At 45.5% G+C, this 69919-nt stretch overlaps 3 protein-coding genes and 1 long non-coding RNA gene across 11 annotated transcripts; 2 read left to right on the top strand and 2 right to left on the bottom strand.

The window, feature by feature from the left end:
- Window positions 1-12020: 12020 nt before the first annotated feature.
- HMGN5 (high mobility group nucleosome binding domain 5) lies at window positions 12021-20963 on the bottom strand. 2 transcript variants are annotated; one of them, XM_042825228.1, is made up of 7 exons: window positions 20880-20963; window positions 20097-20203; window positions 19072-19101; window positions 18630-18659; window positions 17645-17695; window positions 14061-14204; window positions 12021-12726 (listed from the first exon to the last, which is right to left on the bottom strand). In XM_042825228.1, exons 2-7 carry the CDS (start codon window positions 20109-20111, stop codon window positions 12679-12681), a joined length of 318 nt encoding a protein of 105 aa, XP_042681162.1. In that variant the 5' UTR covers window positions 20112-20203; window positions 20880-20963; the 3' UTR covers window positions 12021-12678. The 2 variants fall into 2 exon arrangements, with proteins under 2 accessions (XP_042681162.1, XP_042681163.1); XM_042825229.1 differs by lacking the exon at window positions 20880-20963 and adding an exon at window positions 20347-20387.
- Window positions 20964-21867: 904 nt separating this feature from the next.
- On the bottom strand, window positions 21868-29391 carry LOC122163758. Its single transcript, XR_006170033.1, has 3 exons — window positions 28945-29391; window positions 25489-25657; window positions 21868-22942 (listed from the first exon to the last, which is right to left on the bottom strand). It is a non-coding gene; the product is annotated as an uncharacterized LOC122163758 (long non-coding RNA).
- A 451-nt stretch (window positions 29392-29842) lies between these two features.
- SH3BGRL (SH3 domain binding glutamate rich protein like) lies at window positions 29843-60143 on the top strand. Its single transcript, XM_042825107.1, has 4 exons — window positions 29843-29921; window positions 50370-50555; window positions 53527-53607; window positions 57360-60143. The coding sequence occupies exons 1-4, from the start codon at window positions 29877-29879 to the stop codon at window positions 57390-57392; spliced, it is 345 nt and encodes a 114-aa protein (XP_042681041.1). The 5' UTR covers window positions 29843-29876; the 3' UTR covers window positions 57393-60143.
- Window positions 60144-60991: 848 nt separating this feature from the next.
- On the top strand, window positions 60992-65605 carry LOC122163683 (TLR adapter interacting with SLC15A4 on the lysosome-like). Of its 7 annotated transcripts, none has more exons than XM_042825086.1 (4): window positions 60992-61026; window positions 62841-63056; window positions 63501-63597; window positions 63915-65605. In XM_042825086.1, exon 4 carries the CDS (start codon window positions 63962-63964, stop codon window positions 64943-64945), a length of 984 nt encoding a protein of 327 aa, XP_042681020.1. In that variant the 5' UTR covers window positions 60992-61026; window positions 62841-63056; window positions 63501-63597; window positions 63915-63961; the 3' UTR covers window positions 64946-65605. The 7 variants fall into 7 exon arrangements, with proteins under 7 accessions (XP_042681020.1, XP_042681024.1, XP_042681023.1 ...); XM_042825090.1 differs by having other exon boundaries at window positions 61002-61026; window positions 62906-63056; XM_042825089.1 differs by lacking the exon at window positions 60992-61026 and adding an exon at window positions 61278-61431 and having other exon boundaries at window positions 62906-63056.
- The last annotated feature ends 4314 nt before the right edge of the window (window positions 65606-69919 follow it).

Genomic DNA, 69919 nt, shown 5'->3' with positions numbered 1-69919 from the left:
ATTCATCAATATCCATAACATGTAAACATTGTTAATAAGCTGATACCCATTTAGTACAGTCTTATAAAAATAGAAATTAAACATGAATAAGCACACAAGGTGATAAATTAGAAAACTGCCTTGCTGTTTGCCCACAGCAGGAAGAGTTAAGAGTTTCTAACAGATTTCCAAAGCCACTGATAAAGCTTCTGGGCAGGGGCCTGCACCACATCCTCTTTTGTGTGTCCCCTCCAAAAAGCAAAAGCCCAGTCCTACTCACTCAAGGCAGCTCCAAGCCCCACTATTTTCTGTTGTCCTCTACCTTTTCTCACGCTGCTGTCCCCATTTTGAGATGGGAGGACTGAAACTGCAGTTTGTCCACTGGCATCACAACACTTGTTTTTATTTGTTTCCCATTCCCTCCTGTTTGCCTTTGACTATCTCTGAGCATCATGTATGGCACTGCGGAACGATCAGCACAATGAAGCCAGCATCTCCTCATTAAATTGTCATAGTTCAGAGCCCAGTTCTATTTATCTGTAGCTTCCATTGGTATTAATTTGTATTACCCTTGTTTAGTTTCATTTTTTGTTCCATTCCTTCAGTGTCAGACTTGCTGTGGCCAATGAGCTTCAAACTAATCAGGTAGTGAGGCAGTTCATGTCTGAGCCTTCCTCTAGGACTTTTGGTCAGTGCCATCCCATATTGGAATTTGGTTGCCATTAATTTTGTTTATTCAGCTTAAAGACTTCTCTGCTGATCTTCATTGTGAGGAAACTTTTCAATCTCATTCCTCTTAAGAGGACTTTGATTTGGAAACCTCCATCAATTCCTCTGTAGGAAACAGTGACTCTCACAGAATCATAGAAGGTTCGAAAGGACCGCTAAGATCCCCAAGTCCAACCCCATCCCACCATGCCTGTAGCCACGTCCCTCAGTGCCACATCTCTACAGTTCTGGAACACCTCCGGGGATGGTGACTCCACCACCTTCCTGGACAATTATTTCATTTAGCTCTTGAACTCTCATCATTTAGTGGATGGATACACACTTTTATAGCATTCCAGCTTCTTGTTAATTTTCTTATTTTTTGGAAATACTCTTTTTCTTTTTTTCTTTTCTTTTTTTTTAACATTCCCAGGAGTTCAATTTTCACAATCTCCCACCATTGACTTTCTTTTTTTTGTTGTTAGTTTGTTTTTTTTCCTCAACTGATCAGAGCTTCAGAAACAGCTTGCTAGTACGTGTGTTTTCTTTCTTATCTCCATTTAAAGATGGCTCACGTTTTTGGGATGTACCATAAAGCTTTTCTTGATAGAATAAATAATATAATTTAATGTCTGGTGAAGTGTTTTTCAACACCTCCAAATACTTACCCTTTTGTCTCTTTCTTTTATGCTAATAAAGAAAGCTTTTCTGTAGAGTTCATGAGATCCATGAGCTCTATGTGGCTGAAAACTCTCCTGGTGTGTGATGAGAAATAGCATGGAAGACTGAAAGATGTGGGGTGAGGCTGTGAAAGGCAAGTGAGAGCCTTACAGACAGACTTCCAGCCATCCATACTTATTTTCATGAGGCATTACATCCTTACTGCTGGGCTGTGAGAAGTGAGGAAGGCAATTGCACAGGCTATATGTGAAAAAATAAAAGCATCTTTTTGTTCTGCACATTCTTGGGCAGTTTGCTGAACTACAGGAGCCCTGCCATGTTCCTGCTGAGGTCTCCTGCTCTCTCAGCGATGTCTGTGGACACCCTTCTGTCTTCTCTGTCAGTGAGGTAGATCTCAGCCTCTTAATATTTTTTTCTTCCTTTGTTCTTTTCTCCTCATTGGATGACCTGGTTCCCTACAGACAGCATCTTTCTAATCCTGACCTCTTCCAAACCCCTTCTTCTCATCTTAGCTTTGTTGCTGCTGCATGCCAGCTGCCCCAGACACTCTGACCCTTACACTGGCACTTTTTGTCTCTGCTGCAACCTTCTGAGATGCTCCCAGGATGGCTCAGCACCACCTCATCTTGCAGCAGCTTCACCCAGTTCTTGCTAGGAGCAAATTGCTCGTGGCACAGCCATGAAGTTTTGGGAGCCCAAAGGCACGTCTCACATGGTACCCTTCAGAAGGAGCCATGAGCTGTCCCCACAGCCCAAATCCAGCTCAGAATGTTGGCAGAGGGAGGAAGCCTTCTGCTCATGGTTAGATATTCATTTGGGCAATTTGCAGGCAGACTCTGAACTCCCTTCCCCGTATCCCTGCTGCAGCCCTGGGATCCGACCACATCTGGGCTGACGGTTTGCTGGGTTTGACAATGTGAGCGCAGTAAATAGGCTGCTCAGCACTGCCAGCCATTTCCCTCCAATGGCTGCAAAATAAATGGTGGGATGTATTCCAGTGCAGTGCTGCAACCACCCAAAATACCACTATAAAATTCACAGGCACAAAATAGAGTGAGTGCATTAAGCAAGGCTTAGGGGGATTATCGAATTAAATCGGTGCCCTCTCCACCCTTCCCCCAGTCAAAGATATTAGGAATCGAAATACAAAAAAGGGTGTTAATGCAGCACAATGGGCTCCACTAAAACCTATAAAAGCAGAGAAACTCATTGTCGAGGCCGTTGCTTTCTTCCAGGCTCCTATTGTGTTTGGGCACAACGATTCTGCCGGGAATGGGAGGGCTGTGCGTGGGTAATCCTGGGAGCCACCACAGCCCTAAGCTGCACCGGTGGCATTCCCCCACAGAAAGGAAACGTCACAGGGCTGTGTGCCCCCAGCACTGCTGTCTGCTGCTCTGCCTGCATCATCCCTGCAGCCACACAGCCCTGCGGTTGTCATCTGCTGCCTGCATCGCAGCAAGGCTTGCAGCACCCACGGGTCTGCTGCGTGCACGCAGCCTCTGTTTGTTAATCCAAACGGGGCTTATTCAGAATTAAAAAATGAAAGCAAGCAAACAAACAAAGCGAGCAAAAAAAGCCTTTAAACGTGATCTACGTGAACAGCTTATGGTGGTGCAGCAGAACAGCCGCCCAGCACGCAGCCATAGCTATGCTATGGCATCACGGAGAGGGTTTTAGGTTAATGTGTGGCCCTCTGTGCCTGCTTTAATTTAGAGAAGTACAGAAAAAAATAATTTTGAATTTAACATTAAATATTTTAATAACTTAATGATACGAATCATAGACTCACCAAGGTTGGAAAAGACCTCCAAGATCATCTAGTCCAACTGTCCACTGACCACCAGTGTTTCTCCACTAAATCATATCCCTCAGTACAACATCTAAACGTTTCTCGAATACCTCCAGGGATGGTGACTCCATCCCAACCCTGGGCAGCCCACTCCAGTGCCTCACCACTCCTTTGGTGAATACATTTTTCCTATTTTCCAACCTGAACCTCCCCTAGTGTAACTTAAGGCAGGTACCTATCATGCTGTCACTGCTACTGGGGAGAAGGGGCCAACCCCCACCCTCCACAACCTCCTTTCAGGCAGCTGTAGAGATCAGTAAGGTCTCCCCTGAGCCTCCTCTTTCCAGACAGAACAATCCCAGTTCCTTTAGCCGTTCCCCATAAGACCTGTGCTCCAGACCCTTCACATTTCCATTGCCCTTCTCTGGACACGCTCCAGCACTTTGATGTCTTTCTTGCAGTGAAGGCCCCAAAATTGAGCACAGCACGCAAAGTACCACTCGGCAGTGCTGAGTACAGAGGGATGATCGATTCCCTGCTCCTGCTGGCTGCACCATTTCTGATACAATCCAGGATGCCATTGGCTTTCTTGGCCACTTGGCACACTGCTGGCTGATGTTCAGCTGAGCTCTGACCAGCCCCTCCAGGTCCATTTCTCCCACACAGCCTTCCAGTTGCTCGGCCTAACTGCAGGACCTGGCACTTGGTTGTGTTGAAGCTCATCCCATCGGCGTCAGCCCAGCAATCCTGTCTGTCCAGATCAAATGATTTAGATATGATGAGGTTAAATATTTAATACACAAATACTTAAAATCAAATTTTAATCCCTAGTACATGTACAGAATACCTATCACCCAAATGTCCACAGAACCATTCCCTTACCAGGGAATCCCTTTTCCTTGTGCCTTTCTTAATGCTATTACAGACCCCCGTAATGCATGTCCGGCAGTATTTAAAGCAGAGTAATAAAATAAATTCATTGGGCCTGGGATCTGCAGAGCAAGGAAATGAGACACCTGTGTGGCAGCAAATGGGATTTTCGGGACTCTGTGCTCTCTGGGGCACACACAGGTTTCGTTGCTGCATGTGCACCAGTGCCCGGAGGGAGAGCTGCGGGCACAGCCAGAAAAGCATTGTTAATAAGCGCTAATTAGTAAAGCCACCGGGGTTCCTTTGACCTTACTGCAAAGCTGCACTGCGAGGTGTGGGGTGGAAGGATGAGAAGAGAGGAGCATCTCTGGGTGGGAGCCCTGCGCTCCCCCAGGGCCCCCCTCTGCCTGCATGCTGCGGCGCAGCTCAGTGCGGCTCTGTGCTGGGCTCGGGGTGCTGCCTGCGTGTGACAGCATGGCCTGGGAGAAAACCAAAGCTGCGGCTTTCTAAACACGAGTAATATTGCTATGGCAACAAAGGAACTCACCTGAAAATGAAATGTGTGCTGGAAAGCAGCCCTATGTATTTAGGGAGCAGAAAAAGACAGATCCTGGTTTATTTTTTTTAGCTTTCCTGAACTCTTGACCTACTACAAAAATGAATTTCTATCCGAGATAAAACATAAACTGAACATGACCCAACCTCTACCGCTGAAAGAAGCCCCGTTCTTTTAAACAGCAGCTCTGAGGTCACCACCTGGATCACCCCACATCCCCCACGCCTTCTCCACGTTGATGAGGCTGCCAAAACCCAGCAGCATTCCCATCTCTCAGGCAGCCACTCATTAAGGTTGGGACCACCAAGATGGACCGCCAGCCCACCATGCTGTGTCAGTGCCACACCTCCGTGCTCCTTGGCATATCCAGGTTACCACCAAGGACACGCTCAGCAGTGAGGACCCATCTTTTCCTGGATACAGTTAAAATGTCTCCAAATCCACTTGTGAAACTCCTGTGGTAACAAGGCTCAGCCCATCCGTGCTGCTCACTTGATGGAGAAATGCAGTGGTCTGCCACACTCATCTATAATAATGGATTTTTATCTGTAGTTATGGGTTTTTCTCACTCTTAATTGCAGTGAGTGAAGAACTGAGATATTTTCCATAGCACCTTGTGTGCACGTTACCCTATGAATTATAAATCTTTCTTTTGAGCCTAGCAGCCGTTCCAACAGCAACCCAAGGTACCACTTCAGCCTCTTCTCTTGAGTGCTGGAGGGATTCCTCTGCTTGCACCGGTGCTGAGCCACAAGGACTTCCCAGCAGCAATGGGGCAGGATGGGGCACCCTGCTGTCCCCACATCCCAGCACCAAACATGGCCCTGAGCGGGGGCTGCCTTCCCCCAGCTTTTTGGAAGGGAAATGAAAAAAATAAAGAAAAAAAGAATGGTTAAAGCTGCTGCGTGCTGCCCTTTTCCTTTCCACTTTGGAAGCCTTTTTAACGTGCAGTTTTCCAGCAATTTGAACGAAAATTGCCCTGAAAGAATGAAACAAAAAAAATCTGTCTTATTTTTTCCAGCAAACCCCCCTGTGCCACACAAGCAGCTGCAGAGAATTTCTCTTCCAAACAGATGATGTAATGGGCTTTGTCAGCCAACGCTGTAATGAATAAAAACCTAGACCCTAAAATCATCCGAGCTTTTGATGAAGCCCATAAGGTTTGTGGTGCGGGCAATCCCCAAAAGGATGGAGCAGTGGGTTTTGTCATGCAGATGGCAGAGGGAGGGCAGTGGCACCTGGGCTGTGCTGTGGGGGCACCGGGCAGCACGGAGGGAACGGGCAGAAAGTAGAGCTTTTGTTTCCCTTAAAATAAATGGGCTGAAGGAAGGTGCTGATGGGAGATGTTGAGGGGGGGCATGGCTTCGCAGGGCAGGAGCACAGCTTCTGCCCCTACTGCTGCCTGCTGATGCCAGAGTCCAAGGAATTCATTTTTCTTAAAAAAAAAACCCTCAAGTTATGAGAAGTGAACCGTATAAAAGGTGTTAGATTTCAATCAGGAAAGGCAGCAGAGTCGCACTGGCATGCTTGGAGCAGAAATAGATGGGGATGGAGCCCTCCCTCTGGTCAGCCTGCAGAGGGACCTCCACTGACTGCCATGGGCCTCATCTTCCATATTTGCTTGGATTTCTGCTGTTTCTTTCCCTTTGGGCTCACGCATTTCAGCAAGATGCACAAAGCGAAGCAGGGCACCTACTTGCTCCCCTCACAACAGCATTGGCACTGCCACTGTCCCTGTCCCTTGGGCAGAAGGACACCTGCATGCGAGTTCTGCTCCATCCTTCTGGGCTCCCGTGCTGCCCAAAATGCAACCCAGGGTCACTGATGGTGAGGAGAGACAAGCCCCAAGGCTCCGTGCTGGAGGCTGGAGCCAGGCTGAGCAGTGCTGGAACATGGCTGGGATGCGTCCCTTAACTCTGTGGAGCAGCCACCGCGGTGTCGTGACACCAAATGCACAGCAGGACCGGGCAGCAGGGACCTGGGGACAACTCAGGGCCCCCAGCACTCCGTGCCCCCGGATTTGGGGATCCATTTGGGCAATGAGCTCCTCAGCTTAATTACGCGCTGCGGGAAATGTGGCCGATCTGCATCTGCCACTCGGTAATTCCATGGGGCACCGCTTTGTCTGCTTTGTCTTCCAACACAAGAGCCACCGACCCCTATTCACTTCCCCGTGCCACCGCATCACTCTCTCCACCTCCCTCCTCCTTGTTCCCCTCTCTGTCAATTCTTTGCAAGACAAAAAGGGCAATTTATTTAATTGTTGCTGATACAATGTGCTAAAACTCTCAACAGTTAATTACACTTGTTAATTATTTTAATTACTCCCAGGGTAACGGTCCAGGTATAGAAGAGGACCCCACCGGGCTGCATGGGCACAGAGCAGAGCGGTCTGTTATCTCTTATCCTGAGATGCTGCATCTCTGTAGCGCACAGCACAACCGCCCTCTGACAACATGGGTGGTGAAATAGGAGCAGGGAACGCTTGGCCTAGATTTGCAAATTTCTGTTTGCAGCGTAGAAAGATTTATAGGAGGAGGCCTGAGGGGAAGGCAGCTCTCGCAGGGCTTCCCTCAGACTGTGAGTCCAGCCCTCCTCGGTGCTTCTGGTGCAAAACGGAGCAGGGTCCTGACCTGCAAAGGACAAGCGATCAGCTCCAGCACACATCAACCCTGGCTGGAAGCTGTGGCTGTGTCCCAGCTGGAGTGCACCCACCTCCACTGCAGCAGCACGTGGATCCAAGCAGCTCCCTTGTAGTTGTGGAGCTGCATCCAGAGGGATCCCTGCAGTGAGGGTGAAGGCAGAGAGCTGCTGCCATCAGAGCCTTCCCTCCCTGCTGCTGCTTTCATCTTCCCGAGGGAAAAGCAAACAGAGGGGAACCAGAAAGCTTTGTGGCTACAAAGTCTCACATCTGGTTTTAGCTCCAAGAAACGTACTCCCACTCCCTCCTTGAACTGTTAATGTTAAACTAATAAAACCCCGGTGATTTTTCTGGATTTCAGTGCTTGGATCGCTTACAAGCAGCTTTCACAGTGAATTCCAGGATTGTTCTCACCTCCATCCCTAAGGAAAGTAATGCACCCCTCTTGCAGGGAAGAAGATGCTGCCAAATGGCAGAACTCCATGGCTCCAGCACCGCAGGACGAGCAGCAGCCCAGGGCTGCGGGGTGGGCAGTGCCTGGCTGTGTGCAGGGCACACTCTGCTCCCCTCAGCTCTGAGTCCTCACCCTGGCAGCGACCCCTGGAGCAGCACAGTCCTTGAGTCCAGTGAGACAAACCTGGTTTAAATCTGGCCCTCCCATTCTATTTGTAGGTTTCAATACCGCATTTTTATCTGCACTGTTCCCCCCCCTCCCCCACCCCGTGCCCTTTTTTTTAAGAACGTCTGGAAATGTTTAAGATGTGTCCAACTATATTAAAATGCCTTTGAGAGCTTTGCGATGTCAATTTGATTTCCGCTCTTTTAGAGGCAGCGCTTTCCAATTTGCGATGTTGTTCATTTCATATCACATAAGCACCTACTTCATTTCACTTCTTCCAGGTGTCACCTCTCGGTGACAATCTTGGGCTCACTGTAACACACGGGGCCAACACTTGAGTGTTCCCATGTGACACGTGAGCATCTCCCTCCCGAGCCAGGCAGTGCTTTGTTTCTCCAGGACCCTCTGCTATTTGCATGGACAGCAATGACTTCTGACCCCTTCCTCCATGCTCTGTAGTGACCGCCTCCCCTCACCGGGCTCTGGGACGCTCTCTGGCCAGCAGCCACGCTGACATTGTTCTCTCAGAAGGAGAGAGGCTCCTCGAAAGCCGGGGACGCAGCCCGAGGGGTGTTCTTGGCTCACTGGAAGCCATCCAGCAGGATCAGGTTTCAGAGCAGAGCTCCTGCGCCAGCTGCATGGAGGAGGAACATCACCATTGGGACAACTGGAAAGAAAAGCCATCCGTTTCTATTCAGGGGATCCAATTTTCTTTCTGCTTCATCAGATTAACACCAGTGTAACTCCATTAACTACCAGGGAGTTGCTCTTGATCTGAAAATCAGACACATCAGATTTTCTGGCTTTTGCATGCGGTTACTTCACTCAAAGGAGCAAAGATGGACATAGGATGTATCTACAAAAGCCTTTCTTGTATGTGGTCTGGGGGTAGTTGTTATTCTCCCCTCCTCATTTAAAAGAAGAGATTTCACTCCCTGCTCCTGTTTTTTTTCCAAGCAGAAGGACCTCACTGATTTCCACGTTCTGTTTGTGCCTCTTCCCTCGTGTTCCTCCCTCTGTGCTGCCCCAACACATCGCTCACGATGGACCCAAGGGAGAAGTTCCAAGGTGCCTCCTCTTCCTTCAAACCCTACTTTTCTGGTGCCCAGCAGTTTCTCTAAGCCTTTCATTGCTCTCACAGAGCAAACACTTTCCCACGTTCTGCTGAGGCTCCTGTAGAACAAGCATTACATCGAGGAATGCGAGGTCTCAGCCCTTTATCCTACATTTGATACACATGCTGAAGTAAGCTCAGCCCCACGCTGCATTAGGAGACTGCATCCTAAATTTCATCACAGGGCATTTGTGCACCGAGTGAAGAGCCTTGCTTTGTCCAATGATTGCTACTAAACGAAACCATTATGGAGAACCTCCCTAACAGTAGGATGGGTCCAAAGCGTGCACACGATCCCTCCAGTTGGTCCACAATGGGTTCGTTGTTCCTTGCCATCTTGCTGGGTGGAAGCACGCTGTGTTTCTGTGCTGACGGTGCAATGTGACCCAGCACTGCTTCACTGCACCCAGAGCACTGCACTGTGTTCCAGCAGCCCTGGCCCTGGCCAAACACCCAACTCTGCAATTCCTTGCAGGGCTCCTGCTTACTGGTGCCTGCGGTCCACTCGTTAAACTGGGTGTAACATTCATCAAACTACCTCCACGTACAGAGTCTGGAACTCACGATGAGCAGCAGCATCGCCACCGTTCACCAGGTCTCAGTGCAAAATGCAAGCCGACAGTTCTCCATGTGCCTTGCTCAAAACATGCATCTTACCTCACATGAAGTCTCCTCCCTTTGCTGAGAGCACCACTGTGCCACTACAGAACCATTGCTATCTTAAGACTCAGGAAGCTGTTTGCCACATCACACCTTGTCGAGTCTGGAGTTGTTATCTTCAGTAATGATAATCAAACGCCCAAATCGATTTTGCCTGTGTAGCCATTCTAAGAACCTTTCCTAGTCAGAACTAGAATGGAGAACAGTTTCTTATGCCCGAGAGCTCTGGCAGTGGAGAGCCAAGGAGCTTGGTGAAGGGTTTCTCCATGCCTTCCAGCTGAGCCTGGAATCAGGGACACTCAAACTGACTGCTTGTGAAAGGTTTCAGTTTCCCACTGAAACCTCCACTTTTTGGTCAGCCATAAACTGGAGTTGCCTTTGCTGCAGTGTCAAGATGTCAAGAGTACCAGATGAGGAGGGCTTGGCAGAAGGCAGAAATCTATTTCATTGTGCAACTCACTCAAATATCCCATTGCTCTGAAAAGCTGTGAACTTGAGCAACGAGGTTTGTATGAAAAGTTCTTAAGCAATTTTCTGAGTTTATTTGTAACAGGAATCTGGTTGTAACAATAGTTATAGAATTAAGAAAACTCTCGCCCTGGCACTGAAAGGGGAACTAAACAAAACCAAACTCTCAATTGTATGTCTCTGTGTAACAGCTTCTGAATTAGAATGGAGAAATGTGACCTAACATACAGAATGACCTCAATTAGTGGGTGATGGGCTGATTACACTTTGGCACATGGATGAGCCTTTTGCTAGGAAGAAAATACCAACCATACTCATACTGTTGGCTACTATTTAAATAACCATGCCCGAAACACTAAGGGAGAATGAGACTGGGAAGAGAGGGGTGTCACTGAGATTTGCACAAAGAGCTCACCTTCCTATTTACACCAGATGTGCTGTGTTATGCCCCTGCACAGCAACCACTGGAAGCTGGGAGGAGACACTGCAGCTATAATATGCTTTATTCCAAAATGCATTTTATCCTTAAAGCTGTGCAGGCCCACTGCTATTTCTCACCAACTTCAAGCAGCATTTGGTCAGACCCTAAAAACTACTGCATCTTGTCTCTGAAACAAACTGCCGTGCTTATTAGCGATCCTTCATCGCCCAAAAGCAAGCTAAATTCAGTAATTTTCATGCATAAAAGTGTGGGGATGACATTTGAATTGTCACTGGATCCCTTCAACCTAAAATACGCAGAATCTCCTGGTATCACTAAATCACCATGAGATTTCACACAGCGACAGATGCAGCCCATAGAAAATCCTAGGAGGGAAAAATACCACCTGAACTTGTGTAACAGCCCTGCAAGGAAGTTGTAGCTCACATACGCTGGCTGCTTTAACAGAGCACATCTATGGAATGAAAGGTGTCACAGCAGAAATAAAAATCATCTGTGCTTTAGGCCTTGGGGGTTAAATCACCACTAAACATCACTGAGTAGCCAGCACCCTGGGGTGCTGCTCAGGGAACAGCCATTTCATACAGGGCACTGCACTGAGACACCGAGTTGGGCTGTGGATAGATGAACTGTGCAGCCTCCTGGAATTTCACATTTCTGAGCTGCAAAACAATCTTACACACACAAAAAACGTACTTTTTGCATTGCAGACATTTTTCTTCCTATCAAATACATGATAAATTTGGTCATCAATATAAAGAGACCATAAAGAAGGTGGCTTAGAGAGGAAAACGTGAAGTGTCCTTGAAAAAAATTGTATAGCATAGCTGTAGCAACAGAAATAAGACTAGGTAAAACATATTAAACCCCTATGTATACTGCCTAGTCTAGCAGCAATTCCCAGAACAGGCTTGCATTCATGGAAACCATTTTCTGTATATACACACATGATCATGCTGGGGGAAGCTAAGCAGGAAAATGCTCCATAAGTAGGATATATTAGAAGAAGCTATAAGTAAAAGGTAGGTATGCACTTTATCTGGTACTATGGCCATTCCAGCATAACAGAAAACCATTTTACACTACCAGACGTTTGCTGTCAGCACTGCTATCTCCAAGCTCACCTGCTATTTCTAAGGAAGACCCCTCTTCTAAACCGTTATCAATTACCAGGCACTGAAACATAAAGGAGACAACACCCACCAGAGCTCCCAACACCAGCAGCCCTTAAGGCACGCTGGGCAACACCAATATCTCAGCCTCTCTCGAGGAAGCAAGGTTTAGAACGCGAGCTTCCATGTGGGGATGCTGGGCGGCGCCTTTCCTCTGGAACCATCTGTTCCCATCCTGACTGCATGGGGTCGGTTTTGTTGACACAACGGCGGGAGCCAGGGGCCCAAGCAGCGGCCGTGCTGTGGATGCCAGGGCCCAGCTGCACAGGTCCGCCAGCACAGCTCCAGCAGCGCGTGTGCAGCACAAGCAACGAACCACAGTCAGTTTTTGAGGAGTCTTTTTTATTAAGATAAATCCAGCAAAATTCCTAACAGTGGGTACATACAACCGACCTGCCCTTTCAAAAGAAACGCTTGTATTTCATTTAAAAACATGATTACACTTTTTTTTCATTATTTATTTATTTTTCAAAACCGACAAAATAAAATTACATTTGGGAAAACAACAGATTTCCAGCTCTTAGGTATTTTTTTTTTTTTCATGAAAATAGCTCACCTTCTTTATAAAAGCAACCCACAGAACCACTGGAATGTTTAACACAGTTATTTGTTTTGAGACCTCCCCACTTTAAGAAACCATACAACACGTACAAGGGTAAAATTAAAATCTGAACTCTGTAAGCATGACTTACACAAAAAGGGACACACTGACAGAAGTCAAAAGCTACCACCACTTATTCTTTCCATGTACCATACAAACTATTACAATCACAAAATTTAAAAACAATGATTTTTTTTTGTTTTGTTTTGTTTGTTAGGGATTTAATTCCCAAGTAACCGAGATGAAGATGTTCCATAATTAAATTCATGCTAAAAAAACCTGCATTTATAAAATAGTTGATAAAAATATTCCTCTCTGTTAACAATACAGCATGGAGGTACGGATACCAAATGATGGAGATATAGGGCAGGGTTAACATTACTCGGACTTGGCTTCCTTATCATCAGATGCTTCAGCAGCTGGTGCCTATAAAAGTGTTTGGGAAGAATAGAAATATTATTTGTAATGCTAATCGGATCCCATTCTAACAAGCATCAAAGAGAGACTACTTTGTTAGCACGCACATGGACAACATTTTGTGTAGATAAACAGGAAAGCACAGCTACTACCAATAATATCAACACAACAACGCGTTGGCTGATAATTCTAAAAACTAAACCATGGAGGAGGAGCATCATTTGATGACTGATTAATATCAGAATGATAAGAGAATCCAGAGACAGAATTTGAAACGTGTTTTAGATAAGGATCAATCAAGTGCTAAGGGAAGTTCACGTCCTCATCTCTGTCCAGTCATAGGAAGTGTAAGAATTACACACAAATACTGTGTTGTATGAACTTCAGGGAGGCAGATCTCACCTGTTTTCTATAAAACGTCTGCTATTAGTTTCTAAGTCAACACATCAAAATTGCCAAGCTCCTATCAGCGGTCCTTGGAAGGACGATGGTGCCATATTAATTTTTAGCAGAGAAGCTTGAGAATTGCTTTTTAGAATGAACAAATGAATGACCCATTAACTCTGTAGCGATACTCAGCACACGAAGAGAGAGCACTGTAAATCAACAGCACTGGAGTACACAACAGGCTAGGCTACAGCTGCAGGGATAAAAGGAGCCTGTAGCAAATGTTGCACTTCTATCAGCAACAGGAGTGCTAGGAAAAGGCCATCAGGAGCGGACTGAAGCTTGTAGCCAGTCCTAGCAAACGGCAGCTCTTGTGTAAGTAGCTGATACGGTAAGAACCTGCAAGGAAGAGGCTTGCAAATCAAGAGACAAGACCAAGAACCTATAAGAAAGAGGCTTTCAGATCAAGAGACAAGACCAAGTTTGTTTTGAAGAACTCTTGTTGAACTGTTCTGATGCGAAGAATTGTTTTAAAGAACTGTGTAAAACTTAAAACCAGATTTCTGGCACAGTACCAACCCGTGCTGAGCAGAATAGGCAATCCAGCAGTCCAGAGAGGATATGCAAAGTCAGCTCAGGGTTGGACAGCAATCTTTCTGAGCTCTATTGTTCCTCAGATATTCTGCATTGCTCTTGTGCCAACACAGAGAGGGACACTACAATAGCACAGACCACCTGTGGAAGGGCTCTACCACATAGCAGGAAAGAGTTTGAGGAGAATGCTATTCTTTCAGGCTCTCCCTGGGAGTCGCCCTGCGCAGACACTGCAGCTGGTGTGTCTTAACAGGACAGCAGTGAACGCAGCACCTTCCGACAGGAGGCCCCAATCATTAGTTCCAGCAGATGCATTACCAATACATCTGTGTTTATTCCCATGTTTACTGTAGCTAAGGTACCTCATTAGTTTTGGTATCTCCATTTTCAGAGTGGTTTTCTTCTTTTGCATCCTCTTGTTTAGTTTCATCTTTGCCTTTGGCTCCTTTCTTCCCTTTTGTTGCTGCCTTTTTGTCTTCCTTTTTATCGTTTGCTGCCTTTTCTTTCTGTTAAGAAAAGAAACTGTGATATGGCAAATGCTGACTTCCAACTCGTACGCCTTCATTCGCACATTCACAACTCTGAGCCTGTCCACACAACCTGCTTCTACACACAGAACTTCCTAGTGACAAAGATGAGATGAAGGTTTCTATGGAGAAGTGTTCTCCTTCTATTCTGCCCCAAACGTGCTACTGAGAAGTGCATAATATAAAAGCAGTCACAGCTGGGGTTAAAAGAATTCCTATTTTAAATAGGCATTCAATTAAATTAGCTAAAAAATGCTGGAGTTGAACTGGCCTGTATTTCTGCTGTGCTGCTGAAAGGCATACCAAAGAACAAAAAGAACATGTGCAACTAGTGGAAATACCAGAATCCTTCAGATGTGCTATTGAGGCCTATTTAGAAATTCTAACAAAGCTGTAGTCAAAGGACTTTCCCCCTTGTCTGCCCGAAATATTCCTTACTATAATAAACCATTTGTGTGATGCACAAGCTGGGGGCCCAACAGCATCACTTCAATAACAACGCAAACTTTGCAGTTATTATTTAACCACACTTTCTTGTATGGCTGATCAGACTAAATCAAAACAAAGTTCAATGCCACAACTTCTGTAGTAACAGTTTTCTATATAGTAAGGTCAAACTCTGACCCTAACCCAGAAACAAGCATGGTTTCTTACCAGTTTCACTTGCAAGGATCTGCCCCTTGCTGCCAATAAAGAGCCAGCAAACCAGAAACCATCAGAGAATCTAAGCAGATCATGACTGATAAACATGGTTCCAACAAAAGAACAATAAATACCTCCAAAACCACTACCCAAAGGTAAACGAAGCTAAGCACATAAATCGCAAATACACACATTTACCTAGTCAGAAAATGGAGTTGTCCCAGTGTCTAAAACTTCTAGAAAGTCTATATGCTTATTTCAACTCCTAGCTTATTAGTTCACAAAATTAATTCACATCAAAAATGAGTTGTTTGCTAATGTCAAACACAGACACAAAATGGTAAGAGCAAAGCCACCTGATTATTCAGTAATTATCAGCTGATGATAAAAAACTCACCCAAATTAAAACCAAGTCCTGTAATAGTGCAGAAAGCTCAGACAGGAGGTTGGTGGCACCAATCAGGAGTGAGGCTTTTTCCTCTCTATCCTCCCACTCCCCAGCCTGACCTTCCTGAGGGATTTCAGCCCACCTGAAAAACTCCACCTCAGAGGCATTAGAAGTCTCCTTCCCCCAGGCTGTGCCCACTCTCCAGAACCTTCTCCTCCATTCTGGGGACTGACTTATGAAGGATACACAATGGCTCTTTTCCAGAGTGAAGGAAGAGAGTAGTCAAATAGAGCAGGAAAGAGAGCCATCTGCCTCCTCTCGGCCTCTTCCCCCAGTTGAAAGAGGACCACTTACACTTTCAAGAGGCAGAGTGGAAGAAGGAAAAGGCCAAGAAAAATATCCATCAGAGTAACACCAGCACATAACTATTCTGGAAGTGTCTGGCAGTGTTAAGGTTTGGAACTGCAATGCTGCTGCGATACTGGCTTGCTCTCTGTCCCTTGAACAAACTTCTGGAGACCTCTGGAGCACACAGAAGCAGTCTGCTGCGAAGGGCTCTCTAGCAGCACAGGTGTGTTAGTCACTTGCTCTGCAGACTACTCTCTGTAGGCAAAGCCTCTTAAAACAAGACTTGAGAAGAATCCAGAGAAATTACTTTCTACGACTGGACTCTGAATGGAAAGAAAGTGCCTTGCAGAATACAGCTGTGACTGGGAACCTGGGATCCTGTAGAACACTTACTACAACCCCTTCTGCATAGATGCTGGTCCTGTATTAGATAGCTTCACAGAGCCAAAGCTCAATTGTCCTAGATTCAAACCAACACCTTAACTGCAAGAAGAACAATGCTGCTGCCCTGGGTGTGGGCCAACTCGCAACTTGCCAGCAGAACTCAATAGCAATCAGTCCCTGAGAGGAGATGCACCACACAGCTCGTGCAGCACGGGACTGGAGTAAGCTCTAACAGTCACTTACAGTCCTTAACTTTTAAATGCTTAGCTCTGCAACTCCAAAGTTCTGTTAGCACAGCTTCTGTGTATAAATCTTTAGATGTTTCCATCAAAATGAAAAATAAAAAAGCAAGCCTGAAAAAAAGCCACCACCACGCATCGTATGCAATTGCACTGACCTCTGCACGAGTGATCAGCAGAAGCTGACCCCAGCACTTGCAGATCCCAGCTCTCTTTCCGCTGGGGCTACAGGAGCAATGTGGGCTCGAGGGAGCAGCCACTAGAGGGAGGTGCAGCGCAGAATGCTAGCGGCTCACACCGCAGGAATGCTGAGCAGCAGGGCTCCTGGGTTCTCCCGCCGCTCTGGAATGGGATCTAGAAGTTCAGGCTGCACAGCCAAGATGCAGATGTGAAAAACTTGCTCTGGACAACACTGTGATGGGGGATCCCCAGACAGCATGCGGGGTTCTCTTTCTTGTCCTCTCCTCGTGACGTTTTTTGCTGCTCCACACAGCAGAACTCGAGGCAGAGCAGTTTTTTCATCGTTTGGAAGCCCATGATGCCGTATGTGATTGCGAGGGCTTTTAAATGTATACAAAAAGGCACCTGGTTCTCAGGCCATCATACCCTTCTGAAACTAAAAACCTGTGCTTTGCTCAAAACCACCAAGGAAAATGTATGATGGAAACAGACTAAAAGGAGAATTTTTTTTTTTGTTTTCCCAATAGCAAATGCCTAATGCAATCTGAGTATTTACTGATAGCTCTAAAATAAAAGGATTGCAAACCGTGACCTCTGGAAAGCGTGGCAGAAAGGAAGAACAAATACCTCATGGATCACAGAAACAGCCTCCTTTTATGTTTCGAGTTGTTGCTCCAAAGCACAAAGAAAATGCAAATATTTCTTGTTTAGCTGTATTGTCAGACATGCTGATATTTTTGACATTTCGGAAAATATCCAGCTTAAGGAAATGAGCATGTAGATCTTTATCTCCAGTGATTAAAATCTGATAAGCTGATAAATGAAAGGAGTGCCTCTGAATGAAAACTCAATAAGAAACTGCAATTAAAAGCATGATTTTCAACGCCTTCCCTAACTGAATCTCTGATCTCTATTGAAATCAATACAGTTTCCCAACAATACATGGTAAGAAACTACAGAATGGCCTTGCGAGGCAGCAGTAGAGCCTCACTACAACTGACTTAAAATCTGATCAGTTTACCACATTCCTTCAGGAGAATTTGGATTAAATTAATTTGATGTCACAATTTCACATTGTTTTAACCCACAAGATTCAATCTTAAATCTTTAAAGAAAACTATGGAAAAAAAAAAAAAAGTTGTGAATGTTTTGGGTTGTTTCAGTGCTTTTTTCCCCCTCTATGAGTACCCTGAAAAACAGAAGTGTTAACTTCAGTTCAGGATACCTTCAACACTTACCTTAGGTGCTGCCTTTTTGGGCTTTGGCTCCGGTTTAGGCGGAGCAGGTTTCTGTACAAAACACATATAAGAAACAGTCAGATGAGCCCTATACAAGTTTTAGCATTACATTGATAACTTTTGAAAACTACTCCAACAAAAGATATTTTGAGTTGACAGCTTCTTTCTGTAGTAATAAGGAATTAATGTCAGTGATGGGTCAATATCTTTTCTTGTTCAAAGTCACATTTCCTCATATACCTTACAGTGGCTACAGCACAGATGCTGACTAGCAGTAGTGAGTGGATCACTACTGTGTCTGAGTGTCACTGTCTACTGTGAAGGCAAGCATCTGTCAAAAATGAGACGTATTAACATCTGCACATAACTCTAGAAGTCAACACACATCTTAGCTTTCACTAAAATTAAGTACTTTCTTTTTTAAATAGTAACTGTTATCCACTTGGCATTTCCAGACTGCTTAAAAAAGGGCTGGGCACACTAAGTCTGTAGGAAAGGATACCAAGAGCCTGGGGAAGACTGACTTTGGGCTGAACCCTACCACTCAACAGAGATTTACACCCTCTAGATCTCAGCTTACCCAACACTTGGACACTGAAAATCAATGGGCAAATTACAAGCTTAAAGAAAGCGTGGGCAATTTAAAGAGCTATGGGCAGGTATCTGTAGTGAGGAGACCTACAGACACCAAGTAGTGGTCAATCAATAGTCCTTGAGTCTGGACTCATGTGTCCAGACGTATGTTCACTAATAGATGAATGAAACGACTTGCACAACTCACATGAGATGTGTGAAAGTGAGCCCTGTTACGTGCTGCTGCTCAAAACCCAGACACATAAAGTAGGAATTTTACTCTTAAATATTTTTATACTGTTAACTTGGCCTCTAACAGCAGCAGCAGGAAAAAACAGTCTCTCTTCAACTTTCCCCCAGAACTTAACATCCCATGAGATGGAGTATGAAGAGATCAGAGAGGAATACTCACAGCAGATAGTCTGGCTGACCTTCTCTTTGGCTGCATAAAGAAAGAGGTGTCACTACAGCTCAGCAAGCACAGAGCTATGCTTTCCCAGCACAGCACAGCACAACACAGCACACACCCTGCACACCCCAGGATTTAGGAACCTCTGGACATAGGGCTGACGGCTCGCTCAGCGCTGCTCCCCTGCACAAGCAGCCCTACTGAGATGCCAGGTAACCACGTCCCCTTACTGCCCCGAGGGCCACGTCTGAGCTGTAAGGGCCTGGAGGCCCGCAGCCCCGGGCCCCGAACGGCCGGTGTGCAGAGCGGCGTCTGGGGGACTCAGAGCGGGCGGGCGGTCCTGCAGCGGGATGCCGAGGGCTCACACCCGTAAGGGGAACCTCGGATTTAACCCACACCGCCACAGAAGTCCTGCGCAGAGCGGAACCGAGGAAGGAAATCCTACCTCCTCCTTCGCCTCGCCTTCAGCTGGAGCCTGCAAGAGAAGCGAGAGGGGCGATGAGAGGCAGGGCGATGAGCGGGGACGCGGCCTCACAGCTGCCCGGCGGACTACAGCTCCCAGCGTGCCCCGCGGCCGCCGAGCCACTACGTCACCGCGCCGCGGCGTCGCCGCGTTTAAAAAGTTCCCGCCAAATCCGCGGCCGCAACAAGGTCGCCGCCGGCCCCGCACAAGGACAAAGCTCCGCGCGCACCCCGCCGCCCCGTGGCTCCGCGCCGCGTCCCGCCGCGCCGGGATCCCTTCCGAGCACGTGGGGCGGCCGGCAGCGCGCGGCAGCCCGCACCGCCAAGGGGGGCGCGGGGCCCTTGGGAGCCCTTGGGAGGGGCGGGCGGTGAGGGTCCCCCGGGGCCGGGCGGGGGGCTGGGGGGCGGGAGATCCCGGCGGCGTGGGCCGAGAGAAAGTTGTTAATGATGGTGGCGGCTCCTTCCCCGCTTCCCTTCAAGGACGGTTTCAAACTCTGCGCCGCCTAATGGCTCCGATTTACCATTGCACAACCATCTGGTATGACAAGAAGTGGGAGAAAAAAAAAAAAAAAAAAAAAAAAAAAAAAAAAAAAAAAAGGAGAACAAAGGCAAACGGCGGAGAAAGGGACACCGTGAGCGGCTCAGCGCCGCCGGGATACGGCCATACCCGAGCCCAGATGCCGCCGGCGTTGCCCAGGGCTGGCGCGGGGCGGTGGGCGCCCGGCGGAGCGGCGCGGCGCGGCCCAGGCGCGGCGGCACCATGGAGGCGGCGGGAGCAGCATGGAGACGGCCGCGCTGCGCCCGGCGGCGGCCCGAAGTGAACTCGCAGCTCCGCGCCGCGCGGCTCCGGCCCTACGAGAGCGGCCGCGCTGCTGGACGGGCAGCAAAAATGGAAAACGCCGAAACTCTGCGTGCACGCACACACACACACACACACACACACGGCGAATCGGCGCTGTTTGTGCACAAACGGCCGTAATCCTCCCGCCCCCGTTCTGCCCCGCTTACCTTTCTTTTGGGCATAGTTGCACCTTAATAGTTGATTGCAAAATAGAGAGATCGGGAGAGGTGTAAAAAATATAAAGGGAACCGCCGGGAAACTGTTTTCGAGCGTCCTGCGGGATTGCCAAAAAAAAAAAGAAGAAAAAAAGAAAAAAAAAAAAAAAGAGACGTCGACGGGACCAAGAGTTAATTGCAGCAGAAACTGAACAAAAAAAAAATCCCCCCCTCTTTATTGCAAACAGTAAAATACACCAACACGCAACCAAACTGCATGAATGGGGAGCGCGAGATGGGCCCAGCCGCAGAGTGACGGCCGCCGCGGCCAATGGGCGTGCGGGAAACGGCGCGAGGGGCGGGGCAGGGGCGGGGGGCGGGGCCAAGGCCGTAGCGCGAGAGACGCTCGCACACGGAGGGCCGGCGGCGGCCTTACGCCGTCTGCGCAGCGGAGCGGCCTAACGCGCGCGGTGAATACGGCGCGGCGCCGCCGGTGGCCCCGGCGCGGCCCGCGGAGGGCGGGCGGTGTCGATGCGAGGCGGCCGCTCGTCGCCGCCGCACTCGGAACGGCTCCGCGCGTCGCGGTGCTGCCCCGCCGGCCGCCGAGCTGCCTTCCCCCCCCCACCCCCCTGTCTCCTCCTTCCTCGCGTCCCCCCAGAGGCCGGGAAAGAAACTTCCCCAAAGTTAGCGCAGGCCGCAGGACGACAACATGGCGGCCGCTCTGTCCCTCGCGGGGCCGCCATGGCGCGGGGCGATCCCGCCTCGGGTCGGGGGGGGGGGCGGCGGGAGCGGTACCTGAGGAACGGGCTTCGGGGCGGCCCCGCGAGCCGCCGCCTTTGTCCGCAGGGAGCCGAGGTCGGGGCGCGGAGCCCCGCGCGGTGCCGGCGTCGGCGCGGGCGGGAAGGTGCCGGGCGGGGGGCAGGAGGAGGCGGCACAGAGCCGGGCGGCCGCGCGGCCCGAGTGCCTCCGGGGCGGGCGGCGGCGGGCGGGGGCCGTGGGCCCCGTCTCCGGCTGGAAGGCGCCGTTCGCTCGGCCCAGCGGCCCTAGATGCTGTTTGGAGCGGGGCCTCCGGTGAGGTAGACCCTGTGCGGAGGTCCCGGGCAAAACCGATGTTTCGTTTTGTCCTAAGTGCGCGTTCCAGCAGGGCTTGTGGCACCTGTTATGTCAGTCTCTCTGGGGAAAGTGCAGGGCACACACGCACTGGAGCCGCTGCTTGAGGCACGGCCTCACTCCTGGCAAAAGGCAGTCGAACCTTTCTGAAAGCCCCCAGCAAGGCGCGTTCTGCAGCCTGCCGAGAGCGTTTTGGCGCTTGGCTGTCGGTGCCACTGCACAGGTTGCCTTGGCATCTGAGCTGGCTGTGAGTTAACTGAAGCTTCTCTGCCCAACACCGAGTTTATGTAAGAGCAATCTGCAACTTATAACAGAGTTTTAGATCGTCGTTTCACATAATATTATCATGTCCAAACTTCATTTTTCTAGCAAATTCTCATATGCGTTACGTTCTCATAGTTTGTATTTTCTATACCTTTCCTCATTCTTAGGCTGCCTAAGTCCTTTCAGCCTTGCACTCTTCCTTACATCTACATCAGGCTAACCAGACTAGCTATCTCAGTATGGCATTTGCCAACTTTGCAGTGGCATCACCATCTTGGTTCAGATTCGTTTTCTGCTCCCCAGAACGCTTTCAGCGATGCTGTCATCTGAACTGCTCCCCACATTCTTTACAAATTCATAGTGACTTTCTGACGTGTCACTTTTTAAATTACCTCATTCACAAAGTACATACACATTAATAGTTTATTATTTTCCTGGAACCTTGGATTTACTCTGAACAGTTTTCCATTCACAAGTTCACCTTTCTTCTCCTTCCTCTAGTCAATCAGTGGAGAGCCCACAAATTCCACAATATTTTTTTGTAGCTACACGCCAATAATTTCAGAAGTTCTCTGGCTGGCATCCTGAACAATTTGGAGTGTGTTTTCCAAGTGCTGCCAACCTGTGTAACCACGTAACCACTTCAATGTAATGGGTTCTTTCCTGCTGCTACTTGTTGCTGTCACCTCCCAAAAACATTTGGTTCAGTAACAGGTTGCAAGGCAGTTCTGAAGGCTGAAGAAACTGACGTGCTGGTTTCTGTGTGCGTGTGCCTTCTTTTTCTATCAGCAGTGAACAATATTTTCACTTGTTTTGCTTTTATTTCCTGTGCATATAGATGTAACGTGTTCCTATATCCTTCTCAGGTACTAATTCCGCCTCTCATTTTGTTCCTGCCTGCCCATGTTATTCTGCAGTGCTAATTCTTAACTATGTGCTTGATTCCACTTTTTGCACAATCTGGAAAGTCTGCTTGTATATTTTAACACTGCCATTAGTGCTGCATTACACTCTTGTTCGTGTCGGTTGTTAATGCTCTCTCCCCATGTGCCTTCTATGTTAGAAGGTTTGTTGTTCTGTTGATGCCTTTCAGTAACTGCTCTCTCCTTTCCCACTGATCATGCCAGCTTTATATTCTCAGCCATTTTCTTTTATTAATCAAGATTTTAAATAGTGTTTCCACTAATTTCTCCATCTTCTAAATAAAAAATTGTCTAAAACACATTTCAAAAGCCCTGGGTCTTCATTCAAGTATGTGTCCCATAATAGAAGTTCACCATTGCTAAGATTTGTGCTTCAGTTGCTGTTGTCAGTTGCCTTGGAAAGTTTCACCTGTCTGTAGTTACTGTTTCATTCTCCCTGTGTTCTGTGACAAGTCTTTGTGGAAGAGGAGCAGGAATTCTCTCGAGTAGGTCAGCCTGCTTTCCTGATGAGAACAGCTTGCACGACAGCACTTTGGTTGAAAGCTCAGGTCAAAATATGCACTGGAAATTAAGGACAGACTTAAAATTCACTTGGAATTTCACATTTCATGTGCTTTGTTTTTGTACTTTTCAAATATTTTGACTGCTCCAAAAATGTTCATTAAACCACAAACTAAACGGAATAATCATTAATTAGAAGACCACTTCCCTCTCAATAGATAGGATAAACTGTGGCATGGTATCATTGCACTGCAGCTGTTGTTGTGCAGACCTACAGATCTGGTTATACCTATGGATATTCTAAACACCTTTCCTTCAGGCCAAGTGGAAGGAGCACTGAAATACTCTGTTATGTAATAATAACTGGAAAGAACAGGAAGTCACCTATCAAATAAGAGGGAAGGTGGCCATGGCTGGTTGAGTTTTCTTCTAAGCCACACAGGCAGCTGTATGTTCAGCTGTGATCGTAACCAAGCAGCAGGTAAGAGAAGCACTCACGTGCATGGCCACCACGAGGACCTTTGCTCTTTGCTGTTCATCTTCCTTAAAGGAGGCCATGCTACCATGGGCGCTAATGCAGTAGTACAAATCTGATCCAGATTCACAGATGTTAATCCCAGCACGCAGTATGGGGCTTACACTGGCTTTACGGCTGTACAGTGGCCCTGTGTGTGTTGTGGGAAGACAAGAAGTACTCGATATGACATGTTAGAGTATCAGGAGGTAATACACTTCACTTGGCATACAGCCCTGCACAGAATTACTCAGTTAGGTCTTTCTGACAGACTGGGTCCAGGATGTAAGTTTACTCTGAATCATCAATTTGTGTCATGTGATCTTTTGGGGGTCATTTTTCCTAAAACTGGTATTATAGGTTCAGTACAAGAAGGTCTAAGTCTGAATTTATGTTAGCGTATCACCAGACTACAGATAAATGATTATTAGTTTTCTTTGTGCTACAGTTTCTGCTAAATTTTATATTCAGTGTAGGTGAATGAACCAGGTTATAGACTCACAGAGGCAAAACCTCCCCATCTGCAAACAGAAACATACCATGACTATCTCATAACCAAAACAACACAGCCAGCACTCTGAACATGCAATCTAAACTACCCACACTAAACTTACAGAGCAGTGCTCACGTGCTGACTAATTTGTAGAAGGCTGGGAAATTACAGACGAGCAATGTGCAAGAAAATGCTTTCAGACTGAATCTATCACAACTATGCCCACTTTTTGCCTCCAATCTTTGCAAAATCAAGCAAGACTTAGTCTTCTCTATTTTGCTCCTGCACTGGTTTGACTCCTGGTTATTCTGTTTATTAACCAGTCAACTCAGGGATCTGTATCTCTCCAATGTCCTCCAAAGAGCTGCTAATCATGTCTTGAATGTTTTCAAAATGTTTGCTTGTTCATAATATTTGGTGAATATTTGTTGCCTGAGGCAGGAATTTCCTGCAAAGAAGAGGTGAACCTCTTCCTGATGTCAGATGAATATTTGATGAATATTTTCCTAGATCACCCTTTTGTGCCTAAGCAACTCAAGACATTTCTGAACAAAGGCAAAATATCCACAGAATCACTCCTTTGACTTCTGTCCTTCTCGAAACATGTAACTGACACACAACCTGCAGAAAGACTGAAAAAGCTTTTCAGTCTCATCAGGAGCAGGAAGACTGAGAGACATCTTCTAGAGCCAATCTGCTATCAAGGTATACAAAGGAATACACAGAAAAGACAGAACTGCCACAGAAGCCCCAAATGAGCTTTTTGCATGTATTCATTGTGAAGAAGGCTGGGGTAGTTCCCAGACAGGAACTCACAAGCTTGTCTGAGGATCTGTCTCGCATTGAAGCACCAGTAAGGGTTAGAATAAATTGACAAAGTGAATAATAACAAACTAATCATTGCCAGATGGTCCCCACCATCCCTGCAGAAGTGTGCAAGTCTTCCTTTAAAACTGCTTCCGCACAAAGCCTTAGGAGATGGCTAATGCAGCACCAGCTTTTACAAACAGTTCCTGGGGAGACAGCACATGGGAGGGCTGTGACCTAAAGAGCATAGCGAAGATTTTCAAAGCCACACCACCTTTAGCACTTGTTTTTTACAAGCCTTTCCAACAGCCATTTTGAGATGCCCAGAGCACAACAGGACTAGTCAGGCCATGGCTTGGAGCTGGTGGGATGGATTGCCAGTGCTGGGTACAAGGATAATGAGAGACAAAACCATAAGAAGGGGTTGCAGCTGGCCAGCCTTTGCCTGGATGGAGGTCAGCATTGGGACGAGAAGCTTCAGAGGCAGGCAGCAGTGGGAATTCCCATGCTGCTGCTGCTGCTGAGCCCTGGACCTGCTGCTGCATGCAGTCATGTTACAGCCTGTGCCAGCAGCAGTGCAGGGTGCTTTTTTTTCTTCATGTAAAAGATACTGTCTGCCAAAAATGTTTGCCAGAGCTGTCTGTGTTTGTTTTGCCACACCTGCTCACAGCAGTTCTGGTTGTGCCTACCTCTGCAGGTAGTGCGGTGCAGTGGGAATGCATCTGAACAGTGACAGAACTGGTACAGAGGGCCCCGTGTTCACACAGCTGCTGCAGGGTACTGTGTGCTTACCTGGAGCCTTCCTCCAGCCCGGTGTCATCTGAATGCCATGAAATGGGCGGCTGTGAGGCTGCTCTGTGCCAGATGTCCAAGCACAGTGTGGGAGATGTGCTCCAAAAGCACACTGCTGATCCAAAGAGCAGCACTGATGTGGGCGCTCCAAGGTGCTCAAAATGGACGTCTAAAATGGAGGTCCAGGAGAGGGGCTGTGTAAGCACTGAACTATCAGAACAGTGTAACAATATTAAAAAAATAAAAGTAGTATTATCCCCCCAAAATTAATCTTTATCTCTATAAAAGCCTACCTATCGGAACAATACAACGTTATTCAAAGAATTAAAACTGCCTGTTGCGTGCTGAGAATCAAACCGACGGCTCCAGCGCTGCTCGGGGTGGGACCGCCGAGCGCAGCCCAGGCCCGGCCGCTTCCCCCGCGGGTCCGGCACCGTGGCGGCCGTGCCAGCAGGGGGCGCGCCCCGGCAGCGAGCCGCCCCCCGTCTCCGCCTTCCCGGCCGTCCGTCCCTCTCCGCCCGCCCATCGTTGGGCCCGGCCCGGAGGGAGGGCTCTGCAGGGAGAAAGCTGCTTAAGGGAGGTCCCAGCGTTTGAAAACGAATTGAAATGTGCGCTTCCTCTTAGTGAAAGAGTACGAGGTGGTCTTGTATTTGCAGCGGGTTTCAGGAGCAGAGGTTTGTCAGGAAATCGTTGTCGCTAAAGACATAAAAAGCTGTTTTGACTGATGACAAGCAAAATGTTTGCCATGTTGCCTTGCTTTGATCCTGCTCTTATCTGTAATATTCATAGTGATGATGTCCAGTGATGCTTTTCGTAATGTAAAGAACCCTACAAAAACTAGTACTGGTGCAAGCCAAAGTCCAAGGAGGGAGGTGGATTGATGTTACTTTTGTTTGCTCTGCATCATAAAGACACACGCCTGTACATTACAAGGGATTTTAACAACTCCATCAGTCCCACCGCAGAGGTATTAAGTAGATGAAAAGAAAGAAAAACGAATCCCATGCTCGCCTCGTGCTGCCTTACCCAGTTACACATGGAGGCTCAGAACTGCAGCCTGTCTTCATTTCCAAGTGAGAACAAGAACTCATGGTGCTGCTGCTGCTGAGCCCTGGACCTGCTGCTGCATGCAATCATGCAGCTGCAGTCATGCTGCTGCATGCAGAGCTCCTGGAGCACCCCAGCACCTGCTCCAGCATGCTGGCAGGAAGCTTCCACACACAACAGCCCGGTGGGACACTTCTTTTGCAGAGCATGGTGAAGCCAGAGGGCACAATCTGAGCCACAGTTTGCCTTCTGGCTCAAGTTACTGGCAGGAATGGTAGTCTGGGATTGGAAATGAAAGAATAGATTTCTTATTTCCTATTGAGAATGCTTAGCTGATGTTTCTGACCAACTGCTCGTTCCTCTGTTTCAGTTCAGACAAATCAAGATCATCTTCTCCAGCAACATTAAAAACAAAATAAGGAAACCTGGTGCATTCTCATGTTACTTGCCAAATGACTAAATTCTGGATTTATTTCTCTCTGTTGTTACAAAGAAACTGTGGAGCATTTGGAGCACATGTGCTTCCTGATCTTTTGTAGAAGAGGGATTTTGCACTTCATTAGTGTAACGTCTTTTATTGCCAGATTCTACACTGACAGATTCTTCACTGGACAAGGCAAGGGCTTGTTGTGGGCATCAAGGAGTACTTGCATGCACTCCTGCTTCATAATTCGTCAAATAACCCACAGCAAAGTTAAACTCAGCCCAACTGAACCATTTTCCTTTTGTGAAAGAGACAGGAATAAAAGATACGACCTGACAAGATGGCCTTCTGAAAACATACACTACAGTAAGTGAAAAAGGGAACTGAAGAGACAGTTACAGCTGTTATATACAAACTTTTTCCTTGGCTGCTTAAGAACAGTAGATTTTCCTCCTACAGGCGTAATATCAAATTTATTCATTTTGAGGTTTTGGTCTACCTGGAGAAGGATAATTAAACACTTCATAGTTGTTTAACAGTGAAAGCAAAAATAATGCCATGGGTTTACATTAACAGTCTGGGAATAAAAAGCGCTGCACTCTTCTGCCAATAGAGTAGAAAATTTACTATTGTAAGTCAAGAAAACCTAGTCATTTCACTACTCTTAACGTTATAAATCTTCTTTCATGAAGATAAAATGCCTTTTAAAGTGCACTTTTGAGAGCAATGATTACGGCAGGTTTTTTCTCAGGGAGAAAAGGCGGGGTGCTGTGCACTGCAGACGATTTCAGCTCTGAGAAGCTGCAGGGCGTTGTGAGGAGAGCTGGCCAGAGGGCAGTTGCTCAGCCTCACAAGGACAGGTGAGCACAGAGTTCAAGTAAATATATCTACCCAGGTCTCCACCTGTATTTTTTTCACTTTGCCTGATAAGCTTTAGTTTCTGCCTCTGCTGTTCCTTACTGTTAATCAGATTACAGAGAATCGTGCTTCAGAGGAGGTGGGAATTATGAGCATACTTCTCAAACAGTTCTAAAGGAAGCTGTGCAAACACATCTGAAGAAACATTCCTGGAAGAATTTTAATCTGTTTGTTTTAAAAAGCACACCACTTATTTCCATTAAATTTTGAAATTCCCTGAACTGGGCAGCTTTTATTGCATACCATCATCCTAAATAAATATTTTGGCTTATTGCATTTCCAAAACATGCACAAACCTTATGACACTCTCAAAAAAACTCAGATAAGCATCAGATACCAAAATTAGGCATGTCATCTTCAGAATTGTTCTTTTACTGTTGAGAAACATCATTTTCAAAATACCTTCCTCCTGTTTCCAAGAGCAGATCAAACACCTTTCTTTAATCTTAGCTTGTAGATGGTAAAATTTCAGCTTGCTGTGTTTATCATGAAAAGCATTTTCCATTTTCTGTGAAGTTGCTATCAGAATGTTTAACAAAAAAAAATATTAAGGTGGTAGTTGGAGTACTTTCCTATAGAGGTAAGCGGGAGACAGGTGCTGAATATAAATTTCTCTTAATAAAATGCTACCATGACTATAATAATTAAGAACTCTTTGATGTCTCATCTAGCAGCTGTAATTAATAGAAATGATAAAATACCATGCAGCGAAATTGCAGTGTGTTATGGTTCCAAGTTTCCCACTGGGGCTTTCACTGAGCAGCAAAGTCCCTTTCCAAGGCACAGAACTCAAGGAGATGAGAAGCAGAGGGGCTGTGGGCAGACTCAGGTGGGTCCTGTGAGAGCACTACTGTCACTTGCTTCTTTGATGCTCTGTGTGGATGATGAGCTACAATAATTCTGGGAAGCCAAAGAACAGAGCCTCTGAACTCTGCTATATGCTCAGCCTGCCTTTATTTTGGCCAACATTTTGCTCAGAGAGCAAATTTTACAATGAAACAAATTATAAGAGGCACTTCAGAGTTACCAAACAGTACCATCTACCCATCCCACTCGACCCCTCTCACCTCTCCAAGTGACAATCCAGTCACTGCGGTATCTAAGGCTGCCACGGGCAGGAAGCTGGGTGCTGGAACGGCAAGGTGCTGCCTCGTGCGCTCACTCCAACAGAACGCTGAGGAACGGGGCATCTCCTCCCAGAATGAGGGCAACGGCCATCAGCTGATGCTAGAGCCTAACCCGCTCCGTGTCTGAGCCTCTCAGCTCCCACCCTCCTGTTTCTCCCCTCCTCTCACTCCCAAAATAAAGTTCCTGACAAGAGCATCTTCATACCTGCTGCTCTCTCCCATAACCTTATCTTTAGCTCCTTCAATTCTTTCCAGTGTCAGACAGCATCGCATCTAACCGCCTGTATTCGCACACGGAACATGCATACAGCTCAATACGTTTTCTTTAAGAGGGCCTTTTCCTACTCCCCGTACTGCGGCGTTATACGAGCCCAGTCTCTGTGGAACCGGCTGATTTTTGCCTCAACCCGAACCAGGGCCGGTGTGGCAGAGATGTGAGCAGAGATGCGTCTGAGGCTTTCAGCTCCCGAAGCTGCCGCGACAGCGCGCGGGGCTCCGCCGCCATGGCTCGCGGCTCTCGGCTCACGGTCCGAGGCTCGCGCCTCACCGCCCCAGCAGGGCTCCGGGCCGCCGTGCAGCGGACAGCCCCCTCCTCCAAGCACGTCTCGCGTGGTTCGTCGAGAATTCGCCTCACCCATTTCTTTCTTTCCTTTTTATTTATTTATTTGTGACCATATTCCCCTCTTCCGGGCCGGGTGGCGCTGACTGCCGTGCCGGCAGCCCAGTGAGAGCGGCGAGGCGGAGCGAACCGAGCCCAGGATCGTCCTCCCGGCTCCCGCCCTCCCGCCGCCTCCTCAGCGCCAGCCCGCGCCGCGCCGCACACACCCACCCGCCCGCCCGCCCGGCTCCGCGTCCCTCCGCTCCCCGCCGGCATGGTCATCAAGGTGTACATCGCCTCCTCCTCCGGATCCACGGCGGTGAGCAGCGAGGCGGGAAAGTTGTAACGGGCTGAGGGGGCCCATCCGACCGCATCGGCGGGGCTTCTCTTCGCCGCCTCCATCCGCGGCTGTCGTGTGACACGGCGGGGAGCGGCGGGCTGCGGGAGGGGGGCTGAGCTCAGCGCGGGGACGGCGAGACTGCGGGGAGACCGTGCTGGGGCTGTCGGGGCCGGGGCCGGGGCCGGGCTTAGGTAAGGGCTGGGGGCAGTTAGCACTGGGTTTAGGTAAAGGCTGGGGCTAGCTGGGGCTCCGAACCGCCACAGGTGTGCGGAGCTGCCCAGGGGAAAGCTGCCCGCCCAGCTGAAGCAAAACCCGCATCCTCCTCACCGCGTGGCTCCTCAGCCCTTGGCCCCGCACCGTCTGAGCATCAGCATCCTGCCCTGGGAGGGAGATCTGTTTACTGCAACCGGTGCTCACGAATAACATGTCATTTCCTTCGCTATTTATCAGCTTGCTTTGTGACTTCTTGCTTCCCTCTCCCACTGTTGGACTGTTTTTAACAGATCCAAGTGGATAGCACGCTTTGGCTCTGTTCTGCGCTGGAAAGGCAAAGCGAACTAATTTTCTGTTTCTTAGTTTGCTATGGTTTTACTCTTGAGGTTCATTTCTGAGTTGTGTTATTCCTCATGTCAGCACTGGGCTCTGATGCTCTCATACCAAATGGTTAATGACGATGGGCGTGTGAGCCTACTGCCTGAGCAGCTGCAGCTTCTTGCCCTGTGGGAGTACTGAGTTTTGTTTTCTGCAGCCCCAGCACGCTGTCGGCATAGCTGGCTCAGAAGACTGTGTTTTTTCAAAGATGAGTGAATGAAAGAAAAAAAAAGTGGGAGTCTGTGCCTAGGGTCAGATATACCTCAGCAGCAGCATCCTGAAAGTTGTCTGATTTCTTCTGTGTGACCTGCAAAAAAGAGACTCGGAGCCTAAAATCCAAGGGATTTATTGCATTGCATGAATATACAAGAGACTTTCAAAATGCCAGTGAGTGCCGTTAATGATCAGTGACTTTTGCTGCATGCAGATAGAATCTAAGCTACAGGTTAGCAGTGTTGCTGATACTTCTGTGAACTTCTAGAGTAGCCACCCAAACTTTCAGAGGCCAGCAATGTACAGGAGGAAGAAACACCACTGCCCATTTCACCAAATTCTCCTTCTCTGGTTCAGTGCAGTTGCTGATCTGTGATCTTCAGCAGAAGAAATGCTGTGTTGGTGAGCTGTGGTGTGGTAGCCCCTTGTTTGACTCTGCTGGTCAGCGGCTGAGCCTTGCCACAGAAAAGAGCAGAGAAGTTCATGCCTCGGATGACGCTATGCTAACAGTCCTTGTGTTGTCTTTGTTACTCTCGATGTCAGCACTAACATCAACATGCTGATGATGGAAAGCTGAAGATTACCAGATACACATCTTGAAAGAGTCTTGACATCCTGAGCAGGTAGTTTATGAGGGAAATCAAAAAGAATTTCTGCTGGCTTTATAGAAAATAATCTTATAGAGGGAAAGAAACAGTCATTAGCAAATAGAAGAAGTAATTCTTTTCTCTAACACAGCTGTTAATAGCTTTTCGGTTGACAGGCTTTGCTGCTGTAGACTCTTACCAGTGACCTCTTAATGGCAGTTATTGATTTTTGGTTTGTGTAGTGGTACTAAGCTCCAGGGAGATGGCCACTGATCTTGATCTCAACTGCATTTTCCTGTTTTTAAAATTATTGGCATAGTAGTTTCTGCGATGCTGTCTTATCTTGTGAACTGTACATTTCATGAGACTCAGTGCTAACTTTGTCCCAAGTTTTAGGCTCCCTCATGCATCCTTGACCCTGGAATTTGGATCTCAGCACTGGCGTGTTTTGTGTTTATGGAATATGAGTGTAACAGATTCATAAATACCAATTTTATTACGTATGTATACCCAGGTCTAAAGTGACTGCAGCTGAAGTGATGTCGAGCAGTGAGCAGGACTTGCGTGTTCTTGGTTTGCTGAATGCACCCAGGGTGTTTCTGTTGGCCAGGCTCAGCCGTGTACCTCACTGGGTGGCTGTTTTCTTTCTGCTATAAAAATTTTGATTGATTCTTGAACTTAAAGCAAAACAGAGAGGCACCTAACTGCAGAAGAAGACTCTGATTCACATGAAATGAGGTCAAAGGGAATGAGTTATTTGTTCTGGGTCTTAAAATGAGCTATTAGTGGGTCAGTCTCTGCTTGGAGGGCCAGCAGAGTCTTACCGGGGATCCTCAGGGAGTGGATCAGAGGATCCACTGAACCAAATCAGAGTTGTTGTCATTTGCTAACATCAGCCCTGTAAGCCAGCTCCGTCTCACCAAGAAGGCTTTGTTTTGCCAGCAGCATCCCATGCACTGTTACTTTGGTTTCCTTGAGTAAAAACTAGAAACAGGAGGAAAATCACCTCCTCTCCAGAAAATGATGACTTGTTCCTGAAAGTTGTTAAAGCATTTGTGAGGCTCTGGATGCATTATATCAGCTGCAGGGAAAAGGGATTGAGGCAGCTTTGCACCTTGGAGCCTTGGGCTGTCAGTCTGGGAGGGTGCCCAAGTTTTGTGCTCTTTCACTGGCAAAGCAATACTTTGTTCTGCAGTCAGTTTTGCATATCACAGCTTTATAACTGTTTCTCCAGGGCACTGTTCTCCGTAGTATTTTTATTCAATGATATGTGTCTGTGAGGAAAAACTACCATATGCTGTTGATGTCTAAGCAGGGGCATGTCAGAGCTACATGTTGAGGAGTTTCTGGTGATGTACACTCTGCTGGTTAATTCCTCTGTACCTGTGTGTTGTGGTGCTTCACTATGGGTGTCACAGCCCCAAGGGTGGGTGCTGAGCTGCCTGTTCTCCAGCACGAGGAGTTGGTGAGTACACAGCCTTATCTCTGCTGTGATTCATCGGTTGCTAAGCCCTGTGTTTAATCATGGGTTTTGCTGTATACCCTGTACGGTAAAGGTGACTTTGTGTTTGTTGTTGTGGTTTGGTGTTGCACCTCTCAGAGGCAGAGTTAACTGAATGTACCTGAAGTTTGTAGTTTGGGAGTCTTCAGCTGAAAGGTGCCCTTCTCCTTTGATCTTTCTGGTTCTGAACCACAAGCTGGGCGATGGAGCACAGGTGGCTGTAATTATGGAGATGAGCTGTAGGCACCAATGTGGGAAAGTGCACGTGCAGCTCCTGTCCAGGAGTCTCAGTGGCGTGCAGCCAGAGTGAACAGCATTACCTAATGTGAGCCAGTGTTGGAGGCCACGAATGTGAAACAACAGGCACAAATGCCACATTCAGGAGCACCCAAGCATTGACTTGAATGGGGATTGTGCAAGCTGTGAGACCGAATTTGGCTACAGACTGCTATTCAAATCCTTTAAGAGACAAAAGGAGGAGAGGCCAAGGAGTGATTGGCATTCTAGCTCTGTGAAGGAGTAGTATATAGGGATTGAAGAGGGGGAATTGCATCAGCCTGTGATTTTCTCCATTTGGGTTTTTCTTTCTTTTTGGGTAGGAGATTGCCCCATCTCTCCTCCAGTACCAAAAGAACTTGCATACTTCTCCATGAAGGCAGCTGCCTTACTGTTTTTATTGATCTCAGGTGGAAAGGAGCCAGCTGTTGAAATTCCTCTCACTCTTACAAGCGTGCATTTGCTGCCAGTAACTGCCAGCATTGCTCATGGTGCAGTCCAAGAGGACTGTGTCTGTTCATAGGGTACCCCACTGCCAGCTGCAGTTCTGATGGCACATGGCTGGTTCTTCTCACTTGCAATGAGTTGTGACTGAGCACAATGGCCAAACCAAGAAAGTACTATCATTTCCATGTTATATCATGGACTCCCACTGTTAAGAATGACTTTGAAAAGGAGAGGAAGCTCGAGTTTATTTTTTCATTCTCAGATTAAGGGATGGGAGGGTGTAGAGTTTTGTATTTTCATATTGTTTTCTTGTTTGGGAAAAGATTGAGGTCATCTCCTCCTCACCCACCAGGAAATGGAGAGGAGTGCGGCCTGTCATCTGGAGCACAAGCACTTGGTAACAATGGTGCCTGCTCTTCTTTCCTCCCATGTCTCCTCAAGAAGCACAGAGGCACCTTCTGGCAGTGCTGGGGCAGCAGCAGGTGGTTTGAGGCAGAGCAGCTTTGTGTGAGACTGGCTGGGAATGAGCAGAGTTGTCTGCAGCCAGCAGCTCTTGCCTCTGTTTGTGTTCAGCAGCTCAGGGCTGTGGGATGGCTGGTGAAGCTGCATCATTCTTCTGAAGCAATCCCCAGAAAGTAATAAACAGAGAAATGGAGCTTGTATAAAGACGGGTATTTTGCATTTAAATATCTCTGGGGCCTTTTCTCTCTTCTTGTCTCAATAAAGGTACTACTGCCCTCTGAGAAGATGAATGAAAGCTACGTGCTTTCTGCTCCTGTGCTGTCGTACTGCCGTGCGGTTCATGAGCAGAATGGTGCCACAGCCACGGCACTGGCGTTCCTTGCAGCCAGCATCTCAGCACGAGGTGCAGTAAGCACACCTTCTGCTGCACTCGTGTTCGTGGTTACAAAGGTGTTATTGAAGCTCTGGTGCATATGGTCACGTTTGTCAGCCCAGAAGCTGTGAGCAGCTGGAGCACACATACTAGAATAGCTGGCAAATGTCTGCTTAAATGCTTGGTGTGTATCACTGCTGTTAGTAGAAGGGAGTACTGATATGGGTCTTTTATAGATGGTTGTGCATATAATGCAAGTTCAGGTGAAACCATGTAACGTGGGAAAATACGCTGTGTGTGTATTTTTAAAATCAATCTGACAGGGGTATACAGAGGTTTGTGATACTTTGCACATATTTTGTATGCTGTGGGTGAGAACTGCCTCATTAATAGGTTTGTTATTGATTTAAACCCTTTCTTTTATGAACTTCATATGCATGAAGTACTTTGTTGGATATCCAGTGATACCACACTTCATCTCTCCCTCAGAAAGAATGGTATGAATTGTTCTGAGTCAGAGCTCTCGGGGTAGAAGACAAAATATGTAACATGAGTCTAGGCAGTCAGCTAGGATCCCTTCCGCCTGCCTCCCGGCTGTCTCTTTTTTCAAGTCATTGTTCTAAACTCCAGATAAGTCAAACATTTTTCTTAAAATATTGCATTCAAATCTTTAATGGAGCCAAAGATTAAATTGATTGCAGTTGTTGCAAAAGTTCTAATGTATCAAAATAAAAAACATTCTACTGCGCTTAAAGAAAAAGAGTTTTCTGACAATGTGAGAGAGATTGAAGTGATGCTTTGCAGTTGTGGCTGGAAAAGGCTTTTTGTTAAGACTGCATGTGGCTGTATATGTCAGGATGACAGTGTTTATGTTGGGGCAGTGTGTGAGGATTTTGCTGTCCCTGGGCAGGATGCACTGGCTCTGCTGGCTCCAGGGGCTCAGCACCCAGGGCAGGATCTGGGCAGCCACAGGTCAGTGCTGAGCACTTGCATTTTTTTAGGAAATATTTGCAGAGCTGTACAAGAAACATCTCTTGTCCTGAGACATTAAGGTTACACTCAGAAAACTGTAGAAGTCAGTGAATTGGCATGCATACAATGAGCGGAGGATGCCAAAGAGTCTCTGCAACATTGTTACTACAGCTTATTCCTCCCAGAGAGGGGGGAATTGGGGAAAGAGGAGACAAATAGAACTGAGCAAGCATTGATAGATATCAGCTGTTCAAGATGGAAACAGAGCAAATTTTTTTCCCCTGTATAATAAGAAGAAGGTCTAAAGATGAGCCATCACAGCAGGAGAGGAGAGAGCTCTGCCTTATGATGCTGCTCTGAGAGTCTGTAGCGCTGAGCTCTACAGCTCTGCTCTGAGCTCTTGGTGCTGGGCAGGCACCAGGCTGCATTTGTCATGCTGATCTTCATGACATCCAAGAGCACATCATTTTCAGGAGGCCAACTGAAGAGCCTACTAAGAGCGCTTTCAGAAATTCAGAAGGCAGGGAGATGAGATTCAAGTTACTGAGAGAGAATGTAAAGGATCAACAACAAACTGAGCAAAGCTGATTCTGACAGCTGAAGTAGACAGCTTCGTCTTGTTGGGCTTAGTTTCCCCTGTGAGAAGTGGATGTGTGGATTGCTTTAATTAGCTATCTGAAGGTTAACGTTGTTGGGGCTCCTTTTGCATGCATGAGTACTGCAACATTTGAGATACTGAAGGCACTCAAGTGTGAAATTTTAACTATTGCCTCTTGAGGAATCTCCTGTTTGGGGTGCTGTGGTGTCAAAGGCAACAGGATTTTGAAAAGGATCTCAGGAAAGTCTGGGAGCTACAAATACCTTTTTGGGCTGGACAAACTGATGTTACCTGGTAGATTTCCCTGACAGGTGTGTGGACAGATGCAACACAGGGAGGGGAAAGCCATGCTGCTGAGTTCCTTGGAGAAGAAGCTGAGCACATGAGTAAGGGTGATCCTTTTCCATGAGGAAACCAAGCCGCCATAGGATAAGAGAAAAGGGTTTTTTTTTTGGCTTACATAATTGATTACACACCAGTTATATAAAGCAGGTAACAATCAACTTTGCAACATACAGGCAGTTCTTGCAATATACAGAAGTTAGGAGGGGGTGCTACAGAGGGCTGTGCTGATCAGCACAATCAGAGGCAACCCGGAAGGAGAAGGCGAAGAGAGGGAGGCTGCTGGTGAAGTTGCATTGCAGCAGAGCAGCCTCCTGTTCCTGTCCTGTCATCAAGATACACGACCACAGAGCTGTGCAGTGCTGAGCTTTAACTCATACTGCTTAGCAGAGAAGTCCTGGAGCCGAGCTAGGTAATTCTACAAAAATACCATAATAGTGGTCATAAAGAAACAAATAAAATACCAGCAGTTTTTAGAACCAGTGAGAGCAAAGTGTAAAACAATAACACTATAGAAATCTAAGGTCTGTATCTCCTTTAGACTGGAACAGTCTAAATAAACAATAAAACAAAGTAAAAAGAGAAAATGAGAAAGGTAATGTGGTCACAGTACGAGGAACAACCAAATAAGGGAGAAATCTGTAGCTGAGAGAGGACTGAGGAGGTTATAGAGAGATAACGTCACGTCCGGCGTAGGAGAGCAATGAGGAAGTGGTGGTACGTAACTTTTTGTGACATAACAGAACTGGGGAGAGTGAAGGAGACTTGCAGGTGGCAGGATCAGGATAAATGATTTGCAGTGTTTGGCGATGTGCAGTGCTTGACAACGTGCAGTTCACCAGAGAAACTCACTGCTAGAGAATGCGTATGGCAAAAATTGCATGGGTTCAGGAAGCAGTGAGAGAAATTAAGGGGGAAAATCTATTATAGTTAATAGTTTAATAGCCCTTGATTACTACACCTCTGACTCAAAGCTGCGTGCTATTTGCGTCTGGGAAAGTACAACGTGGTATTGCCCTGTGTGCTCTTGTCTTTGGTGTGCCTTTCCCTGGAGGAGGCAGGATATTGGGGCAGACAAGCATTGGATCTGACCCAGCAAAGTTCTTCTGTTCTTGGATGAAATTGGCTCTGCTCCCAAAATTACGTTAACAGTTTGCATTTGAAGTATCAAAGAATGTGTCGTCCAGGAAAAAATGTTTGGTGGAAGAAAATGCATGTCTTTGTTTGGAATGTGTTGGTTTGGTTTTGGTTTGGTGGTTACTACAAAGGCTGTAGATCTAAAAGAATGGGAAGGCTCTGGATACTTCAGTGTAACTAGAAATATCCTTTGAGTTGTGAAGGGATTTTTTATCTGTTTTGTATTCAGCCATACCACTGTGATTAAGATCTTAAGCTCCTTCTGCTTTGCAGACACTGAGATGCTTCAAGAGACTGTAGATATAGGAGGAACTTTTAACTGTATTTGTCCCCTGTATCTTAGAAACAGAAAGAAAATAGTGGAAGCTTAATGATAAATCTCCTCTTGGTTTTCTTTTAAAGAACTGCAGTCCAGCTCAGCAGCTGAGGATAGGGCTGTAAGAAACATGGCATGGAGCTGGTAGTTATATGGTGGCAGTGGGCAGATGCTGATCTCAGTACTTGGGTGTTGGGAAAGACTTTGCCTTAAGGGGATTTGTTGTTGGAGCTTCTACTTTATGTTAGAATGAAATGCTCCATGGGATCCAGGTTATGACTGGGGCCTTAGTAACTAGAGGAGTGATAGAATCATGGAGTGGCTTGTTTTGGAAGGGACGTTAACAATCACCTTTCCATTGAGGTTTTGCATAATACTTGAGTGTGACTGGGGAAGTGTTTCCATGGTCGAAGCTAGAATTTCTCCTTCTTTCCTGGGCTCTCAAAATGTGCCTTTCAGCTACCCAAAATGTGCACAAGAGCTCATAGGAGCGTGTGGCTGGTCATCTTGTCTTGCTGCAGGTCACCATCTTAGCATTTCTTATACAGGAAACATCAGTGTTTGATGATACAGGCAGCAGGTGATTCCAAAACCATCATGATTTTGCAGCATGAACAGCAGATGCTGATATACATCATTTTTAGACCTAGACAGTAAGGTAGGTTTGTCAGAAATCCCTACTGCTGTAGGTCAGAATAAATTGGCAGGCCCTGTGTAAACAGAAACAGGCAGCCCCTGGGGAAAACAATAGTAGTTTTCACATAAACCCACACTTTTATGAGAGTAGGAGTTTCCAGGCAGGTTTGTGCAGCACATCTGTACTTGCCTCATGGGATGACCATCCTGCTGTGTTAATGGCACTGGAGCCTTGCCACAGACTACAGTGGGGCAAGGTTTTGCTTTAGGAAATTCTTAATGCTGCTTATCTGAGGTCACTCCCGTGCACGTGGTGAGAGTTTACTCAGCCACAGCAGCAGCTCCAGAGCAACCAGCAGAATGGGGGAGGAGCAGAATAACGCGATGGATGAATTAAAAATCTACCCCAAAACTTTTTCAATGGATGTGGATAGAAGTGAAGTTCTGCCAGAAATCATTTATTGATAAAAGATGTAGGATTTTGTTTTCCTTAGGGGAAATGCAATAGATATATGTAGAAGTACAAAGGAGGCACAACAAAAGGGGCAGGTTCACAAACTTGTCTGTTAGTGACCCGATAATCCTGATTAGAAACTGGAAATTCTTTTCCGCCCTGTAATGCAGATAAGCACACGTCTCATGGTTCTGGTGGCTAAGTCCATGAAACCTTTGTGCTTGAGAAATCTTTCTCTAAATTTGTTTCCTTTCATCATGTCAATTGAGCAATCTTTCTCTAAATTTCTGTTTCCTTTCACCAACTCAGAGTGTACTGGGAGTTAGCCACGAGAGCCTTCATCTAATCTGCAGAAGGCCAAGGTTTGAGCTGTACATGTGAAAATATGGAAGTCAGTCCATAAGGCTCCCCCAGGGTCTGCTTCCTCTAGGAATTCACACCTATATAAACTGAGTAGCAGCTGGACCGACAGCTATGTCTTCCCCATAATAATTTGAGACTGAAATTAGCAGCACGGAAGGCATTAGGATAGCCATCACTTCCCAATGCCAGCAGCTGAGCATGGGGCTGAGCCTGAAGAACGGCAGGGGAATAAAGCTATTTTGGCTGCTTGCCTGGGTCTGGAGAACTCCATCCTACAGCAAATAACAGCTGGGACACTTAGTCTTTCAAAAAATAAATGCAGTTCATATTTGTCTTCGTGTTTGCTTGTGGTATGCAAATGCTAGCTTGCACACTGGCAAAAGGAAGTTTGTGGTTTTTTTAAAAATAAAAAAGGCTGATACTGCAGTGACAGGAAGGCTCTAAAACCCCAGGGCAGGCAGGCTGGGATGTGGCCATGGCTGTGCTGGTGGCTATGGCTGCACGGCATGGGCAGTGTTAGGTGTGGGCTGGAGGTGGCCGCCCCCCATCAGTGTGCAGTACTTAGCCAGTGGGTAGCAATAGCTGTTGAAAAATGCTCCGTTTTTTGCATTCCTGTAAAGGAAGACTTGAGAATGTTACCTGAGCAGTGCCCTGGATGGCAAAGCTGCAGGTAATAGAAGCAGAAGTTGTCTGAGTGTTGCACTGCACTGGGAGCTGCAAAGCCAGTCTTTGTGAGCTTTCTGTTTATCCCCCTCTCTCTGTGCTTCAAGACAGTTTCTAAAGTTACATATAAAAGTTAGCAAATCTGCTTTAGAATAAAGAAGGGATTGTGGGCAGTGGGTCGATACGCTCTCAAAAGCAAGCTGCAAACTAGCAGTGCAAAGCACTGGTACCAACACAGGCATTTGTTTGCCAGATCTTTTGCCTTTTGGCGCCTTGGTGTGAATGCACCAAACTGCAGTTCTGTTTTGGAGTAGCCTGACTCTTTCTGGAGAGAGGAGGAAAACTTATTCTTTAATCCATAGGTTTCCTCTTAATCCTTCCTTCCTTTGTGTTGTGATAGTTTGGTATTTCAGTTCAGGGCAAAAAAATGCTTGCTTGTCTTGGAAGAATGTATTTGTTTTAATATAGCTATTTTGATAGCAGTCATCCAAAAGACTTCTATGCTCAATGGTTCCTCTAGTATATGAGTTCTTTGCAGACAGAAAGTAATACAGAACAGAAGCACCTGGATTTAGAGTAGGGATCCCTAAGGTCGTGCTGTATGTCTTCTTAAAGTAAGCTTTATTTAAAAATAATGAATACCTGGCAGTATAAAGGCAGTGAAGCAGCAATTAATGCTGTAAACTTTTAGTCTTGTCAGTTAATTTAGTCTCCCTGTGTGCTAAACTGTACAGGAAATAAACCTTCCTTTTATTGCAAGCCACAGGAGCCTCATGCAGTGCTTCTCTGTGCTCTTAACTCATTTGCTAACCAGAGTTCTGCTCTAGTCAGGCAAATGAAATGTCAAATGTTTTTCTTCACTCTTCTGTTTGCCATAGATGGCTCCTCATCACCAGCACAAATGCACTGATTCAGAAAAATAATTACATTAGCAGCTGTTTCAATAAACAGCCCGAACTGCACCCTTCTACTGTTTATGGTGCTGGCCCTCAGGCTTGTCTTCTTGGGCTGCTTCTCCAGCAAATCCCAGCACTGCGCAGACACAACATGTGCAGCGTAATGACGCGTGACCTGTGCTGTTGTACCTGGTGGGATGCTGCAGACACCAGTATTCATAGACTGTGGCTGCTGCCAACATTCAGTTAGCTTCCACAGCCTATCCTAGAGCCCTCTGTGAAAAGAAACATAAGGGAGGATTGTTTTGGCTTTCAGGGGGAGATGGGCTGAAAAAAAAAACCAAACAAACCAGCTTGAAAGCTGAGGGTGATGGTGAGATCCAAATCTGCAGGACTGAAGTTCTGAAGTTCCTGGAGCAGAATCAGTTTTCAATAGCACCCAGAATGCCTTTTCCCCCCATTTTTCTCAGCTATTTTGAGTACTTTCCAGAACCTAGCCTAGCTATTTGTCATGTTCCAGGGAGTTTTCTGCAGCTCATGTGATATTGAGCCTGACTGTCTCATTGGAGATAAGTCTTGTGTGTGCTAAATTGCATTATGGTTGATGCATGCAGCCTGTCGGTGAGACTGGGCTGTGGTGTATTTGGTAGTATTCTACTGCTTGTAGAACCAGTAGTATTCTACTGTTTTGTAGAAACAAAATTAACCCTAACCCCATTTTCACAAGAAATGAGCAATGGTTTGGAAAAAAAAAAAAAAAAAAAAAGTAGTATTATTGCTGATTGTCTGCTTAGGAGAGGAAGCTTTGAGATACAAAAGCTGCATTCAAAGTTACGTGAGGAGCACGTGACAGAGGTAGCATAGCCTGAAGAGTTTTTTCTCTTTTCCTTATTGTGGAATTTCCTATTTCCTGACAACGTGCTGTGCTGCAGGTAACATAGAGAGGCTAAGGCCAGGTGCTGAGGCTGCAGAGATGTGTGTGGTGTCCCATGGAGTTGTGCCAGGAGGAACAGGACTTGCAGGCTGCCTGCTCACCTTCTTAGGGCTGCCCTGGCACCCTGGGCTAAGCGAGCAGGGTGGGCATAAAGTGCTCCATTGCTTCCAGGGTTGGAGGACGGACTGGGAGAAAGATGTGGGGGGCCTGGGTCTCCTCCAGCCTCCCTGAGGCTTGGACAAGCACAAATCCAGCTGTGGGATTTGCATCGATTTGTCTGGAATGCTTCATCCATGTCCAAGAGGGAAAGCCACGCGCAGTTTCTCAAGGCTTGCAGATCCGTGCTGTTGTGCCAGACATCTGACTGCAAACAAAAGCAGTGATTAATGAGGGAAAATTCAGAAGCCGTGACAACAGGTTTGTTTTTAGACTTCTGCTTTCTTGCAAACCATAAATTGGTCAGATCAGTGAGACTGCTGGAGATGCTCTGGCTGAAGCACCATGAGCTTGTTCCAGATCCTGGGGCACTTCAGTTTTTTTTAAGCAGGCATTTCTTCCTCCTGGGCAGCCTTGGAAGCCTGCTGATGGCTGCAGAGCACTGCAGTGGGCACTGAGTGCATCTGTCTGCTCTGCCTGGCATTCTCACAGCTCTGACGCATTGAGATGTGCAGCAGTTAGGTTGATTTTATACCCTTTTTTGGGAGGAGCAGAGCTGTTTTTCTTTCCTTTAACCCCATGTGGAGCTTTGTTGCTGTTACCAGGGGCACATAGATGTTCAGGAGAGTACAGTCTGCCAAGTTCCGAGTCTGCAGCACAAAACAACTGCATGTAATAAATGAGGAGTTCACATTGTGCCACTGCTTATGCTGCATTAATGGATAACCAAGATAATGGAGCCTGTATTCCCACTGTAGGAAGCTGTCTCTCTGTTGGTTTTGGAGCAGGCAAGCAGTTTTCAGTCTTATAAAAGTCAAATGCCACAAAATTGACTTAGAAAATTGCCAAAGGTCAATTTATTTTGTATTGTGATGGTGGTGTTTCTGTTTTGAAGAGGACAACTCTGGGTGCTGCAGTGATCTGTGGAAGGTGCCAGTGCACAAGGTTGAGGCTCTGGCTCTGCAACACATCGATGTTCCTTTACATTCTCATCTAAAGTGAGATAAGGGGAGGCTTAGCACTGGCAGCTTGGCTTTGCAAGATATATTAATTTTGGCCTACTTCAGCTGTCTACTCACAAAAGAAATGATTAAAAAAAATTCCTGATATGTGAAGATCTGCCCCAAACAGAGCAAAGACCTGAGATAGGGATGACCTGAGGCCACAGTACAATGTGCATATTGCTGTGGGACGCTGCCATGTCCCCCGGCTCATTTTCTTCTCTGCTCTGTGCTGGTGCAAGCACAGAGAGCTGCATCCAATCACCAGATATCCCCACCGTGCTGCTGGTGCTTCTGGCACAAATTACGGGCAGGGAGAACTCGCTGGGCACAGCATGCTGAGAAGGGGACCGAGCAATGCTGGGGCATCCCCCATTTTCCAGATCTCCTTTTTGAGTGAAGTGCAAGTCTAACGCCTTTCCAGATCAGAACTGCCTTGTGCAATACTCAGCTTCATTTGCATGTCACCATTTTTCTCTTCTCAGGCTGACAGGCTTTCTAACAACAGCATGCATGCACTGGGGTTTGGGGCCTCTTCTAATAGCAGAAACCTAGACTCCCAGCACTCTGCTGTGTTAGTGCATCTGCTGCATCCCTCCTCCTTTTCTGAAAATGGAGCGAGCATCTCTGATCACACCAGTAAATTAATTCTGCTGTACAAAAGCTTCCAGCTCCTTCCTCTGGAGTGTGTTACCAGCCTTTAACTAGGGAAAAATTTTCCATTAAAAATGTGGGACATATGAGAGAAATGTAACACAATAACCTACTTCATATTTGTGGTAAAGTCTTGAAGTGATGCTTTTCTTGTAGTATTCTAACAGGCTGTGGCTGCTGTGGGGAATAGCGTTTGTCATCCCGACTTTTGCATTGCTCCCATTTGGCAACTGTGACTCTTTAAACAATTTACAGGATGAATAGATGCATGTAAAGCAAGTGATGGGCCATGGCAGGACAGAGAACATGAGACTAGTGGCCAGTAAACCCTGTGGGGTGGCAAGTGAGGGGAGAGTAGAAGTAGTATGCTCAGTGTCATCCTTCTTTTCCTTGGATCCAAGAAGGAGAAGCAAGATTTCCTTCTGAATGTGGTGGCTTCAGGAGGAAAAGGGTTGGTTTCTCTCAGACAGTCCATTTTCATGTCCTGGAGCAAAATCTGAAGTTTATTAAATGGTATTTTATAAACTGTGCTCAGGCCTTTCTGTTGATGGGATATTCTGTGTGTCAGAAACCCAGAAGCAATACAACAGCCCTCTGAAAAGCAGGTATAAAAGGAAAAATTAATTCTCTGCCTGCTCTCCAGGTGCTTGAATATTATTTGTTAAGAACAGAATTTCACGCAGGATGTGCTAATATATTAATCTGTAAGGTGCCTTCATAGAAAGTAAGCTTAAAACACATTAAAAAGTAATCAGGGCTTCATTAGGCAGTGCTTCTGCAGCTGCTTTCTAGCAGCTGAGGAGATATAAATAAGGAAATGCTACTTGTCCTTGCATCTAAGTAATGGATGGAGGAATCTTCTGTGGGCTGGAGGAAGGGAGCCAAGCAGTTCTCTGAAGTGATGCAGATGTGTTTATGGCATTTTAGGGTCTTTGTTATTAGAATGTGATAGTAGAACTGTCTGATTTCTATCTGATACAAAAATGGTAACACTTGGAAATCCTGCTGCGATGCAAAGCTCAAATCTTGCATGCATTCGAATGAAAGGAGTGATGCCTTTTGGTTCTAAATATTTTAATTGCTGATACCATGCAATGCTGAGAAAAGCACCCATCTTCCAGCTTCACTTCTGCCAGCTGCCCATGGCACAGTTAAGGGCTGCTTAATGTGCTCTAGCTAGACTCCTGTGGGGGGCTTCATGATCTCAGCACTCTGCATAAAAGGATGAATAAAATCCAGTGCATCCAGAAAGGTGCCTTAGGCCCTATTGGGAATCCCAGTCTCCAGGACACCATGGCACACACCATGGCACATCATGGTGATGCTTGTGTTGGTATCTTACTCTGCTGAGAGGAATGAAGCTGTCAGATGCACTGCAGCCTTTTGGCTTGGGTTTTGTTGTTGTGGGATTTAGCAAATTTTTAGGCATTGGGGTATTGAATCAATTGGGGTAGTGCATCAAAATGGCATCATAATCCATAAAAGAAGCTTTTATTTTTGTTCTCATGAATCAGCTTTTCCCCTTACATAGTTTTCTATAGTTTCTGGAGAATGTTGTCTTGCTTTGGAAAGCAAGGACTTCACTCCCTGTTCAAGCTGCGTTCTTGGCTTGTGGAGGCTAACCAGCTGTGTAGCATGGTACCTTATGCCTGGATCACACCCTTTTGCAAGCAGACTGTGTGCTTCCAGATGCAATGCAACCTTTAGTTAGATTGCAAAAACATTTCACCAGCTCAGATTTTTCCCTCAGCCCTGCACTGAGTGGTGGTTTTGCCTCTTTTCAGTCCTGGACTTTTTCCTGCTTTTATCTAGCATCCTCCAGAGCCATGGGTGAGAAGCAGGAGCTCAGAGATGAGCTGCAGCCAAGCTCTGGGATAGTGTGCAAGTGGCCAGTGGGGAGAGCAGCATCCATACAGGAGGCTCTGAGTTGCTGAGACAAACCACATGAAGGCAGCTCTGCTGCAGCAGCTGTGCAGGACATGGGCTGATGTGCCCTAGGCTTTCCCAGCATGAGACAATCAGTCCATATGGAGCCAATCTGGATGCTGCCTCACTTCAGGGAAAAATAGAAAAAAAAAGAAAAAAGAAGTGCAAGTACAGCATGAGCTTTTCCAGCCTCTTGTGTTTGGTTTAGGTCATGTAAGTTCACAGTGGTTTTGCTGTATTTGTCCTCAGTTTTCTTCCTTACAGACCAGTAACTGAGCATTGGAAAAGATAATGATGGCATTGCTTCGTGTCATGCGTGGCTTAAAATAGTTAGAGTAAAGAAGTGGTTTGAGTTCTGTAATGATAATTGCGCAGACCTAAAAATAGGTGAATGTTCTACCAGGCAGAGAGAAGTAAAAGAGTGGGACAAACCACTGGGAGACTCTTCAGAGACATCCTGCAGAGCTCTCATCAAGTACTACTGGGCTGTAGGGACCTGCAGTTCTCAATCCTCTCACCACAGCTGGTGGCAGTGGTGGCCAGCAGCACCATCGCAGCACCTCTGATTTGCAGCTAATAAGGGGAAAGAACAGCTGGCTTGTTCCTGCGAATAAAGAAAAGCAAACAACGAAAGCTTTATACAAATCCCTGGGTCCTTCAGTATAACAGCACCTCGTGGAGTCCAGGAAGGAGCCTTGTCAGAAGTATTCTGTCTGTGGAAGGAGTCCTGCTGCAGTGTCTGGGGTGGAAAGCAACTCTCCAGGAATCCCCAGTATTTAAATGCTTGGGTGAGCTGCCTGCTGGTTGGCTCCTGCCAGGTGCGTTGTATGGGAAGGCGCAATTGGAAGTCCAAGCAGGATTGTTCTGCTGGCTGGTGTCTCCTTGGCTGAGGTAGAGGAAAGGTCTGCTGTTTGCTGAAGACTTTCATGGTTGTACTTTTCCCGTTCACAGCTGAATTTGAATTTCATCTTCAAAATGCACCAGTTTGAATGGGCAGTTTGAAGATCTTGTGATTGAGTATGACTGTAGACAGGAACGTCACTTGTTGGATTGAACTTTTCACCTCACGGTACAAACAGATATGCTATATGATACAAGGAGTGGCCCCCCAGTGATGAAGCAGCTTGTTTAAAACCAGCAGTGCCTTGAAATGCAAACCCTTCCAAGATTTGACTGCTTTTTCTTATCTCAAATTCTGGCGGAACCCCAAAGGCTGGAATCAAAAATAGTAAAAACCTTTTAAAGCGGTTTTTATCTTTAAGCTAAAATGAGAATTGTGCAAGATCTAGTTTCTATTTCTGCAATGTCTTTGCTCTCTGGTGTCCTGGTGCTGGTTTGGAAAATGAAATAAAACAATGAAGCAGCTGAGAGGTGGAGAGGGGCAGTGCAGATAGGGGCTGGAACTGATGATAGAACCATGGCTGAGAACTTCATAAGAAAGCTTTTAAATTCCTTTAAATCCTCACAACAGCATAAGAGCCACATGGAAGTAACTTTGCAAAAAAAAAAAAATGTAGCTATTTATGTGTGTTTTCCCTGCATGGAAGCAGGGATCCATGCCCGCCAAGCAGCAGGAACGCCTCGTGCCAGAGCGGCAGAGCCGAGCGGTGCCAGCAGCAGCGGGAAGGTCGGCGTGGGGCCGGCCCAGCAGCGCCCAGACTGTCAGCTTACTTTGGGTTCCTGTGGTCCAGAAATAGATTTCCAAAACACATCCATTGTCCAGCAGGGAGTTTATTTATAAACTGAAGAAATAGCAAGACTTAAAAGCAAAATCCTTCTTGGCCAGCAGTGCAAACAAGACTGTTTTGTATGCTTCTGTATACCAAATAAGACATTTCTTTGAAGCTCTTTTCAGTAATGTGTTTCAAATAGAAGTTTCCTTGTGGTAGGGTGGTGCTGGTTCACCTTGCGTTTGGAGCCTGAGGTCCCCAAGCATTGCCCTGTGCTCCTGTGGGACCTGCAGAAAGAAAGTTCCAGCAATCCTGGTCACCTTTTATGTCAGATTCTTCCATTTTCCTTCTGCTGTTGCAAGCATTGTGACTGCTTTCATCAAAGAACTTATATGGGCAGCTTGTTAGCATCTTAGCCCAGTGCTGTCAAAAGTCTGCTGATCTGGACAAATTGTCTTAGGTGAAATCACTTCCTAGAAAGTGAACTAAAATAATGTGAACATATTTTTACTATATTTGGAAGTGTTTGTCAAAATAACCAAATAGCCTCGAATCACAAATCTATACATGTCTTGGTCAGCCGTGGTGAGAGTGAGTGCTGGATACCAGCTTGGTAGCTGAGTTGAGAAGCTGGGAGAAAATGCAGTTTGGCTTGAAGTGCAGCAGAAATGCTGCAGGTTCCTTAAGGACTTAAACCAGCTTTGTCCTCTGTCTCCTTGTCTCCTTCCTGTTTTATATTGTTTGGTTACATCTTCTGTGTGTGTGCATATGAGTGAGGAAAAAATGGGAAGAAACAAAAATATTTTGATAGCGAAGTGTTGTAGTATTTTGTGGGAAGTGTTGCCCATTTTGGAGTTGAAGTTCCATTTTTGATGGACTGCCATTTGTTGGACAGCATCACCCACCTCCACTCCCAGCAGCCTGACATGGCTTCTGTGTTACTGACAGCATCCGCTGCTGCACACTGGACCCTAGCACAAAAACACTCACTTCTGGTGAGCATCCTGAGGAGGGACAGTACTTGATCATAGTCCAAAGCTGCTCATTTTCATGATGTATTTCTATGCGTGTTCTCTGTTGAAAGGCTGATAGTTCATGGCTGGCTTGTAACTGCTGAAGAAGGTGCCTGTGCTCCCACAGCTCCGCGCTCCTTCCCAAACTTGGGCAGCAGGAACCATCCCCAGGCTTCTGTCCCCGTGCTGTGTGTGCCCATCTGAGTAAGACAAAGCACCCCGGAGCGGCGGCAGGCGCCTGCTGCTCTGTTTCTGGCGCTTCCCTCCCAGTGATTCTCCAGTGCCTGAGATTAATGGTGGTTTTCTAAATAAAATCACAGTAAATAATGCACTCTGGCAGCCGTGGATGCTGTGTTTCTGGAGCATTCAATGCTCTGTGTTCCTCTTGTCTGAGGAGCCAGGAGGGGGATGTCCTGTGAATCTTCTAACTCATTTCCTCAGCCAAAAGAAGAGGGTTTCCATGTGCGTCAGCACTAGTTCATTCTTTTCAGGGCATTCCCACTGCTGTGGAAGGAAAATTGTGTCCTTTGCCCATAGATGGGCAGTGACCAAAATGCTGCCCTTGCCTCCTGCACAGTGCTTTTAGCACAGCCAGCTCCACTAGCTGCTCTCAGACCAGCAAGGAGGGTCACCTGCAGTCTTCTGAGCTCTGAGCTTGAGCCCTGCTGTGCTACCTGTGGCTGGAAACAGCCCCGAGCCTGCCAGAGCCACACAAAGCTGGGGGGATGAGCAGAGGGGGATAGCTCACAAGTTAAGGAACTGAGAGTAATGAGAGTTGGCTTGAACTGTAACTCACAACTGGTGGGAAATGGTTAATTGAAATGTAATTAGGGAGAAAAACGCCTCCATTTATTCCCAGGTCAGCATGTGGCCTTAAAAACTGAGTACTGGCAGAGCAGTTTACAATTACAAAGACCTTTCCCATATTCTAGTCCTGTGGAAGGGTTTATGGAGGAAGTGCTGGCTCTTTTTTCTTTGACCTTTGTAACATGATGGAGGAAAACTTTCCCTGACGGCCCCCTCCCGCTATGACTCTTGTTATTAAAGGCAAATGAGGAAATCTCTTACCAGTAAATCTGAGTGTGCTGAGAAATGTTCTTATGTGTCGCCTGTAACATGAATGACCTCCTTGGGGCTGTATTAACTTGTCCATTTTATTTATTTTTAGCCACAATGAAGATTTGCTAGCATGCACAGCTATGGTGCTTGAGGGTTTGTACTTACATTAGGTGCACTGACCCCTCTGGGAGGAGCCGTGTGGGCTCTTGTAGGATGGATCATCACTCTGCATAGAAAGGGGTGCTGGATGCCAGGCAGTGCCACTGCACGTCGTCTTTGGGGTTGCAGGGTTCTGCTCCTGCATGCTGCTCCCTCCCTGCAGCCATCTCCCACATGCAGAATGCAGAGCAGCTGGTGGCCAGAGCTGGCAGTGGCACAGCATCAGCGTGGGGTGCTGCCCAGGGGCCTCGCTGGGATAAAGCTCTGTTTGCAGTGAAGGGAGAGCAATGTGAAGGGAACAGATTTCCCATTAATCCTCATTTTTTCATTGTTTGCCAGGATGTGCATGGTTATAATTTCCTTTTTGGTGGTAAAGTCATGCAGAGGAAGAACAGAGCACAACAGAACATCTCTGCATCAGGAAGTTAATTATTCAAGTATGACAGTAATAAAAGCCACTTTTCCTGTAAATAGCCAGCATAGTCTTTGCTGCAGAAATCCTGCTTTTTGCTGAAGTTCTGCTGCATCCATGTGGGATCTCTGTTAATAAGGATGGGATGAGATCTCTGTAAGTCCATATGTGGGTTAGGGGCATGGAGGGTGCAGGCTGCACCTTGCATATCCACCAGCAAACTTCACTGCTCCTGTAGTGCAGTGTTCCACGAGTTGCCAGGCTCAGCCAACACAGCCGCTGCACAGGGACTGCTTGCACCTTGGTTTGGTGGAAACTTAACATTGGCAGCACTTGGCATTGGCAGTGTGTATAGAAGCAGCCTTTGTACTCCAGCCTGTTTGGTCATACAGGAACCAAGCTGAGGGATTCCTTGTAAAGAAACCTGTTCTGATTTTTTTGCTGATGATGAGAAATGATGAAAAGAAACTTTTTTTTTTGCTAAGAATTTCTGTACAGTTTTCATTTTCAGTCTGTTTTGCACTCCCTTGTTCTTGTATCGAACCCTGCATAATCGGCAGCAGAAATCACTTGACTGGTTTTATTTTTCTCTTTCTCCCTTCCTTCTTTGTGACAGATTAAAAAGCAACAACAAGATGTTCTAGGCTTCCTGGAAGCCAACAAAATAGAATTTGAGGAAAAGGATATTGCTGCCAACGAGGAGAATCGGAAGTGGATGCGGGAGAACGTTCCTGAAGACAGGCGGCCAGCCAGTGGGAACCCGCTGCCACCCCGGCTCTTCAATGACAGCCGCTACCTCGGGGTAAGGAACAGCCTCTGGTCCCCTCCTCGTGCTCTTGCCCTGCTGTTGTCATCAGCAACCCCTAATTCCCACCAAGCTAACACTTGGCAGAAGTCTGGTAGTGATACATCGACCTGTCGCAAGTTCAGAGAGCTGTCCATGTGGGTTTTGCATGTAGATTTCAGATAGCTCCAGCTCCTCTCCAAAAGACTTCTGGGCTGGTGCGACCCATGTCAGTACACGAGTTCTGTGATCCTTGGGATGACTTTTTATGCTGTTTGCAAAATGAATGCAGCTGCAGTCTGCTTACTCCAATGCCTTGAAAAGATTAAAAATCGCACTGAGAATAAAAAACCTCCTTGTAATTATTTTAATGCTTGATCAAAAGTATGCTGCCCTGCAGCACTTCTACACAGCAGGACATGCTTGAATGATTATTAGATTAACTGTTAATTTTATTTTTAAAACCTAGTATCTTCTGAAAAGAGCTCACAGTATGGATTGATTTCAGCTGTGTGTTCACTTCTAAGTCATTTTGCTGCCTGGTCCTGTGCTGGAACATCTGTCATTCACATCTGCCAGTGTTGAACCTTTGAGAGACAATCCTGTGGCCACTGGAAGAAATGATGCCACAGTGCACCACCATTTTTTCTTGCTTGTAATAAAAGCAGAACTTGAAACAACGTCCAGTGAGTTAACATACCACTCGGCTTTCAAAATTTTACTGACTGGTTTTGACATGGAAAGAGTTTGGTTTGGAGTGACAAACATAATGGTTGATAGTTGTCTGCAACCAAAAGCTGAGAAGGGACTAGTCATGAAGAGCTGAAAATCTCAATTATCTATATTTTAAAAAAATAATTCTGTACCAGTAGGAAGTCCAGTTGCAGCAGAATCACATTTCTCCTTTGATATGCAGAGCTTTAGATAGCAGATGACTGTGCAGTTGCCCTTGTTGCCAAATTCCTGCTGCATTGCTGCAGGTATGCAGTAGAGCAGCACACTACTATGCAGTTGGATGGGACAAGAAAAGTTTGCACAGCTAAATCTGGATGTTTGTGTATAGGAGATGCTTCTCATGTATCCCCAGCTGCAATCCATGAGAGTTCTGCAGTAATTTTGGGGAAAGAGGTGTACGTACTTCAGGCCTATGTGTTTATTTCATTCCTAAAATTTTCGCTGATGTCACTTCGAACTTTTGAAGTTCAGTGAATTTGTGTAGCTGGGTTCGAGTTACAGTTTTGCTCTCAGAAAGGCAGAAGTTAATTCTGTACACACACCTTTTTGTCCTTGTTTGATCCTCCTCAAGCATGAACTTCTCCCTGTTTCATCAGATGCAGCATAACTGGCAGCAGTATGAGCAAGCTGAGTTTTACTGGCCCATTTGTGGCAGGGAGGCTGTAATTGTAGGTGCTGTCTATCACCAGGCTAGCACAAATCCTGCTCCTTAGGCACGGGCATTCCTTTCCTAGTGGATGCTCCAAAGCAGCCTGCTGAACTATGCACAGGCAAGATAAATAGCTGCTTTGTTATCAAGCAGCTCCAACACACAGCTAGTGCTGTCAGCAGAAGGGCCTCAGGAGGATTTAACATACTCGTACACATTTTTATCAAACTAACACCTGAGTGCTGTGTGTACAAATCAAGCAGTAACTTGACATCCCTGATGGGGGTTGGACTCGACGATCTCTGGAGGTCCCTTCCAACCCCTACAATTCTGTGATTCTGTGATCACCAGGCTTTTCAGACCCTCTGTCCCCTGTACTCCCTCTGTTCCAGCTGCAACAGCCTTTGGTGAGAAGCACCCCAGCTCTGAGCACACTGCAGGTCCTACAGCATTTGCTGTTTCTGCAGGCGTGCAGAGCCTTGTGCCCTTAATGGCAGCTCTCTGACTGGCTTCAGCCCATGACTGAGCCTGCTTTGAGCTGCTGACACTCTGTGGAGTTCCCTGCCAGGACTCCTGCAGCAAAACATTCCCCAGTAAAGCTGGAGAGAGTCAGTACTGTTGTTTCTGTTAGAAAGGGAGAAAAGGCAAGGCACAGGTCAGACGTGCTGCATTTGGAAATCAGGGAAGTGTTTGGTAACTCGGACAGCAGTGAGCTTGCACAAACATTCTGGGTTCCTTTGGCTGGTGTTTGGCAACAGCTCTTGGCTGAGCCACAGTGTGGGGTTTTTGCTTGCCATTTCCTCACCTAGCAGACAACTAAGCTGTGTTGTTTGTAATCCGCACAGAATTGTATTCTATCTCAAATAGGAAAAAAGGCAAAGAAGGAAGCATGGGTACTTTTTTATTGCTTCATTTTAACTTTAATTTTCTTGGGAAGTGGTTGTGTGCATATTTAGAGCAACTGAAATGCACTGCTTAATACAGTGCCAAACAGTACAGGGCTGAGATGTGCATTTTTTTTACTAGGCTCATGCACTAACAGGGCTTGTGCTGAAGCAACATCTGCCTGCACTGAAGTAGGTTGGTTTTACATTAGTCTCACCTGACTTCATTTCTTTGTGTAGGCTAATCACTAAAGGCAAAATGTGGGGAGAAAAGGTGAAGTCTTAATTTACAGGTTTAAATTTAACTTTTGACAGGTATGAGAGTTCATGTCCATAGCTGCCCATTACTGATGAGTAATTAGTGGCAACTATGGGTATCAGTGCTTCTGATGCCAACAAAGAGTGAGCTCACCTGGTCCTCCGGGAGACAGACCTGTGACAGCAGCTATGGATGTTGTCCCTTTGGGAAAGGCTGAAGCACCTTGCAGCAGCATCTGTTACTACAGATCCCCAAATTCCCAGTCTGTCACTTTTCAGACAGTACAAACCCTGCAGCATCAGTGCCAGTGATAAAAGCAGGAGATGACACGCTGAGGTCTGCATTAGGCTGCAGGAAGCAATTTGCTCAGTGTGGGTTGGGTAACACCCCAAATTGAGCTCTGATTATTTCTGAAAAGTATTAATTACTTTGTTTTGTTTTCCCCTGAATCCCATCATGAAGGATTATGAAGCTTTCTTCGAAGCTCGAGAGAACAATGCAGTATATGCATTTTTAGGCTTGACTGCGCCACCTGGTTCAAAGGTAGGTGTGTGCATTTACCACAACCTATACTTTATACCTTGTTCTTTTCTGCTCATGGCAGGATATTTTACGTGTTCTGAGGGTGTCACAGTGAATCTACATACTGGACTGATATTCACTGTGTCCACAGACTGGCTTTCAGACTTTAACATCACAGCAACACAGTATGTGCTGCTTTATTTGGAGAGTGCTGTGTTCCCTGGAAGTACCTTCCTTCCACTCTTTTTACCAGAAAATCTGTGTTCAGTACTGATGTCCTTTTGGTATCCTCAGTGTGGAGCCACCCTGCTTTTTTCCAACTTAATGGAAATGCTTTTGTTGGTTAAAGAAAAACAAAACAAAAAAAGCTTGGTAGAGTTTTTCACTAGTATATTTGTCTCTTACCTTGGGACTTTTTTCCAAATTGCACACTCTGGGGAAAAAGTGAAAGATCAGCTAGTATTTGCACTGAGGAATGCATATGCAATCTGGATGAAAAGATACTGCCACACACACCTGAAAAGAATTATTTCAATTCAGTGTAAAACAAATAAATACTTAAATCATGTAGCCTTAATGTACTGAAGTCATAAAGCTTTGTTTTGTTCTAGGAAATACAATGAAACCAGAATCACCGTTTTTGAAATAATGTGCTCTTATTGCAGAGCAGTTTTATCTCCAGCTTGTAATCCGAAGCCTTGTTTTCCTTGCCAATTACAAACTGGATTGCTGCTTTGCCGACTCAATGGGCTGGAATTCTCCTTTTGATTTAGATAGGATGGGACAAGCCTGCTTTTTACGTTTCATTGGAGGGCAGCAGGATCCTCCAGGTCACTTCCAGCTTTCTTGTTCCAACGGATAAACACGCCGTTTCCTTTCAACTTTATTCATGTAAGAGTTGAAGGTCACACTGTGTGCATCACTCAGAGACCTAATTTTAAAAGAGGATGATGATCAGTTAGTATTAAGCGTTAGAACTTGCGGGTCAGACTGAGACAGTTTTGGGCACCAAACTAATTTCTAGGGTTAATTCCACTAATGAGCAGTGTAGTGAGGAAAAAGCTCTGCCTCTTATGGAGTTTCACAGAGCAAACCCTGTGATACGTGCCCCAGCACGATGCATTGCTGGCTTCAGGAGGCCAGCTCACACAGTGCAGTGTGTGTTTAGATCCTGTTTATTTCTCAGAACGTCTGCACAATGTTGCACAAAAGAGTGAGCAGGACAGAACCAAGGAGAGGGAAGGCGTGCAGGAAAGCCTTTGCATTTCCTCTTACCTCTGAGGTCTGGGAAATGCAGCTGGTGCCATAACAAATCAGGTCACCTGTCTCCACAGCAGTTACAGATGCTGCTGCTTACCTAACCTGCTAGATTGCTGTTTTGGCAGAAACAGTCTGTGTGGCTGTTAGTTGCTCAGATTTGTCCTAGGGGGAAAAGATGAGTTTTAAACAAGAGGAACATTAATGCAGTTGTACACTGCTGGATTCTCATATTATTTGCTACAGCTTGCAGTATGAGCTAATGAAGATAACCTTTGCATAAGTGAGTTTGTACCCCGTGCTTCATGCAGTTGCTCTGACTTTTGGTATCCGTCTTGAAATTACATTATGTCAAATCAAGCTGATTGCCTGTGCCATGAAGGAGGAACTGATTTGTTGATGCTGCAGTTGGTATTTACAGGATGGCTGTAATACTGTAGTTAATGACCTTGTGTTGCTAGATAAAGTGAAAGGAGTCTGGGATCAACCTGTGTACCAGCAAGAGAAGGTCTTGGCAGCAAACCTCCACTACATGTCGTTAAGAGAGATTTGGAAAGGTGTTTGAATACAAAGTTCCAACATTAATGCTAAACAAAATTAACAGAAGCTCAGAAGTGAGCATAGGAGATGCAAGTAACCGTTTGCTGAGCCCTGGTGTTTGTTCCTGGAGATGAGAGAAATGCCCAGAGTCTCCTCCAGCTTAGCACTGCCTAAAAAAAAAAAGGCTAGGTGTCACTTCTGTACTGCCAGCAACTGCCTAATGGAGCTGTTAGAAAGCCAAGAGATCCTTCTCCTCTTGTTTCCATTCAAAGAGCTGCATGTCTTCCAGGCAATTTACACCATCCTTTTTTTTCCCCCAGGTTTTGTTGTCCTTTCTAATCTTCCCTGTTTTTTCACCTGCTTTTTGTGCTGCAAACTGATGGGCTGCCCTTCTACGAGTGCCATGGCTCGCTAACATCACGCTCCGCTCTGCTCCATGGTGTTTGTGCAGGGAGCAGAGCAGGGGAGCAGAGCTGGCATACAGTGTGGGGCCGTTCCCACGGCCTCAGGCAGGCAGCAGCAAGCTAAGATGTGTGTGGCAGTGTGCCAGCAGAGCCAGCACAACCCCTGAGTGATAATGGAGATAAGTGTGGGACGGCTGTCCTGCAGGCTGGGGTCACTGCCCACATCCCCTCTCTGATGAGTCTTACAGGCTTCTGAGAAAGTCCTTTCACAGTCCTTCCTCCTTTTATTTATTTACTTGTTTATCATACTGTCTCATTTTAATGATACTGTTGAGACTGTTATCTTCTGGAATTTTTGTGCAGTCACCAAAGCAAACAACTCAATTACATAAAAGCTATGTTTAGCAGATGTCCTTTAAAACGAACGGCACACTCCGCCCTGAAGTGAGAGCACGATGACTCTGTTCATCGTTCTGTAGGCCACGTTGCTGCTAGCAGGTAATGCAATTCATCTTCACTCAGAAGTACGCAGGCAGAAACCACTTTCAGGAAAAAAATCCTTTTGCATTTCTTCTATAATGTCATTCTCTCACTTCTGTGGTGACTGCACAAAAAAACAAAGAGTGAAAAATGTAGGCTACCATTTTTTAATGATCCTCCTGGTGTGTACCAGTACATGTTAGAGATGAACTGGTATGCCTGCTGAACTGCTTCAGCTGCTCCTTGATCATCTTCCCAGGTAACAGTGATACTACAAGCACTGGTGGCCTCAAGTTGCAATGAGGAGGTTCAGGTTGGATATTAGGAAAAATTTCTTCTCTGAAAGAGTGGTGAGGCACTGGAATGGGCTGCCCAGGGAGGTGGGGGAGTCACAGTTCCTGGAAGTGTTCAAGACACATGTGGATGTGGCACTGAGTGCCAGCAGTCCTGGTGCCAGGACAAGGCCCACTGCCAGCCCTGGGTTGGAGTTCACCTGCAGGTCTCCTTCTCTTTGACTTCTCAGGCTGCTGTGGAGGGCAAAAACTAAATGGTGGTTTCTGGTTGTTTGGTAGTGTTTAATTAGAAAAGCAAATTATGTCTCTTCAAGGCTTTTTTTTTCCCCCCTTTTTTTCCCTTTATTCAATGTAAAGTTTTTAATGAATACGTTATATATATTAATATATATGATATTGTCATTTGTCTGTAGTTTTTCAAATAATCTCTGATCTGAGTTCTTGTGTCCTAACAATAAACAAGGGACAACTCATTATATCTGTTCTTATTCTGTTTAAACTTTCACAACTGAAGTTGTCTGTGCATGCATAGCAGAAAGGTGAGGAATGGGAACAATGCGGACATTTTTTTATGAGTCCTGCCTGAGCTAGGTCAGAACTGGGGGTGAAGGCAGTGCCTTATGTGACTTCATGTAACTGTGGGCAGTAGAGATCCTTTGAGTTGGGTTCAGTGCTGTTCAGTTCTTAATCACAGACAACTGCATTTTTTAATGACATATGTTGCTGCCTAACATAGGTATGTGTACATTGCTATCTTTCATAATGTACTAATACATGTATTTCTGTTCTGCTGTTTCAGGAAGCTGAAGCACTGGCAAAGCAACAAGCGTGAATTTCAACTGCCTTAATGTTCTGTAAAGGGAATTTCCACAGCTTTTTATAAAATAGTAAAACTGTCTCTGCTTCAAGAAATATAGATGTGATTTCTAACAATTGATTGGTGCTTGCAGCATTCACCATACATAACACAAATTTGAACACAGGATGAAAATGTGAACATAAAGGTAGAAAGCATGGGTGTACTATTACGAAGTTATAAGCATAGGAAACTGAAGCAATTGGACACGAATGGCTTTCACATAGTTTAAATTGTCTTGGCAATTTGTCCATTTTGTGTAAACTTCAAGAAGCTATCTTAATACAGATGTGGTTATACCCAGGAATCCAACTATTTAAAATATAGGGGAAAAAAAGCAACTATCTAAAACCTTGTCAGATACAGCTTTAGTGCCTGTGTTGCCTCAAAAACATTACAGAAATACACAGCTTTTCAGTGTCTTTAAATTCTGGTTTCAGATGAAATTGTAGGTGGTGGTGTGTATTATAACCATTGTAGTCTCTGTTGAAAGTTATGTTCTTTTGTAGAATGGATATTTAAGATTTGTAACACACTGTACAGATGACAAAAAAAAAAAGTCGTGTTTCTCATTTAAGTGATTTGTGAGGGCTCTTTTGACAAAGAAAAAGAGATGTGGGCGCTGGACAGCCTTTTCGTTGGCAAGTTCATCACACAGCTGCCTAAGCATGACTTGGTTACACGTTTATGCGCGAGATTCAGTGCACTTCAAAGAAATACATGCTGATTCCCAGGCAATGTTGCAATTAAGCCAAAATGGCCAGAAGTGGCATTTCCTTACCTGTGTAAGGGTGAACGCCTTTAATGTATTTCTCTACAAAAATACCAGTTCACACTGCTTATAGTGTTAGGCATCTTAATGCATGTTCAAGTAGTCATTAGATTCATATAGTATTTTTTCAAATGAGTAAAGTTAAATGTTGGAATAGCAAGAATTATTGCAATTATCCAAGATTTTTTTAAGGTTTAAAAGCTTATTTCCATTGCTATTGCCATATCATCAAGCTATTACAGGAATTGTGAACCCATTAAAGTGTCTTGTATTGGTGAATTTACCACGTGCAATATTAACCTGTCTGTTCTCCCAGTGCTCATGAGATAGCCTGAATTTCTTGGCCATGTTCTGCAAAAATGCAGATAATTACAAGTGCCCTGAAGGATAAGAAGCAGGTTTTAAAAATGTGTGAGTAATTTAAAATGCATTATGCACCACATAATGTACTTATCCCCTCAAAGCATCAAAATACAGAAAGGTAATTAGTCCTTGCTATAGTCAGAGGATCATTCTAATAGCTCTGCATACACATATTTTGAGTTTCTTTGCTTTATGAAGAAACAGGTGGTACAGTTCAGCGAAAGGCTGCGGTGTATCATGCGATGCGGTTATTTCCCATTTATGCTTTGAAATGTATGCAGAGCTTTTCAGAGACCTGACAAAATGGTTTACAGTTCATAGTTTTAAAGTCTCCAATTAGGAACAGGATAGAAGTAACAACTCCGGCTTACAAAGACGGTTTAAAGTGCAGTAATTAAATACTTCCCTCCCTGACGTCTCTTTGGGGCTTTTGTTCATTCACTGAAACCAATGATTTTGTCAACATCTGTTAAAACAGAAATGCAGCTACTTGCTGTGTTTGGAGAGCAGCTCTGCTTCTGCAGAGTTCATGTTGAAACTTCCAGAGATGCCAGAGGGTGCAGGACCTAGCATGGAGCCAAGTTAGGCACATACACATTTATTTCACCCCTCATCTTTTCTGATTTGGGAGCCAGCAAGTTGGCTTAAAGCTTGCGCTTAAAAATGCAAGCACGCTGTCAAATTACACACAGGTAGATTAATGTTGCTTTACCTTCAAAATTTACACACGCATTTGTGCTTTTTTTTTATTAACAAGCTTTATCAGTAATTACTGAATTTCTGTGAAATTTATTTTTAAGATCTTTTGAGTGTGGAAGTACTGTTGTAAGTTTAGTGTCTTATTCTTGTTCACTGTAATTTCATCTTTCAAAATGGAGGTGATTTTTCTTTCTTCATATTTGTGTAATCTTTTTCTATGTCTAAACTGAAGGCCAAGTTTTTGAGAAAGTATTTCAGAATACTAAGAGAAGCCTTGCGAAGAAAGTGGAATTTGACACGCAAGTCAGTATCCTCATTCCGATTTCCTGTGTTTCCTGTGTAAGGAAAGTAAGTTTTGTGAATTACAGTCATTATTTGGAAGAAGCTGTAATTGAAAGTCACTGCTGAATTCTGTCAGTTCAGTGACCCAGAACGTTCTGAAATGAGGTCAGTCTGTTTCTGATGGTCGAGAGAATTACCAGGTTAAGAAAGCGAACTCACTCTCCTGGTCTGGTCCCCCATCCTTGCCATATGGTAGCATTCAAACTGTATCAGCATTCCTAAGAAAGCTCTGTTGAGACAGACTGAATTACTTCTTTGTCCGGGGAACAAGGCAGCAACACAAAGTGAAAAATACCTAAAATATCTTTGTTGTGGGACTGTGTGACAATGTTGATGCAGACATCTTGTTTGAATTTGGCAGTGCTAGCAACGTGTTGCCTCTATGCTACTTTTCTAGTTCACATACCTGAGTTAATGATGGACACAAGAACTGAATTTGTTCGTTTCTCATTTTGTTTTCCTTTGTAGATGGCAGGCAATCAGGACTTAACCTGTATTACTAACCATTCCTGTATCATTCCAATAAAACCGTTTTAGAATGCTTTCTCACACTATTGACTTTTTTGCATGCTTTATTTATGGTTTGAAGTGAACTGTAAGGTTAAAGAAGCGGAGTTTCCAAATGAAAATGCAAGATTTTGAAGTGCAGCATCTAAACAACACAAAGTCACATATCCATTGCTGCTGCATGTTGAATCTGCTGGATCTCTCACCCTTTGCAGCTAATGGGTTTTAATTACTTGGGATGCACCTACATGAAGTGAAATGTTTCCCACTCTTTGCCTAAGGCAGTTCCCAATTGAAAGCAGGCCGGGCAATCAACTTCACCCCGTGCCTGTAAAGCTTGCCAAACATTCCCAGTGGCTTTTTTGAGATGTGTAATTCATTAGCTTTGTGCCGATTGCAAGGGGTTCTTCCCAGCGGTGGTATGACGCTACGCTTTGGTTCTAGGAGAAAACCAGTGCCGGTAACACAGTTACACTTCTGTCGGGGAAACAAACCCTGTGTGCGCACACAGTGTTTCCCCAACTTGCTGTTTCAGGTTACAACTGCAATCAGTGCAGTTCCTACGGATTAACGTGGGCTTTTACCCGTTTCTCGCTATTCTCGACCCGCATCGCATGGAAGATGCTGTGCTCTGACGCTACCATTCGGTACCACGAGCTGCACTACGCGCCTCACTCGCGGTCCCAATCCCATGCCCACCTTCCCGCGCCGCCGGCGCGCCGCTCACAGCGGAATGGCGGCGCCGACGGCAGCGCCGCCCCGTTCCTCCCAGCGGTCGCTTCGTGCCGTTGCCACGGAGACCAGCCGCCACTCAGCGAACGTGGCGGGCCCGCCCCGGCATTCCGAATGGACGTCGCCTTTGTCAATCGGCTCTCCGCCCCGCCTTCCGCCTCTTTCAGGCTGCCGGCGAGGAGGGGAATGGCGGCGGTGCGTTTGAGGGGTGCCGCGGTCGGGTGGTTCTGGTCGTTACGGCTCTCAGTGCCGTCCTTCTTCGCGCCTCCGCGCGTTGCAATCCGGCCCCAGAGGCGCGTGCCCCGGGTGAGGGAGCTTCTGTCCCGAGTTCACCAGCGCACAGCAGCAGCGCCCCCTGGCTGCAGCGCGGCGGCCGCGCTGGGGACAAAGCGGCGCCCCAGGCGTGGCACCGCCGCTCTGCGTCCGGGCTGGGAGGAGCAGCGCGGCCTGTGAGATATTAATACTTCCTAGTAAGAAAAAAAAAGAGCGTACTTAGCCGCTTGTTTGCAGCTGTGTGCTGTGACAGGAGATGGAAGACGCAGGGAGCGGGCAGGCAGGGCGTGCGGCGGCAGGGAGCTGGAGCGAAAAACCGCGTTCGGGGTATGTGGAGATGTGCAGAAAGGAGCTTGGAAATGGGCAGGCAGTGGGGCTGCTGGAAGGAGGCACTGCTGGTTCCAAGGGAAATGAGCGGTTGAAGTGGCTGTGCCTGGAAAAAAAAAATATGTATCAACTCCTACTTCATGTTTGTATGCACAGAAGGTGTGCGTTTTGACCTGAAATTAAGGGCTTTGTTTACCTGCTGCTATGGTTATTGTTTATGTAGGCAGGTTGCTCTGAAAGCAATGCCCTCAATTTATTTCCATGGAAACTACAACAGATGCAAAGAGCACAGTGACACTGGTAGAGCAAATTCTCGGCTACAAAACGCTGTTTTTCAACACAGTCACCACCATCAGCTGTGTATTTTCACCTGTAATGAACAAGAGCCTGCGTGCCATGCTCGTACAAATTGCACCAATGGAGGTGAGCCAGTGCTGCTGTCACTGCTGCTGAAATGTAGCACCTGCTGCCTCGCTGGGCCACATCCGCTGTTGGAATCCAGGAATGTTCATTGGGTGTCAATGAATGTCAGTAGGTGCCATTTGCTGCATGGAGGAATTAAATTCCACCCCTTGGCTTCAAATGCCCTTCCATGTCAGACGCCGTTCTGTCAGTCTGCCCCTCTGCTGCTGTCTGTCACGCGGCAACAGAATCTCATGGGATATTGGAAGGAAGGCTCAGCCCCCACTGCCGTCCCACCAGCATCTGCCTGTGACACTGTGGGCTGACATCAAAGCTTAGTAAGCACTACTTTCAGAGCAGCCCTTGTAATGTTGTAATTGTGTAATCTTATTTTTCCATGTGTGAATGAGACAAAATTTCATCTTCCTGTAATCATTGTAGTTCAGATCTAGCCTTGGGATTATGACACGCTCATCTTGTTGACTCTGATTCTCCTGACTGCAATCTGCATTCAACTTCCAAAGCAGCTTTTGTTCTGTCTTGTTCTTATTTTGTGTTTGCAAATACAAGGTTTTTCTAATGTAAGGTGATCTGATGGGTAAAGATACAGATTTCCAGCCCCAGGGTAGAACTGAAATGAAGGATGACTTATTTTAATCACTCCTGACTAATTTAGCTAACTTCAATTCTTTCTCTCCCCCTCTCCCTTGTTTTGGTGTTTTGTTGAAGTTGCTTCACAAAGTTGTCAATTTCTTTCCACCAGGAAGAGTCTGCAAGGCTGTAAATTTAGCTGTTTGTTCCAAAAAAAGAAATGGTATAAATAACTAAACTTACACAGAAGTGGTCCTTGGAATTCAGTTTCGTTTTTGAACAGCCTGGTGACATACAGACTGAGCTTTTAGTAATCCTTGTTGATTTTAAGTGGCGCATTTTGGTACTTCCTATCTGGTCAGCACTGTACCTCAGTCAGAAACATCTCAGTTCATGTTTGTAACGTCCTCTTTCAGATTTGCTGCCATTCCTTACTCAAAGACTGCACACTTTTTCCAGTGGGATCGCTTCTGTTTTATAGGAAAACAAAATGGGGAACTGAATCACATGTATTCCAGTTATTGCTCAGACAGCAGTGAAGAAAAAGTATGGGAGACTGTTCCCTTAGAGCAGCTGTAGTCGGGGACTTACTGGCTATGTTACAATCCAGCTTTCTAACTCTGCTGGAATTGGTAAGTCTGAGCTTGTTGTACTCTTATATTTTCATTCACCCTCCTCTGCCCCCCCCCCCCCCCCCCCCCACTATGGTTTGTTCCAGAATGCAGGCACTATTTATTTAAAAGAGAATGTAATTTTTCTACAATGACCACATTTTAGCTTTTATATTAGCACTGTAAGCATTTTCAAAGCAATACAGCAACATTTGCAACCATTGATGTTCAACAAGCTTTAGATTGCTGAGTGCCCTTGTCTCTTGAAAACAATACTTAAGTTTCCTAAGTCCCTTAAGAGCTTAAGAAAATGTTGTCAACAGTAGGTGAATTGAAAAGCAATGATAAATAATCATAAAATGTACCCGATTTTTTCTGAGACCTATCAGCTAACTTGATTATTTCTGTGCATTTTGTAAATCTGTAAAACCTTTAAGCCCGACTTGGATTTTTATTTCCTTCCAGTGTCAGCTCTTGAGCGCATAGAAATTGTCTTCCAATGGAAAAAGTTGTTTTGTAACTGATGATAATGATGTAGCCATCAAATGAAATCGCTTTGCAGGTATTTATGTGAATCCTTACCCACTAACAACTCGTGAGTATCATCTCTCTCAGCTAGCCACAATGCAGAAGAGATACCTAGGTACAGAAGTGTGTTACTAGAGGTGAACAACCTAGCGAATGCCCTTCCTATATCTCCCCACCTGAGTATAGATTAGATCCTTAGAAAAACAGTTTGCTTTTTATTAAAATAAATATTCTAGAGAAAAAGCAAAATCACAATCTGACTTTATAAAATATACATTGTTCATTTTATATTGTAATTAATATTTTCCAAATGAGCTTCAAGTACTTTTCTCATCTTTCTTTCACTCATAGAACTACATGGAGTTCTGGTGATTAGACTGTTACTCACACTTGTCATCATGTTGGCAGAAGGCATCTTAACTAGGCTCATATATAAAGATATCTGTCATCAAGATAAGCCTCACAAATCTCATGCAGCCAGAAAGGATAAAGAGGGAATCTGGAGAGAGAAACTTGTAGACAACCCAAAAATTAAAGGATCTGATGATGGACTTGAGAATCTGGACAAGATCTCTGCTGAAAGTAACAAAATGGAAAACAAGAATGGTCTTCAACAGAGATCTGCAGCAGATCCTGCAAAGAATCAGACGGCAGCAGTTGGGAGAACCGTGTCACGAGCTTTGTGTGTCCCCGAAAGAGAACAAAGTAATGAACAGGCGGATTTGTGTCGATCCTGGTCTTGCAACAGCTTTTATCAGAACTACCCTGACTTACATATTGGGGGAGACCACGTGGGAGACCATACCTGTGATTCAGGTTGTGTTTTGGACCATGTGTGTGATGACCTTTCTGACGGCCCCGTTATACTGTCTGTAGATATTCCTCTTGGTCAGTCTCCCCTGTGTGAGCATCCTGAAAAGCCAGGTGTAAATTTCCTGTCTGGAGACGAAGCTGGAGAAATGAGCATGATGTTCTATGAGGAGCCTCTTTCAAACTCTCAGCTCAACGACTATATGGAAGCAAAAGTGGCGGAGCTCTATAAGCAGCTTTTTGAAGAAATCTTGACCAGGTGTGGTTCTGTAAGAAACCTCCTCACTTGCAGCTTAGTAAGAAGTAATGTGGATCAGATAAGCTCTCAGATATCCCAGGAGCAGAACATAGAAACATCAAAAGCCAGAGAAGTGCTCTTACAGTCTTTAGCTTTGTTTAGTTTGCGCAACACTACCAATAGAAGTAGCTCTGAGTTCAGTACTCCAAATTTGCAAATATCAAACCCAGCAGGTGTGAAAAAATGCTGCAGGACGTGGCTTGCATCGTGTCTGAACTGCTCAGCTGAAGAGATGAATACAGGTCACTTACCAATGTTTCATTCTAAGGATTAGATTGGAAAATGAAAGCATGTGGACACCACAGACTTAATGGCTTAAGCCATACTTTGTCTACGATGATCATTAGCAGAGTAAAAACGTAAAGGTCACTGTTCTCTTTTTTCTCATGCAGAATTTGAAATGCATTCATCTCTAAAATTCTATTTGATTTCCCTGTAAAAATGTGTATGACCTCCTTGTAAGACTCTGTCTGTATGAGTAATGTACTCATGTTTCATTGGATTTACTCCTGCAAAAGTATTCAGTCAAGGCAGAAGTGCTGCTAAAACTTTTATCTGAGAGACTGATCCACCTATCTCTACGTAAGAGTCCTTGCTGGACTTTGGATTGTGCTGTAGAGCTGAAGCTCAAGTTTTGGGTATTCAAGTACAAATTTTGTTCTGCAAAGCTTGATCGCAGTGGCTGGGAAAAGATTTCTTTGGTTTGAAAATCTTGTCAGCAGATGGAGATGCTCAGGACTGAATTATTTCGTGTCTGGAATCATACACAGGAAATGTATCAACATGAAACATCAATCAAGACACTCATTGCATATGTATGTTGATACTGCATAGATAGAGTGTGTCACAAAACATCTAGGTGAGGTAGCTGATCAAGAATTTAAAAATATTTTCTGTAAAAATGTTTTAAATAAATTTTACTTCTTTGATGAAATCCTCTCAGCTTTCCTTTGGTGTATTACATATTCAGTTTGTATTTTTGGTAAGTGGACTCTGTATTTCTTTGAAAATGAAGCTCATGCAACCTCAGCAAGCTAACACTACTGCAGCATTCCTGGAAATCTTCCTTCATTTTCATTTGGAAATGTAAATGTACTTCGTGATATGAAAATGTCATTACTTAGCATTCAAACCTATTTTCTTCTTCTTTTTTTTGTTTTGTTTCTTCTTGGCAAGCATTTCAACTGAAAATTAATCACTGTCTCACCATTATGAAATGTTATATTAATGAGACTAATAATTTATTTTCTTCTAGTAAGGAAAGCTCTTCACATGCACTGTTTGACACACCTACAGTTCTGGGTTTGCAATCATGAAATCCAATTCCGAAATATACCAACAAACTATATTTATGGAACTACAAGCTTCCAAAACATCTGCTGATGTACTCATCAAGTCACTTCATCCGGGTCACAGAGGCACTCAGTGCATCAATATGGGATGAGTTACACAGCAGAGCTTCTCAGTGAACTTCTATCGAACATCTGATGTAATCCAAAACCAAGGTTGTTTTTGAGACGTCTCTTAAACTCTGATGCAAAATATGCATTTTTAAAATCTCTGTCAACCCTTCAGGAGAATATGAAAGATCTTGTGATCTCTAGGTAATAATACATCAAATGCAAACGTATTTGTGTTTGTAAATCAAGGCCCTTGACATCTGATCATTCCTTTGAAGAGATCAAAGTTGGTGTTTCTTTTTTTTTTAATCCAGCATCTTCAGTTCTTGTGCTTTTTTAATATCAAGTGCTGGATTTTATAATGAAAATACCACTGAGCATGAAAGAATACCCCAGAACACCGAGAAGATCTGAATTCACAAGGGATTAACCTTGGGGCTCTTGAATTCAAGTAATTTAGCTTCATTAGTTGCCTTTTTTTTTTGTGTGTGTGTGATAGAAACTGTGTGTTAGGGCTTAGAGTTAAAACTGTACCTGTTTTGGCCTATACAGGGAAAGAAATCTGAAGGAGAAAAAAAGTACACTGAACCCTTCCTGAGCTCTAAGTCTGCAACGATTGCAGTTTCATGGCATGGGGCTTTTTGTAGGGGTAGCACGGAGACATCAGTGTGGGCACTCATTGTATGTAATGTCACTCAGTCTGCTAAACGTAGCAGCATATGTTACGGAAAGGGAACTACAAAACTTTCATGTAACCAAGATTTTAACCCTTTCTAAAACCTTTCAATCTCTTTTAGGATTGGTGGAACTTGAGTAAAGTGATTTTTTGTACGTAAGAGCTAACACACATTCACACATTCAGATGCAAGCACATGGATATAACAATATAACAATATAACAATAGTTTATGCACATTCAAATTTGAGACCAAACCTCAAAGCTCCCAAATGAAACCAACCAAACAGCTGGCAGACAAGGCTGCTATGTTAGATCTTCTGAGTGAGCATCAAGCCAATTCAGAATCAGGGGGGTGAATACCCCTGCTTGTGAGGTGTTTGGGGCTTGCAATTATAGAAAGACAGGCAATATGCTTCTCTTGAACTGCCCTGATCACTGGGCATTCATTTTCCTAAGCTGCCTTTGAAAATAAATCCAATTTCTGCTCTTTGCATCCAGTCTTGAATGCCTAACTTTTAGTCTTCTGTGGTTTTTTTGCAGGCAGTCTTCAATGTGAGGTAGGCTTTTCCATGGTAGTGGTGGGCGTGGGGTGTAGGGTGGATATTTTGAGTGTATAAGGAGAAACTGATGTCATTTGGGGACCAACAGGATTGAGAAGGTTTTGCTCTTGTAGGAAAAGCAATCTGGGTGACCCAAGTAAGCACCCTTCTCTCCAGATGAAAATGACAAGCAAAGACAATCTCTACAGAGCACGTGGCAAGTAATTAAATACAATTAAACTCATACATGAGAAGACCTGAAGTGAACCTCCTTTGCCTGATCAAAAATTCCCATTGACGTTAGTAGTGTGAGAAGTCATAGTGAAGCTGGTTCCTGTTTTCTAACAGGATGACACAGAAGTCACTTGGCTTTTAGTGTGCCTTGCCCTGATCCCACATGTCTCATTAATCACCTTTGCTCACATGCAAGTCAGAAGTCCAGTGGAAGAGGCCAAAGGACTTCATTAAATTCTGGAGGAGTCCAGAATGGGCAGCATTGAAGTGTTCCTTGGTAGAGGTGCAGAGAAAAAGTTAACTGAAGGTGAGGTGAAAAAATTTCAGGTGGGTTTGCAATTAACTGTGGAAAAAAGTGCTCTATGGCTTTTGTGCTGCCCTGGCTTCATCTTTAATTCTCCCTGGGACATATTTATAGTTCAGTCCAACCTCCTGAAAGAAGTTAATTGCACAAGGTTCTTCCTCAGGATGTATAGAAGTCAGAGTTTAAAGCTGAGGTCCAGGCCCTTGTGTTCTCTGTTCTTCCTCCCAGCCCTGAGGAATGCATTAGAGCAAAGCTGTGCTTCTCTCCTCCCAGCCTCAAGATGGGGACTCTGCATCTTCAGCTCACTGCAGCTCAGCACCAACAGCAGCACGGCAAGAGCTGCACTGTTGTGAACTGCTGCATCAGGACAGGCCTTGCTGGCCCCGCTCCTCTTGTCATTGAGCAATGGAGTGGTGGAAGGGAATATGGCAATGGATGTTCTGCATTTGGCAGAACCCAGCCTTACCACAAAGCTCCATCGATCCCAAACCATGTCAGGGCTGTTTTCAGAGCTCTTTTTTGAGTCACTTTTCTGTGTGGACAATTTTAGCTATAACGTAAATGTTAGAATGAAAACACAACACAGCGAGCCATGTTGTGAGAAAAGCTTGTTATCTGTAGCTTTGATTAGAATTACAGTCCTTACTGTAAGCTGATGGAGGCAACAAGTGTGTCAGATTATTGTGGCAGCAGCTATGCTGAAACCAGCCCTGCTGTGGGTGCAGATGAAGCTGCTGTAAAGGAAATACATGACATTTTGCAGGCATACTTTCGAGTTTTCTTTTTCAAACAGAAAAAATATGAGATTATTTGGTTTTTAGAATTTAAATAAACGCAGAATGTAGAGGATGGAAAAGCAAAATGCATTTTCATGTATCTACTCCTATAGGAAACTTGCAGGTAAATGTGCATTTAACATACATTACCATGGAGTAGGTTTTGTTACTAATGTTATACAATTCTGCCCATGGAAAAGTATTGTCTGGGTAGTTTTCCTGATATTTCTTACTCAGATTTAATAAAAAATGCAAATAATGTCTCAGAATTGTGACTTACTTAAGAAGAGATCCCTGCACTGTTGCAGAATACATTTTAGGAAAAAAATCATGTAATTTCTAAAAAGATGAGACAAACTTACAGTTCACTTAGATACCATTCTTAGTTCCATTTTATTTTAAGTGATATATTTTAATTCACTGCATGTTCAATTTATTTATTTTTTTAAACAAAGATATTGAATCACATTGTAGATTTAAACGAGTAAATCTCCATCAGCTGTGCTGGAGCTCTGCCTGTTTTCACTAACAGGAAAAATGGCTCCATGAACTCCAATTACACAGGAAAATCACTTACAAGGTGTGCTTTTCCAGACTGCTGGAGGACAGCAGATGGATTTCATTACCAATGAAAGCAGTGCCTTATTTTACAGGTCACACACATGGGGCCACATTCTGACTGGCAGCTCTGTCTATGTGTGTGCTAGAAAATCTGAACTGGAAGGAGAAATTGTGGCAGGGAATTTGCAGCTTTCATTTCCAGTTCTCATTCAGCATTCCTGCAGAGAAGTGTTCATTGACTGCTACAACCCTGAAGGTCTGGTTTTTTATTTTGCACGTTGCTCCTGTTCTACCTACAAGCTTCTAAAACATAGGCATTTGATGTAACTTTTTTTTTTTTTTTTTTTTTTTTTTTTTTTTATTTTTTTTTAATCAGAAGAACTCACTGCTGAATTCCTGCCGTATCTCCATGGGGTTAATTGTTAACTTATTTGTAACCACCCCAGCCCCCTATGGGGTACCACTCTGGTGCGTGCTGCCTGCGGGCCTTGTGGGGATGTTAGAGAATTGGGTATTGCCCTTTGGATCCCAGCAGCTCAGCAGCCCTCCTTCCCAATGCCCTCCCCCTGGCACGTTGTTCCACATATGGGCTGTAGGTATTGCCCCTCTTGTAAAAAAACTCTGCCCTCTTTTGTCAACCGTGTCTATCAGGACAGTATTTTATTTTCCTTATGCTGGTCACACGGTGCTCCAAGCACCAGCTTTGCTGTGAATGTGAGTCTTTTTCCACTGAAGTTCTTTGCTTTGCTTAGCCAC

This window comes from Centrocercus urophasianus, unplaced genomic scaffold (genome assembly GCF_019232065.1).
Source record: "Centrocercus urophasianus isolate 14NV4802_14NV808 unplaced genomic scaffold, USGS_Curo_1.0 seq_24, whole genome shotgun sequence".
NCBI lineage: Eukaryota > Metazoa > Chordata > Aves > Galliformes > Phasianidae > Centrocercus > Centrocercus urophasianus.
This window is presented reverse-complemented; position numbering and strand designations above follow the sequence as displayed.

Excerpts from the sequence above, each read along its gene's own strand:
- LOC122163683 (XM_042825086.1), top strand. The coding sequence starts at position 63,962 with ATGTTGGCAGAAGGCATCTTAACTAGGCTCATATATAAAGATATCTGT.
- SH3BGRL (XM_042825107.1), top strand. The coding sequence starts at position 29,877 with ATGGTCATCAAGGTGTACATCGCCTCCTCCTCCGGATCCACGGCG. Across the intron at positions 29,922-50,369 it reads CCTCCTCCGGATCCACGGCG|ATTAAAAAGCAACAACAAGA; the intron begins GTGAGCAGCGAG and ends TCTTTGTGACAG. Across the intron at positions 50,556-53,526 it reads ATGACAGCCGCTACCTCGGG|GATTATGAAGCTTTCTTCGA; the intron begins GTAAGGAACAGC and ends CCCATCATGAAG.
- HMGN5 (XM_042825228.1), bottom strand. Across the intron at positions 18,660-19,071 it reads AAGGCGAGGCGAAGGAGGAG|CCAAAGAGAAGGTCAGCCAG; the intron begins GTAGGATTTCCT and ends TTCTTTATGCAG. Across the intron at positions 14,205-17,644 it reads CCAAAAAGGCAGCACCTAAG|AAAGAAAAGGCAGCAAACGA; the intron begins GTAAGTGTTGAA and ends TTTTCTTAACAG.